Source organism: Marmota monax, unplaced genomic scaffold (assembly GCF_021218885.2).
Source record: "Marmota monax isolate L192 unplaced genomic scaffold, Marmota_monax_Labrador192_F-V1.1 WCK01_AAM20220418_F8-fsc00258, whole genome shotgun sequence".
Classification (NCBI taxonomy): Eukaryota; Metazoa; Chordata; class Mammalia; order Rodentia; family Sciuridae; genus Marmota; species Marmota monax.
Window position 1 is genome coordinate 1,123,273 of NW_026692172.1, and position 72,089 is coordinate 1,195,361.

Here is a 72,089-nt window from a genome sequence, read left to right on the forward strand (position 1 = left end):
CTGGCAGGCCGCTGGGCCTGATCCACAGGTCTGTCGCAGGTCTGCTTACCTTGCCAGCGCGGGCGGTGGCTCTGCCCTGCCCCTCTTACCACGCCTGCAGACCGCTGGGCCTGATCTGCAGGTTGGTCGCAGGTCTTCCTACCTTGCGGGAGTGGGCGGCGGCCCCTCTCCTCGCCTCTGGCTCAACGACAAAGCGAGAGAGACTCGGGTATCTGTGACTCACCCTCCCTACCAGGGGACCAACTGTTTCCGTCGCCGCTGGCACCGATGAAGTTTTCTCCTCGGCCGCTCTCCGATGACATCAGATCTCTGCCATGCTGGCATCCCCTGCTCTATGGCTGAATCCCATTTTCTTCTCTTCCAATAGGCGGAGCTGTGCCCTCTGAGCTGAGCTTCTGCCCTCTATGTGCTGACAGAAATCCCTGTACGGTGGCTCCTGGGAGTCTCTCAATCCTGTTAGTCCAGAGCCCTTTCACTTATCCGGCCCCTCCCCCTGTTCCTCCTCCCAGCCAGCCAGCCAGGTCCTGTTCACCAGAGGCGGTTCCCCAAGGATCTGATTACACTTGCAGCCCCACCGCGTGTCCTATATCCCGAACGATGAACACCCTCTCTGTCATTCAATTAAGCCCCAGTGCTGTGGTGGGGTGATCTGGGAACCAACAGTTAAATTTTTCAGGACCCCTTTGGTGGGCACGCCCCCAGAAACTGGCGGCTAAGATCTTGGGTGTCGCCGCTGGTGTTAAGGGGAGGTGGGGATCTGGAGTCCCCTCTGCTTCCCTACAGACACGCCCCCGGTGGTTTCCTGGCTGCTTGTATCTGGAGGGGGTGGGAGTCACACACCTGCTAATGTGGATTCCGCTGGGAAGGAATTCTGTCGGCGGAACTCTGGTGATGTCACCACTCTGCTATGGCAGGCCCCAGGCTCCTTGCCAGAGTGTCCGAAGGGAGGGGTGGGACTGGTCTGTCTCTGGTTGGTTTCAGCTCCCGGTTTGCTATTTCATGAAGGCTTGGCGAGAGACCTCTTCCTAGAGTCCCTGCACCACTCCTGCTGCGCTGCGCCTCGGAGGCTATCCGCCCTGACGCAGGGGCGGCGTGCAGGCAGCCGACAGTCGCCGAGTCGCGCGGGCAGCGGCTGGCGGGTCTGGACCTCTGCGCTGCGTGGCGGGGAGGCTATCCGCCCTGACGCAGGGGCGGCGTGCAGGCAGCCGACAGTCGCCGAGTCGCGCGGGCAGCGGCTGGCGGGTCTGGACCTCTGCGCTGCGTGGCGGGGAGGCTATCCGCCCTGACGCAGGGGCGGCGTGCAGGCAGCCGACAGTCGCCGAGTCGCGCGGGCAGCGGCTGGCGGGTCTGGACCTCTGCGCTGCGTGGCGGAGATTCACTCGTCTAGCGCAGACTGTCACCTCCAAAAATCCTTCCAATTCCCGGCCGGTCTCTCTTTAGTGGAATTTTGCTAGGAGTTTCTCAGCAGGTCATATCTAAGCGTATCCATGCGTCTCTCTGACCCCTTTGTTGAGGAGGTACTGAAAGCGCTGCCTCCCCTCTCGCCGCCATGTTGGATCCCCTCAGGTTTAAATTTTTATTAAAAATATTTTTAGTTGTTGATGGACTTTTATTTTATTTATTTATTTATTTATTTATTTATATGTGGTGGTGAGAATAGAACCCAGTGCCTCATACATGATAGACAAACACTCTACCACTGAGCCAAAAACTCAGCCCAAGTTTAAAATTTTTAGAGAAAACTTTCTTCCCTATTTGAAGAAACATCAACTACTTGTTATCTGTAGATAGCAAATAAGAATTACTTTGTCATGGAATTTCTGGTTCTCCAAAGTCAGGGGTGAGTGGGATTTCCATTGTAAAAACAAATCTAAGGGGCCGGGGTTGTGGTCAGTGGTAGAGTGCTTGCCTAGCATGTGTGAAGCATAGGGTTCAATTCTCAGCATGGCATATTAATAAATAAAGTAAAGGTCCATTGACAACTAAAACAAGACAAACAACAACAACAACAACAAAAAAAAAAAAAATCTAAGTCCAGACTCTGAAGTTCATAATATATCAGATATCTAAGTAAAAAGGAAAAATGGCTCCCAAGTCCAAGAGAGAATAATAAATTTGTCAGTGTTTCTGCAGTGAATGGTTTGTATCTTAATGGATCTTAGAAATCATAATATGGCATTTACACTTTTTCTCACAAATAAAAAGCAAAGACATTACCATAAATTTTAATCTATTTCTATTTGAGTCTACATAGCACTTGTTTCTTAGTAAGCACATGAATCTGATCTTGCACTAAAATTAATGTATATTTTATCCCCTATAAGTCACTACTGAGAGTAGTGACTGTGACTTATTTAAATTATATGTGATTCCCTACTCTTTCCCATGCCAAAGTATAGTACATAGAACTTGCTATATACTTTATATACTTAATAAATTTGTTTTGTGGAATTGATCACAAAGAGAAAAGTTAAAGGAGAGAGTAGATATCAGGGCTAATACTTGCAGAGATATAAAATGGCATAATGGTTAAAGAAAGGCTGTTGAATTTTGGATGATTCCTAAGTTATAATTATTGTGGTTCTATTATGTGAGAAACTGTGATCTACGTGATGAGTTTCCACAGTGTTTCAGAATATATTCTTAGGTGAAATCAGTAGTGTAATGTGGTGAAAATGTCACAGAATTTGGAGGAAGACCTGAGTCTGAATATTCCTTCTTTCTCATTGTAGTACTTATTAAGTATAAGTTACTTTATCCCAATCCTTATGTATTAAAAATAATAAATGACAATTTAAGGGTTTCTTTGAACTAAATAAGATGAAGTGCCAGGCATGGTGGCTCATGCCTGTAATCCTAGTGGCTTGGAGGCAGAAGCACAAGGATCACAAGTTCAAAGCCAGCCTTAGCAACTTAGTGAGACCCTATCTCAAAATAATAAATAAATAAATAGGTCTGGGATGTGGCTAAGTGCCCCTGGGTTAAATCCCTGATACAAAAAAAAAAATGAAGTGCATAGTATTAGTTGAAGTTTAGAAACATTAACATGAATATACTCATGATACTCATGAAATATTGTAGAATGAGACAGTTCAGTATGCTCTTACACGCTGGGAAGTAATACAGATGATTTCTAAGTTATTTTGTAACTAATTCAATGAATTGATCAACTTCTAAATCACAAAGAAAGTTGATTATATCTTAATCATTGATCAAATTGAGTCAATTTATTAATCAAGAAGATAGGAATTTCTATTGAGCAAATGATCTACAAGTAGCATGATGATTACATTTATTAAGTAGTTGGTCATACTTTATAGTAGGCCTTTCTTTTTAATGCTCAGGATATACTATTAATGTCTAGAACACATACTTTGGAAATTTATATTGATAACAAATTCAGAAAAGTAATCCCATTCATAATTGGTGGAAATATATTACAATTTTATGAAGAATGCTTAATTTTGATTTCTAAGTATAAATGGGGCCAAGTCAGAGCACTCTTGCACTAGATATTTAAGCGTCACCACATATAGACCAATTGGACATTTTCTGCAGTATATTTATATACCTAAATTTAATTTGAAACTAATAACAGGAACAAAACTTTGTATCCTCACAAAACTCTGAAGTTGGTTTTGCTGGAAAATTCTTTAATATTTGGGGAAACACAAATATTTTACTAGTTCTTTTGATATTTGCATTCATTGTATATGGGTTGTATCTGAAATAGCACTCAAATATCCTTAAGAGAGTATCACTGAACTTATTTTTAAGTAATATGAAAAAATATAAAAATTTAAAAAAAAATTTTGTAGTCATAGTTGCACACAATACCTTTACTTTATTCATTTATTGTTTTATGTGGTGCTGAGGATGGAACCCAGTGCCTTGCATGTGCTAGGTGAGCGGTCTACCACTGAGCCACAACTCCAGCCCCTATACTTAGGATTTTAAAGTATTTACTGAACACTTGGTGCAGGTACATGCTAGGTAAAGACTCAGAAATGGTTTAGAGAGGAAATAATTATAATTATTGCAGAAATAGTCACAATGCAGTATAATCCTTACATAAATTATTACAAGTTCCCAGAAATGGAGTAATTTCCTGTGAAAATGAAAATAAATAATATATAAATATAATACATAAGAAACATATGCAAATAATGCATACTACATAAATAAGATAATACATAAATAAAAATAATAATAAATACCTAACTCATTGGCTTGGTTATAAGCATAGATTTGATAATATATGTAAATCACCAGGCATATTAAATATTTAATAAATATAAAAAATAAAAATAGTGTAGATAAAAATGTTCCTGGATAAGAAATAGTCCAAGGCCCCCAATGGATGCCTGAAATTGTAGATAGTAACAAATTCTAAATATACTGTGTTTTTTTTTAACTATACATGTATAACAATGATAAAATTGATTTATTCATTAGGCACAGAAGGAGATTAACAATAATAGTTAATATAGTAGAATAATTATATCAATATCCCAATCCTTATGTATTAAAAATAATAAATGACAGTTTAATAATAATACAAATAATAGTTGTATTAATACAGCCTTTTGTTTCTCTCAAAATATCTTATAGTACTATATTTTATATTGCATCTTATATACATCATATATACACATCCTTTTTGTGATGATGTGAGATGATATAATGCTTACTTGATGAAATGAAGCAAAGTGAATGACAGGCATGGTGATGGACCATTAACTTACTATATAAGGGCTACTTGAAGACAAGACTTGCAATAATATGTAGTTAGTCTAATAACTCAAACATCCACTAATGACTAAAGGGTGAGTAGGGTATTCAGTATTCCCTCACATAGTTATCATTTGTGTGGTGAAAGCAATAATACTAAATAGGCATTTCTCAAAAGATGACATAAAAAGACCAATATGTGAAAATGTGTTCATCACCAAACGTCAGGATAATATAAAATAAATCCACAGTGAGATATCACCTCACCCCAAATAGAATGGCTATATCAAACAGACAAAAGATAACAAGTATTGCCCAGGTTGTGAGGAAAAGGGAGCCATATAACTTTGCTTCTGCAATGCTTAGCCATTCTTTTGGAGTGTGTTTTTTAGTAATGTATTTTCTGTGTTTTCCTCTATTTGAAAATACCTTTGTTTTCCCTTAATTTCAGAGAATTTGACAGTTTCTCCAGATACAGAATTCACATCAATAATTAGTTCCTTTATTACTTGAAACGTGACACATACTTCTAACCCATCATGATTTCTGATTTGGGGTAGTTTTTCCAGTTGCAGAATTAATGATAACAGTTCCTTAGTTTTATTATGTGAAAAGCATTCTGCCACTTCCTTCTGGCTGCCATGATTTCTGATGAAAAATGTGCTGTTGTTTGAATACCACAATCGAGCTCATTAACATATTCACTATGCCCTATCATTACCTTTTATTTCTTTTTCTTTTTTGGTGGTAGGAATACTTAAGACTTACTTAGAAAATTTCAAGTATAAAATATATTATTAGTAACAATAGTCATCAAACTGTACGTTAATTCTCCAGAACTTCTTCATCTTATACCTGCACTTGTGTACCCATTGACAAATATCTCCCTACTACTTCTGCCCCTCTACCTCTTGTAACCACTCTTCTACTCTGTTTCTATGAATTTAACTTTTATAAAATCCACATATAAATTTATTTTTTGCAGTACTGGGGATGGAACCCAGGGCCTTTTGCCTACTAGGCAAGTGCTCTACTATTGTATATCCCCAGCCCATTTTATATTATATATTGAGACAGGGTATCACTAAGTTGCCCAGGCTGGCCTTGAGCTTGTGATCCTATAGCCTCATCCTCCTGAGTACCTGCAATTATGGGCACATGCCACTATGCCTGCCTAGAATCCACATAAAATGATATCATATAGTATTTGTCTTTTTTTGTGTCTTAATACATGTACTATAATGTCTCCAGCTTAAAAGCAAGTCTTAATTTTATAGACTTTCCTATTCTCTATTTTATTTATTTCCATCCTTATCTTTTTTATTTGTTTCCTTTTGCTAACTTTGGGTTTAGTTTGTTTATCTTTTTTGAGACACAATGTTAAGTAATTTTGTGGGGGGGGTGTCTTTCTTCTGTTTAAATATGGGCAATTATTACTATAGACTTCTTTCCTAGGATAGATTTTATTGTATCCCTTAGGTTTTAGTATATATTGTGTTTCTAAAGTTGGTTGAGGATATTTTCAGATTTCCTTTTTGATTTTTCTCTTTAACCCATTGATTATTTAGGAACATGTGATTTAATTTCCACATTTTTTGTAAATGTTACAAAATTCCTCTTATTATTGATATCTAGTTTCATATCATTGTAGCTGGAAATAGTGCTAGATAGGATTTCAGTCTTAGATTTTTTTAAGATTGTTTTATGATCTGTCCTGAAAAATGTCCCATATACATTAGAGAAGAATGTGAATTCTGCTGCTATTGAATGAAATATTCTGCTCTGTCTGTTGTGTCCATTTGATCTAAGTACAGTTCAAGTTTACAACTTTCTCATTTATTTTCTGTTTCATCTGTATATTATTGAAATTGGGACACTGAAGTCACCTACCATTATTGTATTCCTGTTTGTTTCTCCCTTCATGTTCATCAATCTTTGCTTTATATATTTAGAAGCTCTGACAATTGGTGCATATATCTAAAATTTTATGACCTCTTTATAAGTAGACTTTTAAAAATTAAGTAATGACTATATCTGTCTCTTGTAAAAAAATTTACTTGAAGTCTGGTTTATTGTATAAAATTATAGCCATCTATTATGGTTTAGGTATGTGGTGACCCCAAAAAGCTCATTTGTGAGACAATATAAGAATTTTCAGAGGTGAAATGATCCTTAAAAATTATTTTTTAGTTGTTAATCCACCCAATCAGTGGATTAATCCACTGCTATGGATTAACTGGATGATAACTATAGACGTAGAAGGTGTGACTGGAGGAGGTAGGTTACTGGGGGCATGCCTTTGGGGTTTATATTTTGTCCCTGGTAAGCAGAGCTCTCTCTCTCTCTGCTTCCTGGTGGCGATGTCCTAAGCTGCTTTACATCACATCCTTCTGCCATGATGTTCTACCTCATCTTGGGCCCAGAGCTATGGTTTGGCTGTCTGTGGACTGAGACCTGTAAAACTGTGAGTCAAAATAAACTTTTCCTCTTCCAATTGTTATTGTCTGGTCTTTTGGTAACAGTGACAAAAAACTAACTAAAACACCATTCATACTCTTGTTTGATAATTTTTTGCATGGGTCATCTTCTTCCATTCCTTCACTTTCAGAGCATATTTGTCCTTAAGTGGGCTGATTGTAAACAGTACATAATTGATTTTTTATTTTTTAATCCATTCAATGACTTTATGTCTTTTCATTGGAGAATTAAACCATACACATTCAACATCATTATTCATACATAAAGACTTGTTACTGTCATTTTTTACTTGTTTCTTGGTTGCATTGTAGATCCTTTGGCTTATTGTCTACTTTTGTAATTTGGTAAGTTCCTGTAGCAATATGATTCAATTCCTTTCTTTATTGTTTTTGAATTTATTATAAGGGTTCTCTGTTGTTGTTTTGTGGATACCACAAGGAATATGTAAAATATCTTATAATTGTAATATACTATTATTTTTACCTGATAGCAATATTGATTCTACCACCTACAAGAACTCTACTCTTTTACCCTCCCCCAACAATTTACATACTTTTGTAGTCATAATTTATATGTTTTCGTATTGGGTATTTGACAGGAGTAAACATCAAGGATGAATAAACAACATGAATCAGCAAAAGGACTTGTTTTGGACTTGTTTTGGACTTTGCAGTGACTAAGTGACTTTTTAGTTGTAAACATGTTTTGGTTATAGGATGACTAGATAGTATGCCCATGTTAGATAAGTTGATGATGTAACTAGGTAGTGTGCTTATGTTAGATAAGTTAGACATAAACAAGTTTGTTGTAAACATATAGAGTATATAAGCGCGAGGGAAACTCCATGTATTTGCTCACAATCAACTCTCATCGCCTGAGAGTAAGATCGTGCAGTGTGAGCCAGTCACCTCGTGTATTGCTTTGTGTGGTGTGCGAATAAACCAGCATTTCAAAAGGCAATCGAGTTCGTGCTTGGTGTTCGTGTACGTCGCGGTCCGGGGTCCAGTGCAGATATCCGGAAGGGAACTCCTGGTAACCAGACAAGGCTGAGAAGCTGCTCGTGACAGTATTCCTCAACAATTTTTTGTAGCTTTAGCTATTCTTGATTGGTTTTATTTTTAATTTTCATAATAGAGATATGATTCATATACCACCATTATAATAGTAGAGTGTTCTGAATTTGAGTATATACATTGCATACCTTTGCCAGTGAGTTCCATGGCAAAGAACTCAAATTTTTATTTTTATTTTTATTTTTGGTAAGGCAGATCTATTGGCAGATCTATCAACTTTTTTTTCTGATAAAGTTATTATACTTACTCACTTCTGAAAGATGGCTATACTGAATATAAAATTGGATGGCAGTGCCAGGCACTGTGGTGCATGCCTATAATTCCAGCAGCTTGGGAGGCTGAGGCAGGAGAATGGCAAATTCAAAGCCAGCCTCAGCAAAAGCAAGGTTCTAAGCAAATTGGTGAACCTCTGTCTCTAAATAAAATACAAAATAGGACTGGGGATGTGGCTTAGTGGTTGAGTAGCCCTTAGTTCAGTTCCTGGTACACCCCACCAAAAAATTTGGATAGCAGGGTTTTTTTCTTTCAGCTGTTTGAATATTATCATGTCATTCTCTGTTGTCTTAAAGGATTTCTTCTGAGAAATAATAGATGTGGATATCCATCTTTCCCCAAATTTGGGAGGCTTTTAGAAATTATTTCATTAAATAAGCTTTCTGTCCCTCTCTCTGTCTTTTCTCCTTCCAAAGTTCCCATAATAAAAATACTTGTTCATTAAATGTTATCGCATAAATCCTGTATGCTTCATTCTTTTTTTCTTTTTTTCCTTTGATTGGATAATTGCAAAAGACCTATCCTCAAGTTCACAGATTCTTCTGCTTGATGTGGTCTTCTGTTGAAGCTTTCTGTTGTGTTTTTTTCATTCATTGAATTTTTTGGAGGGGGTACTGAGAATTGAACCTAGGAGTGCTTAATCACTGAGCCACGTCCCCAGCCCTTTTTGTATTTTTTCCTTAGAGACAGGGTCTTGCTGAGGTGCTTAGGGCCTTCCTTGCTAAGTTGCTGAGGCTGGCTTAGATCTCACAATCCTCTTGCCTCAGCCTTTGAGCCACTGTGATTAAAGGCTTGTACCACTGCATCCAGCTTCATTCATTGAATTTTTTATCTCTGAAATTTTTTACTTCCAAAATTACTGTTTAGTTCATTTTAAATGATATTTCTCTCTTTGCTGTATTTATATTTCAGATCATATTTTTTTCTAATTTTTTAACTGTATTTTTTGTGTTTAGCTGGGTTTCTTCAAGATCACTATTTTAAATTTCTTTTAAAACAATTAATAAATTTCCATTTTGGGGTATGTTACTTGAAAATTATTGTGGGTTTTCTTGGTGGTGTTATGTTTCTTTGCTTTTTCATGTTTCTTGCGTCTGTGAGTCTGGTTGACCAGTCATCTCTTTCAAATATTTCAAAGTGTCTGTCTTTGGGAAATAATTCAAAATGAAGATGAGAATCAGGATTCCCATTTGGAAGGGTACAGTTACTCTTATTCTGAGTAGGCATAGTGATATGGACTTCTTGTAGCTTATTCAACTGTGATCAATGTCAGCAATTTTATTGGGTGACTAACAGGCCTCGACTACAGGGGTTTGTGGCAGTAATGGTGGCAGAACGGGCTACTAAGAGTTCTTAGCGTAAATAATTTTAGAATACTCCTTTCCTGACTTCCTCACAATGGGGAGTTTTAGTTAAGGGAATCCTCTTTTATGAAAAACTTTTTAAAAATTGTTATTTTTAGTTGTTGATGACCTTTATCTTATTTATTTATTTATTTATTTATTTATATGTGGTGCTGAGAATTAAACCAAATACCTCACACATACTAGGCAAGAGCTCTACCACCGAGCTACAACACCAGCCCCAAGGGAATCTTTTTTGACCTCAAGTCTGACATAACCCACAGGAAGCCACACCAGTACTGTGTTCTAGGTTGTAGGTGCTCTGAGTGTTGAGCCAGGTCCTGGGCTCAAGGTCTTGTGAAACTGTGGTGGCACTGGCACCTGGGACTCAGCTAGATGAATATAGCCTAAAAAAACAGGGTCTATGATTCTGATAAATACTCTAGCAATTCAGGCCCAGAGGGCAGAGATGTAGCTGACTCTGACCCTGGGAGATAGAATACAGCACTGACCCAGTCTGGGGAATAAGAGGGTGATCCTTAAGTCCCAGGAAGTAGGGCATATCTGTAATTCAGGCCCCCTAGTCAAGTGTACACAGTGGCAATTCAGGCCTTTGAGGATGAGGTACCACATAGTGGCTACTCAGGTCACTGGGATGATGTTATCTGGTAGTAGCCCAAGTTCTTTGAGGACAGGTGAAGTGGCAGTAGGACCCCAAAATGGTAGAATGTAACTGTGGCTTGTGTCCTGAGAGGCAGGCAGCAGACCAATGATGACTCTATCTTCTGAGAAAGCAGAGCACCTCTATAACTTGGACTCTGGGGGGCCAGCACAATTCTAGGGAAGCGGGATGACATAACACAGATAATGCTTTGTTTCCCTGGGATATGAGGCAACATCAACCTAGCTCTGGGAGACACATATATCCTCAGTTTGGCCAAAGCACTTGTTTCTGGGAAAGGAGTGTGCACTATATCATCCAAGGTACCAGGGGAGTGATTACTCTGCTTAGCTAAGGCTCTGGTTCCCTAGGAGTTGGGCCACTGTGTTAGCTCTGGTGAATGCGTTGTGATCCTGTTTTATTTATTTAATGATTTTATAGATTTATATTTATTAGTTATACATATCAATGTGATATTTCTACACATGCATACAGTATGCACTAATCAAATCCTGCCCCCCTTATCTATCTTTTCCACTTTATAGTATTTGTGTTATACATTGAAATCATTTTTTTTTAGGATCCATACATGAGACAGAATGTGTAATAGTTGTCTTTTTGCATCTGGCTTATTTCACTTATCATAACATTCTCTAGTTCCATTCATTTTCATTATTTATGGCTGAATAATATTCCATTGTTCATATATAACAAATTTTATTTGTTCTTCCATTGACAGGTCCCTAGGCTAATTCCACATCTTAGCTATTTTGAGTAGTGCTGCAATAAACATGGGCATGCAAGTGTCTCTTTGGGATGCTGGTTTTATTTCCTTTGGATATAAATATCCAGAAACAGAATAAATGTATCATATATTAGACCAATTTTAAGTTTTTTGAGAAACTTCCATCCTGTTAGTAGCTGTATTGATTTGCATTCCAATCAACAGAGTTCCTTCCTTTTTTGTCAAATCCTCACCAGCATATGTAACGTTCTGGTTTTTGTTTTGATCATAGCCTTTCTAACTAGGCTGAGATGTTAATTGTTACATCCGACTGTGAGCCTACAGTTTTCTGAAAAATTATTTTAAAAATTCATAAGTATTATTGCATTATTGAGGCAGAAAACCTTCAACAGCTGAGACTGATTAATCTGGTATTCAGATCCTTCTGACCAGCTCCAGCCTATGTTTCCATTTTATGTTGATTACACTTTGTTCTCATGTACCTTATACTCCAGTCAAACTTTTGTACTGCTTTTTGTAGACTCATGAAATTATCTAATGGTATTTATCAAACATTTGTTTAAAGCATCATCAACAACAAATATTCATCTTTTAAAAATACAGAATTCTGGGCTGGGGATATAGCTCAGTTGGTAGAGTGCTTGTCTCACATGTACAAGGATCTGGGTTCAATCCCCAGCACCACAAGACAATAAAAAAAATGCATAGTGCTAAAGTAAAACTGCTTCTTTTAAAGTGCTAAAGTCTTGTTGTGCCTCATTGTGGCCCTTCGTCTCATACCAAATGCCTGCCATGGAACAGAATCTGGATGAAAAATTCTGATTTAGTTGAATTTTTCCATGTTAAAGATAATGTAATGGAATATATGAATATGAATGATGTGCCTTGTCTAGTTCAACATTAAATTAGTGATAAACCTGGAATTCATCTTTTGACTAATAAAGTTAATTTTTACTTTTATCATATGCAGCCTATCCTTTCCTATTTCTATGCCTTTGTTCATGCCATTATCTTTTCATGCACATAGAATGACCACACTCATAGTACATGTGCATGAATCCATGCATGTTCATATAGTTCTCTACTTGTTAAAATCCCATTGAGTATTCAAAGCTCTTTTTATTTCCTCCAGAAAACTTTCCCTAAATTTTCCCCACCAGAAATGTTCTCTCGAATGTGAAATATCTTAACATTTTGCTCATGTCTCTTTTTAAAACATATATAGCATGTTAACTTATGTATATTAATTAATCTCCAGGAATTTTCTTCCCCCAAATAATAGAGCTCTTAGAGTAGTAGATGAATGTATTATTGAGTACTTATAATGAATCAGGCATTGGGATAAGTGATTTAAATACATGATCTTGCATAATTCTTATCCTAAACTCAATTCATTAGCTATTAATTACCATTTTAAAAATGAAAAAAAATAAGGACCCTAGGTTACTTCTTCAATTATAAAATAATTGAGCTGACAGCATCTGAAATCAAAGGTTATATCTTGTTCACCTTTAAATCTCTTTAGAAGTCCTGGAACACTATATGTGTCTCTGTGGTGAAGGACCAGCTTTTTATCCCCACAACCTATTACAGACAATGAAAAAGCTATAAAATAAAATGATTCTTACAATTTCCTCTTATTTTAGTACACTTCTGGATTACAATTTACAAACTAAACGTAAAGCATCTTAGTTGGGTCATGTGATCCTATTATACCTGATTAGTTCATAGCTCATACCACCTGTTATATATCACATGAGTTTGATAATACTTGAACCAAACTATATGAATGATAACAATGTCCAGTTCAAAAATAGTGGTGATGGCCACTCAACATAGTGAATATTTTTAAACTACTGAATTATATGCTTTAAAATTGTAGCATTAGCAATCACTCCCAATTTTCCCCCATCTCACCATATCTCTAGTCAACCCCTGGTCAACTATGCAGTTCCATATATGTACCTATTTAGGACACTTCATGTGGATAGAATCATATAATATATTGCCATTTTGTGTCTGGCTTCTTTCACTTAGTATAATATTTTCAGGTTTTACCCATGTGGTAGCATGTCTCAATAGTTCATTTTTCCCATATTTTTATCGGTGCATTATAGTTGTTCATAACGGTGGAATTTTTTGTTACACATTCAAGCACACACACAATATAACAATATAATTTGGCCAATATCATCCTCCAGTATCAGAGTGAATCCCACCATCATGTATATCCTCAAGAATGGGGTCCTAACTAGAATAAGATATAGTCCATGCTTGTGTAATTATATCACAATGGATTATACTATCATACATAACTAAAAGGAACCAATAATAAATAAGCAGTTCATTTTTATGAGCAAGTGACATTCTATTGCATGGTTTTATAGCATATTTATCCACTTATTGACATTCATTGTTCATTTGGGCTGTTTGCACTTCTTGGCTATCATCAACAATTGTTCTATAAATATGTCAGCATACATTTTCTTCTAAGAGTGGAGTTGCTAGATCATATGGTAGTTATGTTTAACAATATGCTTATAATTATTATATATTTCTGATGATTTGACCCTTTTGTCATTAGAAAAATTCCTCTTTATCTCTAATAACTTTTTTGTGTTAAAATATATTTTAATTATTAATATAGCCATTCTGGTTGTTTTTCACTTGTTTGCATGATATGTCGTTTCCTGTCCCGTACTCACATTTATCTTTGAATTTATAATGTGTCTGTTGTAGACAGCACAGAGATAAATTTACTTTCATTATTAAGTCTGACCACCTCTGTTTTCATTATATTGTTTAATTCTTTCATATTTAATAATATTATTCATATGGTTATATTCACACCTAGACATTTTGCTATTTTCTACATATCTCATTGTGTCTCATTTCCAGTCATGTTTCCTCTTTCTTTTGCATTGAGTGAACATTTTTAGTTTAACTTTTGAGTTAATTTATATACATATACACCTTGCATAATTATCACCCCAAACTCAGTCCAATAGCTATTATATATACATATATATTTACATCATAAGCATACATTACACATATATGTAACATATGTATATATATTTTAGTATATATATGGTGTGTATATGGGGGCTGATGATCAAACCCAGGGCTTTACACATGCTGAGGAAGTTCTCTACCACTAAAGTTACATCTCTAACCCTTTATCAGATGTATTTTAGTTTTTTCACCTGGCTGCTTTATGGCTTAAAATATATATATTCGTAACTTATTCAGATTACACTTAGATTTATGCAAACTTAATTCTAAAAAGATACACAAAAATGTTATTATATAGCTGCATTTTTTCCTATTTATGTTATTTTGTAAATTAAGTCTACATATATTACAAAATGAGCATTCCATTGTTATCATTATTCTTTTATATATTTTTATGTTTTAAAAATGATGATAAAATAGAAAATATATATGAATTTTGTTATATTATCCTTCCAATGTATAATTTTTGGTAATATTTATTTCTTCCTATGTATTAACGTTATCACTGGGTATCATTTTCTCACTCCAATATATCTTAGCTACCACCCACCTCCTTTGTACTCCCATGGTATGATTACTTTCGTTTTATTTCATGCATTATTTTTTAAAATAAGAGAAGAAAGGGGAAGCTATATGTAATTATGTTATCTCATTTTTTTGTTGTCCTCAGTTTTATTGACATTCTTTTTTTCATGTACATTTGTATTCTCTTAGTACTTATTGTATAATGGGTTTCTAGAGACACATTTTTTGAGTTTTTGTTTGTCTGGAAATATGTTGTTTTATCTTCACTCCTGAAATAAATCTTTACTTCATATGGAATTCTTAGCTGATTTTTTATGAATATATTTGAATATGCTGCTTCACTAACTTCTAGTTCCTATAGTTTATGATGAGAAGTTGCTGCTTTCAATATTTTCTTTGTTTTTATTTTTTGAGTTTGAATATGTTGTGTATAGGTATGGATCTCTTTGAATTTGTAATATTTGGAGTTTATTTATATTTTTTTAAAATGTGGACTAAAACATTATTTTCATGTTTCCAGCCATTATTCCTTCAAATATTATGTTGAATATTTTTCAGCCTCTTTCTCCCCTCTTCTTTTGGAACTTCCATGATATAATCATTAGTATGTTTGATGGTATCCCATAAGACTCAGTATTTTATTCATTTTTCTTCATTCTTTTTCCTGTTTCTCTGATTAAAAATACCAATTGTTTTATCTTCATGTTTATCAATTCTTCTACATGCTTTAATCTGCTCCTTTGTATTTGTAGTAAATTGTGTTTCAGTTTCTTTTATTTTGTTTTACTTTAAAATTTCAATTTCATCTTGAACAATTTCCCTCTATTAGTATTCTGTCATTGGTGAAACATTATCTTCATACCTTACATTAATTCTTCAGACATGGTTTCCTTAGTTCTTTGAATATATTTTAAATAGTTAATTTAAGCCCCTTATTTAGTAAATCTATTGTCTGGGCTGCCTCAGGGACAGTTTCTATTAATTGCCTTGTAGTTTTCCCTTTTGTATGTTATACTTTCTTGGTTCTTTATATTTCTTATAGTTTTCTTTATTGTAGGTCTTATAGTTTTCTGTTTTAATTATATAATTGGCTATTGTAGAAATTAAATTTTTGCCATTCCCCAGGGTTTGTTATTTTTGCTATTTGTGGTCATTTCTATTTTGTTATTGTTGTTTGTTTATATAGTATAGTGACTTTGATAAAACTTATTCTATATTTTAAATGTAACTTCTACAAATGCTTTGTTGTGTATGGCCACTAAAGTCTATGCTCAATTAATTTAATAGTCATGCAATGATTGGACCGAAATTTCCTGGAACTAGTAGATCTTCCAGTCTTTTTAATAGAATCTGTATACATGTTTTAACAGACCTTTAATACTCAGCCTGGTAGTTTGAAATTTGGTGTAGACTTCACTTTTTCCCTGTGTAGTTTTAAAGTCTGCAAGAACTGAAAACTTAATATCTTCTTAGGTCTTTCTTTATAGTGTGCACAGCCCTGTGCAGGCACTGGCCCTACACATGTGGGTTGTATTCTAGGTTTTTAAAAACATACTGCAGTTTTTAAAAGCACCGTAAGGACTTCTTATTCTCTCGTTTTTCCTTTTAAACATTTTGTGTAAGTAGTTTGCTCTACTTGTTATATCCCAATTCTTGACACCCATAGTCTTAATTTCTGATAAATAAAAACATTTTTTAACAAAATCCCCAGGGGAAATGCTGTTTATACTGGGAAATATTTTAGGTCCAACAAGCTCTATTAGCATTGTTTCCAAGGAATTTCCGGCCAGTCCTATTATGACATTTCTCTAGGAATGCTGATTTTGAAACCTTCCAACACCATTCTACGCATTCCAATGGATGGTAAACTGATGGTTTTGAGCATGCTTGCAAACCATTGGTTTTTAAGGTTACTCCAGGTCTCAGGAGAGGGTGATAGTAGAGCAAGGCACTGGGATTGTGGCTCAGTGCCCCAGCACATGTGAGGCACTGGGTTTGATCCTTAGCAACACATAATAAATAAATAAATAAATAAATAAATAAAATTAAGTTATGATGTCCAAAAAAAAAAAAGGAAAGACAACTTGATAGCCAAGTTTGTTAAAAAATGCAATACTTTAGCTAATTTCCAGAAATTCTGAAAAGTTTGATTTTGAGCAATTCGCCATTGTTCTTGTTGCTTTTATAGGAGAAAACTTCTAAAGTGCTTATTCCACCATTTAATTGAATCTTGAACCTGAGGACACATCTTTTTAATATTCTAATGTGAAACAAATGGCAAGTATGCATTAAGTACTTTAGTTGCACATGATGGTTATTTCAAAGGAAAACACTTGAAAACGTATTTAAGCTTTGTGTTTAAACTAGATAATTTTTCAGGAACACTTTTACTCAATAGAAGTACTGAAAGAAAGTTATGACTATTTAAATTTGTGTATCAAAAGATCTAGTCTTTTAATGATCAATGTGAGCCTGACTTCAAGGAAAAACAACTGACAGATATTTGTTGCCAATGATAAACCTTCAATTTTCAAATAAATATTAAAACTTTGAAAAATACATATCCATCATCATCTCATAAACCTAACACCTTCTTGTAAACTTCTATTGCTTAAAGAGATTTCTGATTAAATCAGCAGTGATAATAACAAATGCATTTTTGAGACAGTATAGTATAAAATTTGCATAGTTCTGTGTCTTAATCTATTTTCTGTTGGTATAACAAAATACCCATGACACTGGTAATTTATAAAGAAAAAAAATTTACTCTGTATCATATTTCTGAAGGCTGGGAAGTGCAAGAGTACAGCACTAGCATCAGTTTAGCCTCTGGTGAGGGCCATGTGTTGTTGTAAATCATGGAGGAAAATAGAAAACCAAATAGGTGCATTTGGAATGGAGGAAAGGAGTCTCAGCTCCTGTGAAAATTAACCCTTTCCTGTGAGAAAGGAATTAACCCACTAATGACAGTTTGGCCTCATGACCCAAATACTTTCCACTAAGTCCCCTCACCCAATATCACTGCATTGAAGAATTAAGGTTACAATACCATCAAACCACAAGCCCCCATTGAGCCAGTATTTACAAAAGGTCAATGAATGTTATAATGTTTAAAATATGAATGAAAGAGTCATTTGAAATGTAAGATAGATCACTGGATTTTAATGAAAAAGGAGGGATCACAAATATAATTTTCATCTATTTAAACAGGTGAAATTAGAATTGTTGAAAAAAATTTTCCCAAAGATCAGTCCTGGTGATTGATAAATTTAGTAAGGCTAAATTTATATATAAATTTATATATATAAACTTACATATATATAAACATATATATATATAAACATATATAAATTTATATAAACATATAAATTCATATAAATATATATAAATTTATATATATATATAAATTTATATATATAATTTAAATATATATATAAATTTATATATATATATATATATATAAATTTAGTAAGGCTCATAGAAAGATGTATGGAATAACAAATCTTATCCTTTTGCCTGTTGCTCAGTCAATGTTTTTGTCTTTGTAAACCAAAGAGATTATCCAGAATTTGGTGAAATTTCATTATGCTATTAATTCACAACATGTAAAACCAAATGTTTAGTTATTTGGTTGAATGAAATCTCCTCTTAGGAAAATTATATGAAATATATTTCTTTAGAAATTCATATATTATGAGACCAATCATTTCCCTTTTTAGGACTGCAGGTTCATCACAGGGGTGCCTCAAGAATGCCCATGTGCTTATACCTGTCTCCAAAACCAGCCTCTGTGGTTCAGGAAAATGCACATCTATTCTAGCTCTAAAGTATATTTTTCTTTCTGAAAGAAGATACTTGCGTATGACTCATTTTTTAAACGAAAAATATGCAAAAACTGAATTCCTACAAAGACTGATTTATCCCTATTTATGAAGATTCATTTCCTCTTTCATTGTACTGATTACAGCTTTAAGGACTCTTGAGAAAAATAATCCTCTTCAAATTCCCTCTATCTTCATTCTTTTGCCTGAATTTATGCTCTTATTACCTTAAATTTAAATTATTGGTATATGCTTCAAAAGAGCTCAGGGCCTCCTGTTTGTCCCTTTTCTGCAATCCATTATGTGTACTGTTGTAACAGTGATTTTTCAAGGAATAATAGTTTGGTCTCTAGAGCCAAACAGACATGGATCATAATCTTATCTCTCCCAATGACTTGTTTTATCATCTTATGGAAGTTAACTAATCCCTCTATATTTCAGTTCTCTCATATACAAGATGGGAGATAATATTAGTTCCTGCTCCATGGAATTGGATTGAAGAATTAATAAATGAAATTATGTGTGTAAAATGCCTAGAATGGTGACAGTTCATAGAAAGTATTCAATAAATAATAGTTTTCATTTCCCTCACCTTAGCTGTGCTTACAACCCATAAATAACTTCCTGTTATCTATATTCTGAGAACTTTGTTGCCTGTTTCCACCCTCAAAGCATCTTCTACACTGTTTCCTAACATGTACTATTTTCAGACAAAATTTTGTCCTCCTTATCACACAAATTATAAATGCTTACTTCCCATTCTCTTTCCTGTAATTCCTTGACTTCTCCCTATCTTTAAATTTGCTGAATTTTAATATTCAGATGTTCCTCCATAGTTTTATTATGTTTCCTTATGTTCTATATATTTGCTTTTCTGTGTGTATGTTTAAATAAGATTTTTAAAATCTTGACTACTTCAGACTTAAGCAATATTACCCATGAAATCACAGCTTTGAATTACTAATTCTATTATATTTTAAAGCCTTAAAATAAATACATAACTTTAAACCTTTTAAAAAGCTATTCTTTATACCACATAAAATGCAAAAACGTTTTATGCCTCTGGTAGGATATGTTCTCCTCACTGGGAAATACTGCTTAACCCAAACTTTGCATATTAAGCAAGAACTAGCAAACCTTCCCAAACAGTTTCAGTTCATGGTGGATTCATTTTCTTAATTTCTACACAATGTAATACAAATCATATACTATGCTGTGTTTCCTAATCAGTGTCTTAATGATCACTTAACTGTAGAGACTTGTAGGATAGGAAATCTATGTTATGCTTCTCAACCCTAACTCATTATTTTAAAAATTGCTCATTGCCATAGCTCACTAAGTATTTGTTGAATGATTAGTTAAAAAGCACACAGGAATACTCTGTAGATATATAATCAGATATCAGACATGGGAAACCTTGAAGACAGTTTATTTAAAGCAATTCATGTTTACTAATTCTAATACAAAAAGAAATAAAGTTACATCTCACATTGTCCTTTATTTTATTACTTTTTTTCTAGAAAGGATTGATAGTGGCTTAAAGTATGTATACTAGAATTAAAGGTAAACAAACTAAAAAAGAAAAATGAGCAAGTTCATAGAAATTGATCCATGAAAGAAGCCAATCTAGAAAAGCAATATAAGAGGATCTCTGTGGTTGCTACTAGTAATCTTTAAATTGGTTCCAAGTTTTTTAGCAGACCAGATAGAAAGAGACATACAACCAGTTGCTCAATCAGTATCCATGGGATTCAAATTAAACCAGTTGTTTAATAACAATCTAGTTTTTCCTGATACTAAAATTGAATAGTTTTTCCTAAAAAATAGAGTGTTTGGTAATGAATAATGCACTCAAGAGCAGTTATTCTTCCTCTTCTACTGCTATTGTTAGACTAAAAAGCCTTTGAGAGGCTGGGGTTGTGGCTCAGCTGTACAGCGCTTGCCTAGCACAGGTGAGGCCCTGGGTTCAATCCTCAGCACCACATAAAAATAAATAAATAAAGATATTGTGTCCAACTTCAACTAAAAAATAATAAAAAAAGCCTTTGAAACATCAAATCATAAACTCTTCCCAGACTAGCGAAGATAAGAGCCACCAAATAAAATGAACTCTGAGGGGAGACATAGGAAGAAGGGAAGCATTCACAACTGTGAGCAAAATGGGACAGCTGGACTACTATTTAAACTCTTATGACTAAAATATTTATTAATTGGTTCCAGGTGATAATAATCATTAATACTAACAACTAGAAGACTTTGTTCTGCAAATTAATTGGAGATGATGAATTATCAGGTTTTCTTGATTTGACCACAGCTTTGTTCCCTTTAAATAACATGTGAATTTACCTGAGTTGAATTGTTTTTTGCCTGATTGGGATGCTGACTTCTGATCTTTATTTGCTTCCATTTTTAGGACCAATGACTTGAGAGGGTACTTGCATTCAAGAAAGAAATGAAGTAATCTAAAAGGTTTAATATGTCATCTGTGAAATGAAGGTGGGATGTGGTAATGATAATTAATTGTCAGGAAATGATTCCTTTACTCCTGCTATTATAGGTTTTGGCTTTGAAGTTGAACAGGTCTGGACCTTTCTTTGTTCTGGGATGGATAATACCCTAGAAGAACTGGCTCACACTGTTCAAACTCACAAGGGACATATTTGTATCAGAAAGCCAATTTAATAATTTATAGTGAAGAACAGAACTGCCAAATGGCCTGAGATGTGTATTGGCCTGTCAATGTATTCTCTTCTCAGTAGGGATTCCAAGTCAGAAAACTAAATTAATAACAGATTGGAGGTGAATAAATATATGAAATCAGAATTAGGAAGAGGACTGCAAGGTCAAGCTTGTTTCATTTGACATACATCAGCCAGGATGCGTACCCTCTCTTTTTGCCAGTTCTCATAAGTTATGGTCTTATCATCAATCAGCCCAACCTCGTAGTTTCCAATGCTGAAAGCTTTTCTTTTCCATCCCTTGATGTTCTAGTGATTTTTATTGGACATCTCTGAGTGTCAGGCATAGTTCCATCTAGCTCTCTAATGGTTCTGGTTTTATATGAGCTTGTTGCAGATCCAGGTTGCTCTCCTACAAGAATGTTACCATCTACTTCCTTCTTTAATCCTTCTTATCTGTGAACTAGAACGCTACCCTTTTACCTAATCCACAATAATTTATTTTTTCTCCTTTGCTATACTTATTACTCACAAGGCTCTTTGGAGCCTGGGTTCTGAGTTTGGTTCCCTTGCACACTCATAGTAGTTTGTGTTGCTTTGCAAGCCTTGTTTCTAAGAATTGCTCTTAGATTTGGCTGAGGCTGTTGGCTCCAAGTGTGTGATATTTATTTGCATACTTGTGAAGCTCCCATAGGCAATATACATAATAATAAGAATCTCAGTACATTGGATGGAGATTCTGTAATCAATACTGTTCATTTATATACTTATGCATTCTTTGAGCATTTATTTATTCATTCATTCTCTCACTTATTCATTCAGTAAATATTCATGGAAATGCCTTGTGCTGGACTAGTTAGGAATACAGAGATAACTCAGACATGGTCTTTGTCCTCAAACAGTTTACAGTATTGTAAAGGGATAAGAAGGTACAAAAACAACTGAACTGCACATTAAATTATGAGTCTAAACATGAAGGGGTTGGGAGAAAGGTACTCATAGAGAACAGCTTAAGCAAAAATTGTCTGACTTGTATTCCCAAGGTTTCTCAGCCTTTTCCCTCAGGATTAAATAGCAACTTTCCCTTCAGTAAACCTACAGATTTTGCTTGAAAGTCTCATCTTGCCATTGAACCTTCTGGAATCTACTGAAATAAACATGGGTTGTGGTGGAAGGGCCTAGGGTGAGAAACATTAAGAAAGGCTAGTATGCATTCATTGTTTGAATGTGCATGGCCTTTGACTTCCTTTACTTTGAATTTCTGTGCACCAATGAAATAAAAGAGAAATAAAACTAGACCAGCATCATTGCTCAAGGGACTTACCTTTAGTCTGTGCAAATAAGGTTTCTGTGGTGAGGCCCAAATGTACTCAACTTCCTCTTTAAAGAAGCATTTCTTTTCAGTTATCAACAGGATATGTGTGTGCCACTCAGAATTAGACTTTTTTACTCCTAGCTCCTTGCAAAGAAACAAGAGTGCTTGTCCGGCCTGAACTCCAGGTAAGTTATAGTCTAGGACCTGGGGTATTAGTGGTTCCATGTGAAAGGACTGGTGGGAGCATAAAGATCAGAACAGGCAAATGTAGGAACAGTGTCTGAATTGAAATGACCCCTGGTTTCTCATGTCAGAATTCTTACAGCAGGAGCAAAGGTGATTGCCTTTGTGTCTGACCAGAATTCCAAGTTAGGGTTAATGCCATTAGTCCCCACCATTACACCAGGAGCATAGAGTCTGTGGTGCAGCTCAGCCTTTGCTAAGTGTTGTGGTGGAAGGGGCTCGGGTGAGAAACGTCTTTGTAAATTGGGACCAAGAATTATAGGAAAAAATGGTAAGCAAAGAGTTGTTTTGAGTTCTACTCATTGGGACAATTTGATATACTTAACCAATAAAATAGGATTTGGATTACTGCTGTGTTTAGTTTATCTAGTTGTATAATGAAGGAAGATTTTTAAACAAACTTTTTGATTTGGTAAATTTAGCTTGCAGACATACTAAGACAAATAATCATTTCCTTCAGGAGATATGAAAGAAAGTAATATTATTGATTTTGGAACTAAAATGATCTTTGAGATGAAAATCACTTGCAGTACAGATGAGGAAACTGAGAACCAGTGAGGTGAAGACAGAATCACCCTGCAAGTTAGTAACAGAATTAGAAATAAGATCCATGTGTTCTAACTCATGTTCCTTTTCCCCTACAGTAGGCTGCATCTTCCAGAGAATACTGTAAATGAATTTATGACCCTAATGATTTTTAGATTAGAAAAAGAGAAAATATATCATGCATAATCTGTTCACCTTGATCCTTTGGAAGGCACTTTTTTACCCAATTTTATCTGTACTGAATAGCAAAGCCCCAAATTGAGGCATTTATCTTTTCAGTTATTATTATTATTGAGTGCTAACATTTCTCCAGTTCTGAGACAAAATGACCAGGTCAAAAGAAAATTTCCAGTTGGGTAGTCCCTGAGAGTAGACTGTGAAAATTCAGTTTGCACCAGGATTGGTCTATACAGGGATAACAAGCTTTGTTGTAATTTTTGTGCGGGATAGTCTCAGATCCAAGGATCCAAGGATATTTTTATTTTGCTTCTTCAAGTGCAGTGGGGAGGCTTTGCCATTTTTATTAATTTTGGAGTTCCTCTGGGCAATTAAAATATGTTAAAATTATTCACAGCTAAAGTAAGTTATACACAGGAATATTGAGGTGGCTAGTGACTTCAGTTATACTCATAATCAGGTCATTCATGTAGGACAGTTATGTTTTTTTTAGTGGTTTCTATTGAACACAGATCCTTCTTTGGTCAAATGCATTTCTTTTTGAGTCCAAATGGGAAAGCTGTTGAGTTAAATCCTAGCAATAGTGGAGCATAATACTCCAAATGAATGAACACAATTATGGGTGGTTTGGGTGGTGATTGTTGATTAGCTGTATTTGAGGTGAGTTGGAGTCCTATGAGGCAGGACAGTCTATAGCCCTCTATTATATTTAACAAAAAGGACAAAGATATTTGTTATGAACCCACACTTTCTAAGAGTTCCACCAATCAGGGAAATGTCTGTCAGGGGGTCTATATTAAAAAGAAAACTTTTGGCCAAAAAGATTCTTATACTTCAGATGAGGATATTTTGTAGGGAAGTTTTCACCTATTATTTATTCACATGCTTCACTGGTAAAGTGATGAAGTAGACAGATCGATACATAAGAAGTGAAGAAGTCTGGATTATAGTTCAAGTTCTGCCAGTGATTCATTTTGTGGCTGTGAGCAAATTGCTTCTTTTGTATGTATCTCAATAATTTCACCTATAATAATGGGAAAAGGGTTAAAATAGATGGTCCTAGTTTACAATAATTGGAGTCTAGGTGTTCAGTACCTGATAAAAGTTATATATCATGGACTGGTAAATAATGGGAATATAGTAGGGAAATCTAATTAGAGAAAGTCTTCTGAACATGTATTTCAGATTTTCATGACAAGTCAGTAATCTTTACCAATGCCCACTATTTTCTTTCAAAAAAGATTATCAAAAGAAATTTAACTTTTGGATCACAGATAAGTATATTTTTTCTTACATAATTTTCTTTCTTAAAAGAATATATGATAGGATATAAACAATAAACAAAGCAAAGGGTTCTGAAATCTGATTTCCACAATAACTCTGTATACAAGTAAAGAGGAAATGAACTTATATTTATTTGCTGCTTACTGTGTACCAGAAATGAAAATTAGTACATTCACATATATTTTCCATCTACACAATGATCTATGTATCAGAAACTAAAATCTTACTTTTACATATGGGAAAACTGATGTCCAAAGATATGAATTGAATTATTTCAAACTAGATAGCCAATAAATAAGTCATGATATAATCCGAAGTCTGCCCAAAATGCATAATTCTTTCCTCTTCTAAAATGCTGCCCCGATTGAAAACATGATATCTAATTAGGCCTCCTTATAAATTATTAAAAATTGAATAGATCCATGTATGGAAGGTCAAATTCAAAATTTGAGATGTTTTTAAATGATCTAATTGCTTTAATTCATTTTAAGGATAAATATAATTTTTACTTCCTCTAATTGACAGAAAAAAAATGTATAGACTTGCAGAATATATCCAAATCTCTGTGCTTCTGACGTCAAGAAGGGTTATTTGGAGTCGATATGTATTAATTCAGGAAATTACAGTTTCCAATTTTAGATGCTCCTCTTTGGCTCTGGCTGTGACTGAGTGAAAAACACCAGGGTTATGAGGATCAAACTAGCTTAGGTAATTCATGCGGGATAAGTTTAAAAATATATATGTTAAGTTCCCAAATGGCCTGTAAAGGTTGTTCCCCATTAACAACTTCTTTCTCTATTTAATTTCTCTTCCTTAAAAATGATAAACACAGAGATTGGCCCTAATACCAATGAAAATAGAAGTAAATTTGAGAACTTGGTTACTTAGTGGTGCTACTTACTTAATGATAATAGGTGGAAAGAAGAGGGGGATTGAGGAGGGTGAAGACTTGTAGAGTTGGGAGTAAGGAAAGTTGGTTGGGAAAGGCACCTGAATTTTTTTTAGATGTTTCTAGAACCTGAATTCTATCCGCCTGACTTTGCCACTTGATAATTTAACAGCTTCAGGCAAATGAAAAAAAAAATCGCTTCTTTGAGCCTCAGTTTCCTCATCCATAAGTTAGATATGATATTCCCTGATCTGTTTATTCATAATAGATCTTTTCAACGAAGATAAATGTCAATTGTATGTAGATGTACTTATAATACATTAAGTATAAATCAGTAGACACACACTTATAATGCATTATTAAGTATAAATGTCAGCTGAGGTGTTATTGGCTATATTAGGAATGGCAGTGACAGTGCTCTTGGTAGGAATTGAGGGAAGCAATGCCTAAGTTAGAACTGCAAGGGAGTTAAAAATCACATTGCCTCATTTTAATAATAAGGAAAATGAAGTCCACAGAAGGGAAGCAATTTATCAAAGCAACACAAAGTGAATTTGAATAGTTACAAGAATCTAAGTCTTTTAGTTCCAAATTTAGTACTTTTTAACATATTCTACTGCTTTTGAGTTTTCCAGATTCCACAAGTGTTATCTAATTCAGTTCATTCTTGTTATAAAGAAATTGTACCACTACTTCATTGATCTATTATGATTTGAGTTCAAAGGTAAAACTACATAAATATATTGTTTTTGATATAATCCTACCCTGACACCTGGTGGGCAGTAATTTACCATATAAACATAGCACATATACATAAAAGTGATAGAAAGAGCCCAGAACAATAGGTTCTCCATCTTTTAGAAACAGTCTTATGAACAAAAATGTCACTTTAAAATATTTTTTCTCCTTGCAATGAGTTGTTTTGACAAGGAGAGTTTGAGCTTTCTCTAATTATGAAGAGCTTCATTACTACTTAAATGATAACTCTTTGGGAAATTCACTTAGTCCTGCTAAGACTCCATTTTCTGATCTGTAAGAGGGCATCATAATAATTAACTGAGTTGTTATAAAATTTAGAATTTGCATAAAAATTAGGACCTAGATAAATGTGCAAAATTCTTGGATTTACTATTTCACAGGGTCTTAGGATTTAAAAAAAATAAATTTATTGTAATCAGTTATACAGAAAAGCAGAATGCTCTTTGATTCATCATACACAAGTGGGGCACAATTTATCACTTTTCTGGTTGTACACAAAGTAGGGCCCCACCACTCATGCAATCATACATGTACCTAGCATTTCTTTTTAATTTTTTAATGTATTTGTTCTAATCAGTTATACATGACAGCAGAATGCTCTTCAATTCATTGTACACAAATGAAACACAGTGTCTTAGGATTTTAGTATAAATTTTGATGTCATAATAACATAAGCTCAGTTTAGCTATATCTTTTTGAAACTAGCATTGAGCTAGTTGGTTGAGAAAGGCAACTGGGTTTTTGGAGATGTTATTGGTACCTACGAAGACATTGGACTCAGGTCCAATGAATAATATTTGAAGAGCTGATGCACCCTTGTGTTCTGAGATAAAATTAGGTATTTCTACAAAATAAAGTGCTCAATGGTTAAATTCCCACTTAATCATATTGGATTCCTATTGGAAAAGGAAAGCTTGGGATTGTAGAATTTGAAGCTTTTAGGTATCAAGATTTGTTAGAATCAAACCTTATTATACTTGCATTTACCACATTTTCCTCAGTAGTAGAAGGAGAAAGGTTATGGAAGTTTTTTAGGAGAGTAACTCATGGGAGAGACATAGCTAATAAAATTACCTAAGGCTCTGCAAATATGTGCCCATTCTCCATATTCTTACCTTTATAATTTAATGCATATGAACTGAGCCACTACTGCATGCTTAGCCCTCTACTAAGTAAAGTGAATTATATAAATGTCTAAGGGTCAGAATCTCAGAGAGATTGCATTCTCCTAGTGCAAACTATAAATTTAGTGGAAATTTGAAGAAAAGGGAAATTAGAGTAGGGCTGCCTAGTACAAGGGATGGGATGGGATCTTGAGATAGGAGTAAAATACTGATCTCTGATATGGGATCGAGGCAAAAAAAAGGAGCTTAACTGAGTGTTAATCATAACTTTATACCAATTTTCATTATCAGGTATATCATTAAAGCCATACTTTAACAGTAACTCGGAGATGGTTGCTGGTTTCCTGCTTTGCTTATTAGATTACACCCCTGTGCTGGTTATTCCCCTTAGGTATTTAACATCTGCCAACACAGCACAGCATAACTCTTTCTCCCCCTCCCCACCTTTTTTTTTTTGTACCAGAAATTGAACGCAGGGGTGCTTAATCACTGAGCCACTTCCCCAGATTTTTTGTATTTTATTTAGAGACAGAGGCTCACTGAGTTGCTTAGGACCTCACTAAGATGATGAGGCTGGATTTGAACTTGTGATCCTCCTGCCTCAGCCTCCCAAGCCACTGGGATTACTGATGTGCACCATCATACCCAGCTGCAGACCCCTCTTTCAAGAGAAAAAAAAGCATCACTTCTTCATTATCCTGATTTTGGGGGGTAGGAGGCTTGTATCCTGTAGAGAGCACTATAAAGTGGAGGCACCAAGAAGCCTTACTTCTGTAAGACTGGTATTGGAGCCACTGGGAATTCGGCTCTCATTTCTGTCTGGGTAGCTCAGAATCACAGAACTCAGGACTGGACTGAGTTGTGGAGATATGTATAGCACTTGGAAATGCATTGAACAATGGACATAATGTGAGGAAAAGAAAATAATTGGTGTGAACAACTATTGTGAGGAATATTTTTAAATAGAAAAGGAAGATGAAAAAGAAGGATAAGGTGCATAGAATAAAGAATCATTATTTGGTGGGTTAGAGAAACTTCATGACAAAGAATTAGCTGAGGTGGAGGAGGGCATGGAAGTCTGGGAGTGAAAGGGAATAACTAATGAATAAGATCAAGAGAGATATGAGAGGAGTATGCTAATTCATCTTCAGACAGAAAGAACAGCTTGGGATGTACAAAGAGTGCAGCTTTAGATAAGATTTGTGTTGGGAGGGGACAGTAGATGAAACTGAGTTACTTCTCACTCAGTAACCTCAATAATTCTCTGTGAGGTAAGGGATAAAGCCATCTGCTAAGAAAGGTGGGGGATGGGAGAGCTTGAGAGAGGAGGAAGCTTTAGTAGAGTTGTTAAGGTGCTGGATAGCTGCCATGCTAATAGAAGAAGATACTAATTAGGTGCATGAGAATAAAGCTGGAACAAAAATCTTAGGCTGGAGATCATTAATTTATAGTTGTGTCATTCAAAATAGACCCTGTTTTTTTAAACAGAATCATTCATCCATTTAGATAGTACAATAGAAAATGGATTGTGGACTTCCTCTTAGATTAGGACTTTGCAAGGTTGGTGAAGCAGAAGAAAGCAGAACAGGAATATATGAATTATTGGGTGAGAATAGTTGATTTGACAAACTATTTAATCTGGACACGGAAGTAAGTAAGATGATGAAGGATGCTAGGTGACACTAAAAGAAATGGAGAGATTTAGATATTAATCTCTGGAAGTGAATAGTGCAAATTTCCAGTGGAATTTGGTGATTCTGAGTGAGTCTGTTAGAGAAAAACATTTTAAAAATCAGGAATTAATGAAACTTATCAGAGAATACAAATTTAGAAAGCACTGGACTAAAGAAGAGGTGATTTTTTTCAGGTTTTCAGGGCAAGTGAATGCTGTTAGTTGCTACATTTAAAACTGCTTTGAAGAAGTTTGAAATTGTGATATATTTCTATAACCTTTCAAAAGTTTTATAAATGAAATTATTATTGGCTCCTCAAACAATCTTGGAAACTGGCCAATTCCATATCTGAATTTTACTTTAAATTCTAATTTTTTGAATTTAGATGATATTCTTTTTTAAAAAAAATATTTATTTTTTAGTTATAGGCAAACACAATATCTTTATTTTATTTTTATGTGGTGCTGAGGATCGAACCCAGTGCCTCACACATGGTAGGCAAGCGCTCTACCTCTGAGCCACAACCCCCACCCCAGACGATATTCTTTATCATCCAGCAGCAGGATGACCAACTATGCTGTTGCCTTGAACTGTCATGCTTTAGCACTGAAAATTCTATATCCCAGGGAACCCTCAATCCCAGGCAAACTTAGACTGTTGATCAACTAAAATACTCCCAAATGATATGGACTCCTTGTGTCCCATTCTTCTAATCCATCTTCTACAATATTGCCAGTGAAGTCATTCAAAAATTCAAATATAGTTGTATCACATTTCTTAGAATTTAAACCATTAAATGCATTCAAAATTTTCCATGCTCTTGTCTTATCTACCTTTGTATAATCTTCTCTCTTCCACTCCCTTTCCCCACTCTCATGTCCTGTCCTATATGTTCCACATTTCATACTATTGGCCAGCTGAGATAGAATGCCTATTGTTCCATTTTGTTATGTTATTCATTTTATACTTTGGAGTCTTTGGATGGTATTAATTTATCCTGGAATCCCTTGCTCATTCTTTTATCTATGTCCTGCCTATTCCCATACTTGATCATTGAAAACTCAATTATCCTTCAAGTTGTACTTTAAAACTTCCTCTTCTATGTAGGCTTTATTTCTCTTTCCACAGAAACATCTTTGTTTCCTCTTTCATGACGTGTTTTTGAAACTATTATGGTTAATTACTCTTGTGTCCATCCATGTGACTGTAAACTTCTGAAGGGTAATGGCCACGTATTATTCTTCTATGTAATTTACCACCCCACCCCCAGTAACCTCAGCAATTAGCATATAAGATAAACATATAGCAGAATACCTGTTTGCTGATGAAATCACAAATTGTCAAGTCCCAGATAAGGGATGTGGATACAATCAGCATAGATTGGCATACTTATGGGAGCCTTTCTTGTAGAATTGGGGCTTGATGCCAGCTTTGAAGGAATGTTAGAATTTAAATAGGGCGGTGGATAAATCAGGAAAATTAAGATTAACTTTCTTTCTTTCCCAACTATAATTTCTGCTTTGCTCTCCAATTCTGTTCTTACAGGTACCAATAAAAGAATGAAGATGGCTTGGTACAATTGCCATCCTATCTCACTTAAGATGCTGTATCTCAAAGAATTTGATAGAAACAATCTGATATGGTGAGAAATGCATTGAGTAAGAGGCCTAAAAATCTTTCTTCTGTTTCTAACTCTACCATAGTTTAACCCTGTGACCTTGAGCAAAGTACTGACTCTTTCTAGATACATCTCTTTATCAGCTAAAACTAGGTAGGGTTATCACCATTATCTCTCCTACTTAACTTACAGGGATTATGCTGTGCTAACATAAAAGTTATTAACCACCTGTAACATTAACTTTAATTCTTAGGGAGAGAGACCATGGCAGACGATCCTGTATTTTCTATAGAACCTAGCACAGGGTTCCTAGGATGGAACCTATTGAATATATGCTGATTGAGTGATGGGCTTTGACATAGCCAAGTACTCAAAAATCCATGGAATAAAATATTTTGTGAGTTATTTCTCTTTTATATTGACTTTCCAAATGTAGAGTACTTTGGAGACTGTAGATGTAACTCTTCACTTCCATTCCAGATCCCATACACAGATAAGAAATGATTTGCTGATGAGATGAGGTAGGTATGCCCATAACAGAATGGCAACTAGCAAAAACAAAAGTTTGAGTAGCCCTTGAAAGCAGATCACAAGTACTACTCTCTTTCTGAAGTCCAAATAACAGCATTGATGATACTCTAAGATCTTGAGTTGTGCTGGTTTTTACTTATAAAAACAGGTAACCAGTATATCTGATCACCTGTAATTTTAAAATTTATTCTTTTGCTCTTATTTCAGGACTCTATAGGCATGGATTTTCTGAGTAAGAAAGGGTAAGTATAGAGAATATTGATGCTAATAGACAAAATTGGAAGACAACACTTTGGGGAAACAGCAAACAGCAAAACATATCAGTTGTAATATGACTCTCATTTTTGCTTAATGCTTCTAAGTAGGAGCTTTGAACTATTGTATATTCAGTTTAGTACTATTATACAAGTAATCTTTGAGTGCTTAGTAGGTAGCAGGTTGGGTCCTGGATGTATGATGATGAACAAAACAGATTTTTTTTTATGGTGCTAGTGAAGTTAAGAGCACAGTACTTCAAATAGCCAAATAAAGAAGTAAACAAACAGTTAAATTACAAATAGTGATGTTACAAAGGGCCAAAATAGAGAGTATGAGCATATGTAATTATATGTGGGATTACTTTCATAGGGTTGGTTATAAATGGTCTATTTGGCCTACAAACTGAGATTAGAAAGAACCAAAAATATAAAGATCTGGAGGGAGAAAATTTCAGAGAGAAGGAACAATGTATGCAGAGACCTTTGTCAGATAAAATCTTGGCTTGTTAAAGGAACTGAAAGCATCTCAGTGTGGTTGAAATACAGAAAATAAGGAAGATAATGGAATTAAGTGATATTTAAAGACATAGAATCCATAAGTTATAAAGTCTTTGGGTCACAATGAGAAGTTTGGAGTAAATGCTAACAGCATTAGAGAACCAGAAAATGATTTTAAGCAAAGGAATGGTATGGTGTTACAAGGAAGGATCACCTGGGTTATATGTGGAAAGAGTTAGAAGGGTTCAAAAGATGGCAAATCTCCTAATTAAAGAGAAATACATGTTAAAAGAATTTCAACAAGTGTGGTAAAATATAAAAGAGAGGCAAGGAGAGTACAGTGTCAACCATGGAGTCCAATGATAATACATGAACTCTTTCCACCCCATGCAATATTTGTGAGTTCATTGCAACTTATGTAAACCCTCTATGCCTCAACTTCCTCATTTGTGACATCGATATAATCATAGGACTCCTATGAGAATAAATGAGACAATGCATATAATGCATTTAGCCTATAAATAAATGGTAGTTCTCATTAAATGATAATACTAGTGTTAGACATATTATGGGAAATGGACTCCAAGGTAGACAGTCCAGTACAGCAGCTGTTGCAATTGTTCAGTGGGGTAATGACAGTGGCCTGTATCAGGACAGTGGTAAGAGATACAGCTAGATTGTGGAAATTTGGGGAGGTAAAATCATCTAGTTTCTGATTGAATATTAGGGGTACTAGAGTAACAGAAGTTGAAGTGACTCTCCAATTTTTAGCTTTAGTGTCTGGGAGGAGAGTCAGGGCATTGACTGAAAAGGAAAGAACAGATAAAGGAGTGAATCACTAATCTCACATCTCTGTAAGAGACAGGAACCCTAGATATGTTTAAATTAAAAGGGAGAGAGATTGGCAACAGAAGCAACATCAACCACGCAGATATAGACAGAGAAGGGGAGAGAGAGACAGAGACAGAGAGACAAAAGCAAGGAAACCGAAGAAACATACTTTGAATATTCCTGATAGTGACTTCTTAGGTTGTTCTCCTTTCTTAAATCTCAGTGACACAACTTTTTCACAGAAAGCTAAATGTTCCTTCTCTAACAGATTCTGTGTTTTTGCCCAACCCCTAATAAATTCCCCTGCTGTTCCCCAGCATGGGGATTTTATACTTACTTGTCACTGAGAAGATTCAGGGGGAAACTCTTTCTACTTTCTCTTCAGTCTGGAGAAGAACTTTTGAAAAGCAAGCCATGAGAATCTCTAAGCTCACAACGAATTGTGAATTTCAGAGGCGTAGAAACCACAATAAAAATGAAGGTGTGAACTTGACCTCTAGCTTGCTGTTTTGGCCTAAATGGGCTCTGTTATTTAACACAGAGGTGTAAACAGAACATCTTCCTTTTGTAAGTGAAACTTTCTACACTAGTGGAGCCAAAACAAACAACCATGTTTGTTAAGTACAAAAATGGAAGTGTGATTTGAGTGGGTGTGAGCTGTTTCTAAATTTTGAAATTGTAATGCACTTGTATCTTCTTTTGTTTTCTTATATCCTCTGCAGGGATTATATAATAAATAGTAGCATCAATGTTAATACTGAACTCTAAGTGGGTAGTGGCAAGGGATGATTTACATGTATGGGGACAAATATTTAGTTCTATCCTGATAGCCAAACTAGTGTTACAAGATCATACTATCTTACTATGGGATTAGAAATGCTCTACCATAATATGCTTTCACACGTTACAATGAGAGGTAGGTAAGCTAGCTGCATTCTACTATGTAGTCCCTCCAACTCAGAGAAAAGAAAGTAGAGTAGTGAAAATAGCAAAAGATTTGAAGAAAGCCTGCATGATATTAGATCCTATATTTACCATTTTCTATTTTTCTTACTTTGTGAAATTTATTAAATCTTTCTGAGCCTCAGTTTCCTCATGTGCATTCTGAGAGTAATAATAGTTCTACCTCTCAGCATAGTTGAAGGAATTAAATTAGATAATTCATGTGAAATCTTCCTTTTTGGATAACTTGGTGAATTCTTTGTTGTTGTTGTTGATAGCTTTATTGAGGTACGATTAACATGCAATACACTGCAAATATGTCAAGCATAAAATGTGAGCTATTAAACCTTATACATACAGCTATAAAAATCATAATCAAGTTACTGAATGCATCTAATACAACAAAAACATTCTTTTTGTCTATAAAACTACCAGTCTTTCCTAACTCTTCCACATGCACAAACCACAGCAAACATTTTTAGTATTTTATAAATGAAATCCTGTTATGTACTTTTTAAGATGGGGCTTTGGCTTTTTACACTAACCAGAGCTATATTGAGGTTAATCTATCTTGATGCATGTGTAAATAGTTTGCTTATATTGCTGAGCAGTATTCTTTATATAACACCTATATACCACCATACCTCTGGTGGTAGGGTAGATTGACTCTAATTGGGATCCCTGGAGGACCCTTTGGGCAGATTTACCTATAGCTTTTTCCTGACAAATTTACCTGGATGCATTCTTGATGGTCACAACATGATGATTATCTGACTTTCCCCATGTGAGAACTTATCCACCCTCCCACTCTAAATCATACATATATACACAAGAAGATTACATGACTCTTTCAGACATATCACAGATGATAGGCCAAATAGTGTGAGTGAAAAAGGAGAGGAGAGGGAGTGAAAGGGAAGAGGAGAGGAAGTGAAAGTACTTTTTAGAATAACAGCAGCTCATAACATTGACACTTTTCTGTGAATTCATGTCTTAGACTTTTGTTCTCCTATCATATGTCTATGTACTGGATTTGTTAATACATAAGAAGTCATTCTACCACTAATGTGGAGAAGCTAAAACCTATCACCCCTCTGATTTGGTAAAAACAAATTTGAAACAATAACATCAAAACACCACACCTGAAGAACAAACTCACTAATTTATTTCTTCTAATTCTAGAACTGAATAGTAGCAGTTATCTGAATCTAGTAGTCACTGCTGCAAAATGACAAAATGTATGCTTATAAAATTTGTCTTTGGGACAGTGGAATGAATCTGACATAACTTCCCTATGTACATTTATAAATACACCACATGGATCTCACCATCATGTATATCCACAAGACTGGGATGCTAATTAGAATAAGATATACTCCATGTGTGTATAAATGTCAAAATAAACTTTATTGTCATGTATAACTGAAAAGAACAAATAAAAATAAATCTAGTATCAAAACTTTGAAAATAAAAATTTAATTCATATTTGATAAGGTATATTTTCTATCAATATCTGGAATTATTTAGAATCTATATCCACATCCAGACAAAACAATAGAAAATTGTCTTTGGGAGGAAAACAAAGATGGAAAGAAGGAGGTATATGGAGAGTAGGTAACTTGTTCTCCCACTTGAAGTCACAGATTTTTCATTTAGTGGTTGTGTGGACATAAAACCATCTTTTCTGGATATTGCTTCTTTTACCTGTATTATCTGGAGGTTGAATATGATGATTTCCAAAGGTTTTTCCCATTCTGAAATTTTACATGATAATTGAAGTAAGATAATTAGTCTGTTGCTCTCCTGCCAGTCATCTGCAAAATACAGACTGGACCTTGAGAAGATTACCCTAATCTTTCTCCATGTCCTAACATAATACATAATAAAAATCATACTACCTCAGAGAGTCAAGAAGTTGAGGCAGGAAGATTTCAAGCTTGAGACCAGCCTCAGTAATTTAGCAAGACTTTCAGTGATTTAGTGAAATTGTCTCAAAATACAAATTAAAAAGGTGTGGGATGTAGCTTAGTGGTAAATCATCCTTGGGTTCAATCTCCACTACCAAGAAAAAAAAATACTAAAGTATAAAGTACGATTGAAGAATTCAAAAAGTTTTCTCCTTACAATGATTAATGAAAACAATGTTAAATTTTTTTCAAAAAAATGATTTTGGTGGCCTATTTTGCTGGTACCCTGAGCAATCTTAACGGTGATTGCTGGATATCATGAAATCCTGATGATACCTCACCAGTACAGGATTCCCCTTAGAGGGAATTTTTTTCCTAAGATGATTTGAATGGAAATGCCTTAAAATTCAGTTTCTAAATTCAAATATTGAAATATATTATGTATATATAGGGATTAAACTCAGAGGCACTCGACCACCGAGCCACATCCCCGCACTATTTTGTATTTTATTTAGAGACAGGGCCTCACTGAGTTGCTTAACATTGCTGAGGCTGGCTTTGAACTTGCGATCCTCCTATATCAGCCTCTGGAGCTGCTGGGATTACAGGCATGCACCACTGTGCCCAGTAATCATATGAATTTTAAATAGGACCTAAGCCAAAAGAGACAGACAAACTCTAAGAGAGCCTCTGTCATAAGTTATTATGATAAAATGATAACAAATCCATAGTCCTCAATTTTGAAAATCAGCCATGATACTGCTTGAGGAATTAGGGTCATTTTTTAAAGTGCTGAGTGCCAAGGTAGAAATCTAGCACCCAATGAACAAAATGTTACAGGAGAGGCAAGGGTATCCAAAAGATGAGGCTAAATTTCTACCATCTTGACTTGGAGTGACTGAGCAGTATTCACTCTAACCAGGGACTTGGGCAAAACAAATTTGGCAGCAAAAGAAATATACTTGCATGCTATACTCTTTGTTGTAGGGTGAATAATAGATTGAGTATTTAAATACACCCTTGCTTGCAAGACATAACTTAGAGAACCTGATTGAGCAGTTGTAGGAAAGTTCCATTATTCCTTAAGTGATTGACTGTATGATCTTGGATCAGTAGTACATCTTCCTTGAGCTTCTACTTTGTAATTCTAATATTCTGTACCTTTCTAAATATAAGAAAGATCTGGGTGTTGATTAAACAATTAATCACTGTTCTTTTTTCTTTGCTTTTGGCAGGGATCATAAATCCATGGCGTACCTTGATGAATATACTGAAATATTCAAGATGGGTAGCAACCATACCAACTATGTTGAGACTAATTGCAATGTCACTAATTTGACATTTCAGTACTCCCTCTATGCAACCACCTATATCCTGATATTCATCCCTGGTCTTCTGGCCAATAGTGCAGCCTTGTGGGTCCTGTGCCGCTTCATCGGCAAGAAAAATAAAGCCATCATTTTTATGATCAACCTCTCTGTGGCTGACCTGGCTCATGTGCTGTCCTTACCCCTCCGAATTTACTATTACATCAACCGCCACTGGCCTTTCCAGAGGGCCCTTTGTCTGTTGTGCTTCTACCTGAAGTATCTCAACATGTATGCCAGCATTTTCTTCCTGACGTGCATCAGCCTGCAGAGGTGCTTCTTTCTCCTCAAGCCATTCAGGGCCAGAAACTGGAAGCGTAGGTATGATGTGGGCATCAGTGCTGTCATCTGGGTCATCGTGGGGACTGCCTGTTTGCCATTTCCTATCCTGAGAAGCACAGACTTAGGCAACAACACAGAATCCTGCTTTGCTGATCTTGGTTACAGGCAAATGAATGCTGTGGCTTTGGTTGCAATGATTATAATTGCTGAACTTGCTGGATTTGTGATTCCAGTGATCATCATTGCCTATTGTACCTGGAAAACTACTATATCTTTGAGACAGCCACCCATGGCTTTCCAAGGGATCACCGAGAGGCAAAAAGCATTGAGGATGGTTTTCATGTGTGCTGCAGTCTTCTTCATCTGCTTCACTCCCTATCACATTAACTTTATTTTTTATACTATGGTAAAGGAAACTATCATTAGCAGTTGTCCCATTGCCAAAAGCACACTGTATTTCCATCCTTTTTGCCTGTGCCTTGCAAGTCTCTGCTGCCTTTTGGACCCAATTCTCTATTATTTCATGGCTTCAGAGTTTCGTGACCAACTGTCTCGCCATAGCAGCTCTGTGACCCGTTCCCGTCTCATGAGCAAGGAGAGTGGTTCATCAATGATTAGCTAAAAATAAAATAAGTAATTATAACTGTTTAGTTATGTTCTTGGGATTTTTTTCTAAAGGTCAGAATTACCATCCAGATAATTTTTTTAACTAAATGGAAACAAGAAAAAAAAGTGTTTTCTTGTATGATAGTTGAGGTCACAGGGATGTGATAGCAGAGGGAGTGTTGAAAATGTAGAAGAAGGGAAAACAGTATTTGTCTTCCTGAACTTAAAAATTCAAGGTACTTTATCAGTTAAGAGACCTAGATCACGTTTTTACAAATGTTTGTAACAAAAGAGAAACTGGATACTTTAGCTTAAAAATTTTCTGTAGATATTGCTAATAAGATACAACAAATACAAGAATTTTTTTCTCAAATTTAAAAATCAATCTCTTTTGTAAGAAGAATTCTATTTCTAAATGAGAGTCTGAGTGTTAAATCATAAAGAGGTGTGAGGAGTTAAAGCAGTGCATATGCTTCAGGACCACAAAATTTTTACTGAAGGAAGGGTGTAGAAAATCATTCATTCACTGAAAATTTATTGGATGTCTATTTTGTTCTGGACTGCCTATTTCTTAGACACTTTGATATATAGTATCTCATCTGACCCCTCTAACAAAAATGGTATAATGTGAAAGTTTCTAATACAAATGAATAAATGGCATCTCAGAGAGGTTAAGCAACTTGCCTTTGATTAAAAGTAGTGAGCCAAAATTTGTTGAGTATAAATCATGTATTCTCAAGTTATTCTCTCTATGTTATTATACTCATTAGGGTAATACTAAACTTAAGTGCAATAGTTAAGCTAAGACACATGAGATTAAGGTCATTTCAATATGATTTTCCTTGATTACCCCCAAAAATCTATGGGTTATGGGGTTAACCTGTCATAGTTCAGGCTGCAAGGTCTCTGGTGATAGCTATGTTGTCATTGTAACAATCTATTGAATCATGACAAGGGGTCCAGAAGACCCAAATAGTTCAGTAGTTTTCAAAACATATATTTTAAGGCTTAATACAGGTCATATAATCTTTATAAATAAGTGAAAGGAAGTTTTGAAACTGAGCATTGGACTTTTTTCTGTAAAATTTAGTTTTTAAAAATATGCCTAACTGCTTTTTTTAACAACTATATATTACTCTGAGCAAATGTGTGTTTGACTTTTAAGAAGCTTTTCTGTAAGCAGGACTCACAGAATTGCATAGAAAACAAAATATTATCATATTGTGAATGAATATGAGAAAATATGTATCCTCTCTCTGGCAATCTTATCTTAATTTTCCCAAAGTTTATAGATACTGTTTTAGCATCATTATGGAGGATTTGAATACAAGCAATCCCTTAGCTTCTCAAGTTGGCATTTATGAAACTCAATCTGACATTCTTATCTTTTACATCTGAAATATAAATAGCATAGACATTGGGTGGAGGGAGGAAAATGCAAGTCATAGTCCTCAAAATATCCATTTGAACAGATTTGCTTTAGCAGAAGAAGGGACAACTAAAAGGAGGAAGTTTTTTAAAGAACAAGTTTTCTGGGGAGAGAGAATTCTGTAATTATAAATTAATAAAACTGTTTTTTCATGTGTATATATCTGTATGTACTTTATTAACCTGCATCTGAAGTCACTGTCTAAAGAGTTTCCATATGTCCTTGGACTTAATGGCAGCATTATAAGAATCATGGTCCCACTCTGAAGAGATGACATTGAAAAAAACCCACTTGGAACTACACAACCTGCTATGTTTGTGGAGAAAAGAAACCTCAGAATTTAAGCATCACAGGCTTCATATTCCCTCCTCTCAAGTGGTTGATGAGGCATAGTGCTTCATGCACAAGATTTGTGGATTAGTGGGCAAGTTAAATGATGTGCCTTTCAATTTGGCCACTGTTGGAAGGAAAATCTTTGGGCTTTTTCTGATATATGAATTCATAATGGGATTAGAGGAAAAACCACAAAACCATATCCAAGCAAACAATAGTTGGTTCTTGTATTTTAAAGGCTAGGAAATCTTGCAAAATGCCAGCGGGAAAGGTGACAGTGCTTGAGCTGATCAGATAGCACACCAAGAAATCACAGAGACTGCCTTAAACTATTACAATTGCCAATTATTTTAATAGCTGTCCCTATGATTGTCACAGGGACATGATGTGAGACAATGAGGATAGCCAAACATACATCCTTAGTTTTTCAAAATTTAATGCTAAACCCTACATTGCCCACAAATTGCTGTAAGATACCTATCATAATTCACTTAGAAAGCATTCAGAATCTCTTAACACTGATGAAAGACTAATCTGCTGATAGTTTTAGTTAAAATGGAAGAAATTTAATAACGCTTACAATAATGTACATGACTTTAATTGCAATTTATGCATGGTTATGCTGTTTACATTTAGAAAGCATGAAATACTAGCAAAGAATATATAATGTTTGCCATTGAATAAGTAGATTACCATTATGTGTGGTTATTTCTATAAAAATATTAAGCATGAAAATTTTGGGGGTGGTACTGGCTATTGAACCCATAGCTTTGAACATGCTAGACATGTATTGCTACCACTAAGCTATATCCTAGCCCCACCATCAGACTTCTGTTTAAACATTTAACTCCTCTATTATAGAATTGCTTCTGTGAGAAAATCAATTTCTCCTTACATCATTTTGCAATTTCCATGAATACAATTTACAAAAAAAAGAGATTACTGCTTATAATAGAATTTAAATCACATCCCCCATTTAAGGCTGTAAGTAGTATGGTTATCATATTTATATTTTTGAGCTAACACTGTGACTTAAAGTAAGTGTAAAATGTACTATACCATTACAATTTAAAGTATGCTGCTATTCTCTAAAGCTCTGAGGTGGTAAGTAACTTCAATTTTGTTTTATGAAGAAAAATTAGTTTATGTTATTTATCTGGGTGTTCCTTTGTCCAAGATATACAGAATGCATAAAGTATGAAACCATTGGTTTCACAGGAGCCAAATTTCAAATTTGGTACTAAGGAGAAAGAAGGAGAGTAGCAAAATTCCAGGAACCTTTGGCATAGACTAGCAAATTTTCTGATTTTCTGGAGTTAGGGTGATGGATTTCTGTGACCTGAGAAATTGCTTTAAATGGCCTAGCATTCTTTTTGGACACCCTCTCATACCAGGACAGGAAGAACAAAAGCTGAGGTGACTAGTTCTGAATATTATAGATTAGCTGGAAGTATATAGGGGACATAATTAACAAGGTTATAAAGATTAGAGACCTAGAATATACAGGTTCTTAAATTACAGGCATAGAAGATGGAGTTTGAGTGGTGGGGTAAGGTAAGGTGGATCATAAAAATTTTGAATATATATTTAAATAGTTTATAATAGCAGGTCCTAAATAGTTATTGAACATAAGAATATAGGCAAAAGCCTGGTGACATGTATACATCACTTTTTACTGATTCATTATGTAGGTAAGGTTATATAGATAATTTCACAAACATACCTATGTGTAATTAAAATATATAATAGAAAGTTATCACCCATGGAATCTACATATGTGAGAGAATTTTCATGGATTGTTAAATTTAATTCTCACAACAACCCATGAGGTAAGTACTATAATTTCTCCAATTCTCTAGATGGAAAAAAGACAAGAAAGAGGCTAAATAACTTGATTATACTCAATTTCCTCACATTCCTCTTTCTAATTTCTTATTCTAAATTCATGAGGCAGCAAATCCTGGGGCCTACTATGAATACATATATGATGGTACAGATAGCCTCAGCTTTATATACACATTGGTGTAAAACAAAAACTTGAAATTACTACACTGAAATGTTAGAGTAAGTTATTTTTAGGGGATCTAATTATGAATAATTATTATTTTCTACCTTATAATCTAATTTTTCAGAATTTCTTTCATAAGAATACTATTTTTCCCTAAAGATAGGAAATATTATAAAGTATGAGTTTTCAGTTATGTAATTAAAAGGAAAACAATTGCTTCAGAATGAAAAGTATGAGGGGTGGATTAAAAAAAATAAAGCGTAATAGTTAGTAGACATTATATAAAAAGGGATTGTAGTTTCTGAAATATCTTTGGAATGTTTAAAAGTTTATTATATACCAAATTATGAATATACCTGATATACAAAGGTAGTAATTGTGCATATGACATTGTATGACCAAAATTAAAATTACCAATTTATGTAAATAGTAGAAAATGGGACACATAATAACTAATATAAGATAATTTTTTAAAATAATATGATAAATATAATGCAGACAAATTTGAAAATGTCATTGACATGGGTGGTTTTCTGTTTGAAAGAATTACCAAAATGAACAAGAATGGAAAACAATTGATTACCTAAGAAATTAAGAAAATTACTAAATACATTTCCACTAAAGACAATCATATCTGGTATATTCTTTAAAACTTTCAATGAGCTCATAATTTCCATTTTTTCATATTGCTCCTAAAATCCAGAAACAGGCAAACCATTTAATTTTGCAATGTAATTTTGTCCTTATTAAAACACATAAAAATAAGGTCATTTATCAAAATATAGTCAAAAAGCTAAGTAAAATACTTACAAATATAATTAATCAGTGCATTAAAATCTTAATATTGTTATATTTAAACAGTAACTGTATACAATAATTTAAGTGTAATTTTAGTGTAATCTCAGGAATATAAGCCAAGCTCAACATAAATTTTATTCAATTATAAATAAACCTAACAAAATCAATTCTTCCTTCCTTCTCTGCAAACTAAAATAGAAACTAAGTTCAAGAAACAAATCCAAACACTTGTCAATCTGTGAGGGATATGCTAATAGAGCAATTAGAATTGTCTGGCTGTCTTAACTGGCTGTTACCAAATAATTAATGAGGTCAAGAAGCACATATAACATGTCTTTTAGCCAGGTGTGGTGGCACATGTCCATAATCTCAGAGACTTGGTAGGCTGAGGCAGGAGCATTGCAAGTTCCAGGCAAGCCTTAGCAACTTAGTGAGATCGTAAACAATTTAGCAAGATAAGAAACTGTCTCAAAATAAAAAAATAAAAGGCAGCTGGGGATGTAGTTCAGCAGTGGTTATGCGCCCCTGGGTTATATCCCCAGTACAAAAAAGCATATGTGTGTCACTTGAGAGATGGGACTATAGCTCAGTGTTAGGGCACTTGTCTAGCATGTGTAAGGCCCTGGCTTCCATCAACAGCACCTTGAAAATATGATCAAAAAGCAGATATAGGGGCTGGGGCTGTAGTTCAGTGGCAGAGCTCTTGTCTAGCAGGTATGAGGTATTGGGTTTAATCCTTAGCACCACATAAAAATAATAAAAACAAAAACAAATCATGCTATCCATCCACAACAACAAAAGAATTTAAAAAGTAGATACGTGTCATTTGATTATCACCAATTAATTAAGAATGAAATCCAATCATCGATTTGACTATTAAGAACTTGAAGGCTAGGAGTATTCCTCAGTGGTAGGTGCTTGTCTACCATGCACGAGGCCCTGGGTTCAATCCCTAGTACCACATGCACACATGACCTTTAGTGTATCTACAGCTACTTGCAACCTATAAATGCTTGACACATGGAAAGTGTTAGATTCTGTTTTGCAAAATACATGGTCATTCTTACCTAGGCTTGCCAAAGAAATATTTCCCAACAGCTTCTACAGACAGTCTCTTTCCAGGTTCAGGTGTAAGATAGTTTTATTTATAGACATGCAAAATTCCAACAAGACATTTAATCATGGGCCAACACTGCATTTTTGGTACATCTGACAAATTATTAAAACTAAGAGCTCTGTTTCCTGGAAATGTAACTATAAAGACTTCCATAATATAATTAGTGGGCCACCAAGAAATACAGGACTTCATTTTACTCCATTAAAAAAATCTTTTTCTAGATACTCAAGACACATGAAGTGTTTGAGGGAGAGGAATTTAGCCTATGTTTTTCTTTGGAAAATCAAACTTACTTTAAACAAGTATTATTGAGCTTCTTTCTATGTCATCTGCAAGCCACAGCAATGAATCACTAGTTCCTGATACGCAGTGTGGCTATACTTGGAGTTTTGACATATATCTAAAGATGCCATGGACACAGATTCCTTCCAACCACAGACCAAAGGATGGTGTCCAAGTCCTCACTGGGATGGAAAACACACATACAAACCATAGGAAAAGCACATCAGAATAATAATAAGTTTTAAACCAATTTAAAAAGAGGGAGAGGGAAAAGTAGAGTCTGGGAAGAAAACAGCTTTTGTTTTATCTTTTTTTTTTTTCTTACTGGCTTCTCTCTACTTTAGAGTTTGTTTCAAATCCCCAGTCTGGTTTCCCAGAGGCTGCCTCACTTGACTCTGCTGTTTTGATAGTCTGTCCTCCAGACATTATGTTGTTCACTCTCTCAGAGCATCAGCACAACAAAGTAGAAGCATGACTTTGGGGTCAAACAGATTGGCTTCAAGTCTAGGTTCTTTCTCTTACTGGGTTACTTGACCTTGAACAAGTCATTTTAGCTCATTTAACTGGGATTTTCTAAGACTCAGTTGTCTTATACCTAAAAAGAAACTACCAATAAAAAATGTCTCCTAAGTCTTACATGAAGGTAATCTGAAAAATAGTGAATAAGATAATCACTGCCTTTGAAGGATTTCATTAAGATCTGGGTATTTATACCTTACACTTTCTCATATACATGTACTTATCAGAAGTTATCTGGTCTATGTTTCATTTCATCAGTGCTCGGATTTAAACTCTTCAGATTAGCAAAATAATCTATGATAATATGTTCATGCCTCCTGTGAGCCTCGTGGACTTACCCCTTAAGTTATGTGAACATTTAAAACAGAGTTCTTGGAGACTGTGTGGCAAACAAAGAATGACTAATAGTAGGAATTTCAAGTGCCCCACCTATCCTATATTCAGCTTCCTGCAAATTACATGTGGAAGTGGTTTTGTGTATAGACAATATGTGAGAGTCTAGTCTTGCTAATATTTTAGTTCAATGAAAAATATGACTCCTGTTTGGGAAGGCAATTTGACAAAATGTTATTAAGAAGTTTAAAAATGTTCACATACTTTGATTTAGTAATAACAGTCATAGGAGTCTCTTGGTGAATTAAACTAGAAAAACAATGTTTGCAACAAAGTTTGCAAGCAGTGTAGATGACCAATAACAGAGGGGTGATTATGTAACTGTACCACATTCATCTGACATAATGTCACACAGGCATCAAAATTATTTTATGAATATTTTAATAAGGAAACATTATAATGTTGATTAAATGGAAATGCAAATTTGGATTTGCTTTGAATATATATACAAACACACATTATGAGATAAACATAAAATAGATTCATATTATAAAAATATGTTCAAAAGTAAGACCTTAAGATTCATTTAACAAACAACCTTAACTTACTCATTTTACAAATCTCTATTGAACTGTTTGGTAGGTGCATTTTATTTTATTTTTTTTTTTTTTTTTTTTAATTTTTTATTGTTGGCTGTTCAAAACATTACATAGTTCTTGATATATCATATTTCACAATTTGATTCAAGTGGGTTATGAGCTCCCATTTTTACCCCATATACAGATTGCAGAATCACATCAGTTACACATCCATTGATTTACATATTGCCATACTAGTGTCTGTTGTATTCTGCTGCCTTTCCTATCCTCTACTATCCCCCCTCCCCTCCCCTCCCCTCCCCTCCCCTCCCCTCCCCTCCCCTCTTCTCTCTCTGCTCCCTCTACTGACATTCGTTTGTCCCCCTTATATTATTTTTCCCCTTCCCCTCACTTCCTCTTGTATGTACTTTTGTATAACTCTGAGGGTCTCCTTCCATTTCCATGCATTTTCCCTTCTCTCTCCCTTTCCCTCCCACCTCTCATCCCTGTTTAATGTTAATCTTCTTCTCCTGCTCTTCGACCCTACTCTGTTCTTAGTTACTCTCCTTATATCAAAGAAGACATTTGGCATTTGTTTTTTAGGGATTGGCTAGCTTCACTTAGCATAATCTGCTCTAATGCCATCCATTTCCCTGTAAATTCTATGATTTTGTCATTTTTTAATGCAGAGTAATACTCCATTGTGTATAAATGCCACATTTTTTTTATCCATTCATCCATTGAAGGGCATCTAGGTTGGTTCCACAGTCTTGCTATTGTGAATTGTGCTGCTATGAACATAGATGTAGCAGTGTCCCTGTAGCATGCTCTTTTTAGGTCTTTAGGGAATAGACCGAGAAGGGGAATAGCTGGGTCAAATGGTGGCTCCATTCCCAGCTTTCCAAGAAATCTCCATACTGCTTTCCAAATTGGCTGCACCAATTTACAGTCCCACCAGCAATGTACAAGTGTACCCTTTTCCCCACATCCTCGCCAGCACTTGTTGTTGTTTGACTTCATAATGGCTGCCAATCTAACTGGAGTGAGATGGTATCTTAGGGTGGTTTTGATTTGCATTTCTCTGACAGCTAGAGATGGTGAGCATTTTTTCATGTACTTGTTGATTGATTGTATGTCCTCCTCTGAGAAGTGTCTGTTCAGGTCCTTGGCCCATTTGTTGATTGGGTTGTTTGTTCTCTTATTGTCTAATTTTTTGAGTTCTTTGTATACTCTGGATATTAGGGCTCTATCTGAAGTGTGAGGAGTAAAGATTTGTTCCCAGGATGTAGGCTCTCTATTTACCTCTCTTATTGTTTCTTTTGCTGAGAAAAAACTTTTTAGTTTGAGTAAGTCCCATTTGTTGATTCTAGTTATTAACTTTTGTGCTATGGGTGTCCTATTGAGGAATTTGGAGCCCGACCCCACAGTATGTAGATCGTAGCCAACTTTTTCTTCTATCAGACGGCGTGTCTCTGATTTGATATCAAGCTCCTTGATCCATTTTGAATTTACTTTTGTGCATGGCGAGAGAAAGGGATTCAGTTTCATTTTGTTGCATATGGATTTCCAGTTTTCCCAGCACCATTTGTTGAAGATGCTATCCTTCCTCCATTGCATGCTTTTAGCCCCTTTATCAAATATAAGGTAGTTGTAGTTTTGTGGATTGGTTTCTGTGTCCTCTATTCTGTACCATTGGTCCACCCGCCTGTTTTGGTACCAGTACCATGCTGTTTTTGTTACTATTGCTCTGTAGTATAGTTTGAAGTCTGGTATCGCTATACCGCCTGATTCACCCTTCCTGCTTAGCATTGTTTTTGCTATTCTGGGTCTTTTGTTTTTCCATATGAATTTCATGATTGCTTTCTCTATTTCTACAAGAAATGCCGTTGGGATTTTGATTGGCATTGCATTAAACCTGTAGAGAACTTTTGGTAATATCGCCATTTTGATGATGTTAGTTCTGCCTATCCATGAACAGGGTATATTTTTCCATCTTCTAAGATCTTCTTCTATTTCTCTCTTTAGGGTTCTGTAGTTTTCATTGTATAAGTCTTTCACCTCTTTTGTTAGGTTGATTCCCAAGTATTTTATTTTTTTTGAAGATATTGTGAATGGAGTGGTTGTCCTCATTTCCATTTCAGAGGATTTGTCGCTGATATACAGGAATGCCTTTGATTTATGCGTGTTGATTTTATATCCTGCCACTTTGCTGAATTCATTTATTAGCTCTAATAGTTTCTTTGTAGACCCTTTTGGGTCTGCTAGGTATAGAATCATGTCATCTGCAAATAGTGATAATTTAAGTTCTTCTTTTCCTATTTTGATGCCTTTAATTTCTTTCGTCTGTCTAATTGCTCTGGCCAGTGTTTCGAGAACTATGTTGAACAGAAGTGGAGAGAGAGGGCATCCCTGTCTTGTTCCAGATTTTAGAGGGAATGCCTTCAATTTTTCTCCATTCAGAATGATGCTAGCCTGAGGCTTAGCATAGATTGCTTTTACAATATTGAGGTATGTTCCTGTTATCCCTAGTTTTTCTAGAGTTTTGAACATAAAGGGATGCTGTACTTTGTCAAATGCTTTTTCCGCATCTATCGAGATGATCATATGATTCTTATTTTTAAGTCTATTGATGTGATGAATAACATTTATTGATTTCCGTATATTGAACCAGCCTTGCATCCCAGGGATGAATCCTACTTGATCATGGTGCACAATTTTTTTGATAAGTTTTTGTATCCGAGTGGCCAGAATTTTATTGAGGATTTTTGCATCTAGGTTCATTAGAGATATTGGTCTGTAGTTTTCTTTCTTTGAAGTGTCTTTGTCTGGTTTAGGTATCAGGGTGATGTTGGCCTCGTAGAATGAATTTGGAAGTTCTCCCTCTTTTTCTATTTCCCGAAGTAGCTTGAAAAGTATTGGTATTAGTTCCTCTTTAAAGGTTTTGTAAAACTCTGCTGTATACCCATCTGGTCCTGGGCTTTTCTTAGTTGGTAGTCTTTTGATGGTTTCTTGTATTTCCTCAATTGATATTGGTCTGTTTAGGTTGTCTATATCCTCCTGACTCAATCTGGGCAGATCATATGACTTAAGAAATTTATCTATGCCTTCACTATCTTCTAATTTATTGGAGTATAAGGATTCAAAATAATTTTTGATTATCTTCTGTATTTCTGAAGTGTCTGTTGTGATATTGCCTCTATCATCCCGTATGTTAGTAATTTGAGTTCTCTCTCTTCTTCTCTTCGCTAGCATGGCTAAGGGTCTGTCGATTTTGTTTATTTTTTCAAAGAACCAACTTTTAGTTTTGTCAATTTTTTCAATTGTTTCTTTTGTTTCGATTTCATTAATTTCAGCTCTGATTTTAATTATTTCTTGCCTTCTACTTCTTTTGCTGTTGTTTTGCTCTTCTTTTTCTAGGATTTTGAGATGAAGTATGAGATCATTTATTTGTTGGTTTTTTCTTTTTTTAAGGAATGAACTCCAAGCAATGAATTTTCCTCTTAGAACTGCTTTCAATGTGTCCCATAGATTCCGATATGTTGTGTCTGTGTTTTCATTAATCTCTAAGAATTTTTTAATTTCTTCCTTGATGTCTTCTATAACCCATTGATCATTCAGTAACCTATTGTTCATTCTCCAAGTGATGTATTCTTTTCCCTTCCTTCTTTTATCGTTGATTTTCAGTTCCATTCCATTATGATCAGATAGGATGCATGGTATTATCTCTACTCCTTTATATTGTCTAAGAGTTTCCCTGTGACATAATATATGATCTATTTTTGAGAAGGATCCATGTGCTGCTGAGAAAAAAGTGTAACTGCTTGATGTTGGGTGGTATACTCTATATATGTCAATTAAGTCTAGGTTATTAATTGTGTTATTGAGTTCTATAGTTTCCTTATTCAACTTTTGTTTGGAAGATCTGTCCAGTGGTGATAGAGGTGTGTTGAAGTCTCCCATGATTATTGTATGGTGGTCTATTAGACTCTTGAACTTGAGAAGAGTTTGTTTGATGAACATAGCTGCACCATTGTTTGGGGCATATATATTTATGATTGTTATGTCTTGTTGGTGTATGGTTCCCTTGAGCAGTATGTAGTATCCCTCTTTATCCCTTTTGATTAACTTTGGCTTGAAATCTATTTTATTTGATATGAGTATGGATACTCCTGCTTGTTTCCGAAGTCCATATGAGTGATATGATTTTTCCCAACCTTTCACCTTCAGCCTATGTATGTCTTTTCCTATCAAATGCGTCTCCTGTAGGCAGCATATTGTTGGGTCTTGTTTTGTGACCCATTCTACTAGCCTGTGTCTCTTGATTGGTGAGTTTAAGCCATTAACATTTAGGGTTATTATTGAGATATGGGTTGTTCTTCCAGCCATATTTGTTTATTTATGTTACTAAACATGGTTTGTTTTCCTCTTTGATTATTTTCCCCCCTTTAGTGTCCTACCTCCCACTGTTGGTTTTCATTGTTATTTTCCATTTCCTCTTCCTGTAATGTTTTGCCAAGGATGTTTTGAAGAGATGGTTTTCTAGCTGCAAATTCTTTTAACTTTTGTTTATCGTGGAAGGTTTTAATTTCATCTTCCATCCTGAAGCTTAATTTCGCTGGAAACACAATTCTTGGTTGGAACCCATTTTCTTTCAGTGTTTGAAATATGTTATTCCAGGATCTTCTAGCGTTCAGAGTCTGTGTTGAAAGATCAGCTGTTATCCTGATTGGCTTACCCCTAAATGTGATCTGCTTCCTTTCTCTTGTAGCTTTTAAAATTCTCTCCTTATTCTGTATGTTGGGCATCTTCATTATAATGTGTCTAGGTGTGGGTCTCTTATGATTTTGCACATTCGGCGTCCTGTAGGCTTCTAGGATTTGGGGTTCTGTCTCATTCTTCAAGTCTGGGAAGTTTTCTCGTATTATTTCATTGAATAGATTGCTCAATCCTTTGGTTTGAAACTCTGTCCCTTCCTGTATCCCAATGACTCTTAAATTTGGTCTCTTGATGTTATCCCATATTTCTTGGATGTTCTGCTCATGGTTTCTTAACAGTCTTGCTGAGCTGTCTATGTTCTTTTCAAGTTGAAATACTTTATCTTCATTGTCTGATGTTCTGTCTTCTAAGTGTTCTACTCTGCTGGTAGTATTCTCAATTGAGTTTTTAAGTTGGCTTATTGCTTCCTGCATTTCTAGGATTTCTGTTTGTTTGTTTTTTATAACCTCTATTTCCCTGTGTAGTTGATCTTTTGCTTCTTGGATTTGTTTATGTAATTCATTGTTGAAGTGATCTTTCATTGTCTGATTTTGCTGTCTGATGTCTTCCTTGAGACTCCAGATCATCTGAAGCATGTATATCCTGAATTCTTTATCTGACATTCCATCTGCTGCAGCTATTACCTCTTCTAATGTTGAGTTGACCTGCATTACTTGTGTTCCTTTCTTTCCTTGTCTCTTCATACTGTTTGCGTTCCTTTCTACTTAGTGAAACTGTTGTGTTATTGAATTTTCCCCCTATATATTTATATTGGTCTTGTATAGTTGCAAAGTCTCCCTCGCAGGCGCGGGCGGCGGCTCTGTCCCTCTGTGGGCCGCTAGGCTTGTTCTGTGGGTGGTCACAGTTCTGTCTACTTTGCAGGTGCAGGCAGCGGCACTGCCCCTCTGCAGGCCTCTGGGGCTGTACTGCCAGTGGGTCGCAGGTCCGCCTACCTTGCAGGTGCGGGGGGGGGGGGCGGCTCTACCCTTCCTCAGGCCACTGGGCCTGTTCTGTCTCTCGGTTGCAGGTCTGGCCTGTTCTGATGGTGGTCACAGTTCCACCTACCTGGCAGGCGCGGGGGGTGGGGGGCGGCTCTGCCCCCCAGCAGGCCCCTGGGCCTGCTCTGTGCGTGGTCACAGTTCCCTCTACCTTGCCGGTGCAGGGGGAGGGGGCGGCTCTGCCTCCCAGCAGGCCGCTGCTCCTCTTCTGCCAGTGGGTCACAGGCCCGCCTACCTTGCAGGAGTGATTGGAAGCTCTGTCCTGCCGCGGGCCACTCGGCCTTTTCTGTCGGTGGTCACAGTTCCACCTACCTGGCCGGCGCGTGGGGTGGGGGGTGGCTCTGCCCCTCAGCAGGCCGCTGGGCCTGCTCTGTGCGTGGTCACAGTTCCCTCTACCTTGCCGGTGCAGGGGGAGGGGGCGGCTCTGCCTCTCAGCAGGCCGCTGCTCCTCTTCTGCCAGTGGGTCGCAGGCCCGCCTACCTTGCAGGAGTGATTGGAAGCTCTGTCCCGCCGCGGGCCACTGGGCCTTTTCTGTCGGTGGTCACCTGGCAGGGGCGGGGGGTGGTGGGTGGCTCTGCCCCTCAGCAGGCCGCTGGGCCTGCTCTGTGCGTGGTCACAGTTCCTTCTACCTTGCAGGTGCAGGGGGAGGGGGCGGCTCTGCCTCTCAGCAGGTCGCTGCTCCTCTTCTGCCGGTGGGTCGCAGGCCCGCCTACCTTGCAGGAGTGATTGGAAGCTCTGTCCCACCGCGGGCCACTGGGCCTTTTCTGTCGGTGGTCACCTGGCAGGCGCGGGGGGTGGGGGGTGGCTCTGCCCCTCAGCAGGCCGCTGGGCCTGCTCTGTCCATGGTCACAGTTCCCCTACCTGGCAGGCGCGAGGGGTGGGGGGCGGCTCTGCCCCTCAGCAGGCCACTGGGCCTGCTCTGTGCGTGGTCACAGTTCCCTCTACTTTGCCGGCGCAGGGGGAGGGGGCGACTCTGCCACTCAGCAGGTCGCTGCTCCTCCTCTGCCGGTGGGTCGCAGGCCCGCCTACCTTGCAGGAGTGATTGGAAGCTCTGTCCCGCCGCGGGCCACTGGGCCTTTTCTGTCCGTGGTCACAGTTCCCCTATCTGGCAGGCGCGGGGGGTGGGGGGCGGCTGGTAGGTGCATTTTAGACACTGAATACATACAAACAAATGAAATACAGACAACCTCTACCCTCAGAGAATGGAAAGAGCAGGGGAGAAAACCTATTTATTAATTGCATGAACCACAGTAAAGAGACAAAATGAATTGTATGAAATAAAATAAATGAAGAAAATTAACTAGATATTTATTTTAGATAATGTGTCTTAAAATAGAAGGTTATTAATTGATTGCTTGATGGAAGTGTGATCAGATATGATAGAACCTAATTTATATTTGCTTTAGGACCAGTGGTTTAATATTCACCAATTAAGTGTTTCTGGTGAGTTTTTTATAAGCATAATTACCACAAATAAAGAATTTTTTGATTAAAAAATATATGAGTAGGTGGTCAATGAAAAAGTTGATAAAATGACATTTGCATTGATACTTGAATAATGTGAAGAAGACAGCTATCCAAGATGTGGGTGAAGGCAGTCCAGGCAGAAGAGTTAACATATGCAAAGAACCTGAGAAACAAATTGGCCTGCTATATTCATATAACATGAAAGGACAACTATAGCAGATAATGGTGAGCTATGGAAAGTGTTATGCAATAAATTTTGAGAATTATTAACCACATTATGTATGGTCCGGTAGTTAAGATAAAAATTTTAGTTACATTTTAAGAGCAATGCTAAGCATTGAATGGCTAAAATTCTTAGTATATAAATTTTTAAAAATCTACAAAACACACCCTGAATAAAATAAAATAGAGTTTTTCTTTTTGTACTGAGAATTGAACCGAGGAATGCTTTACCACTAAGTTATATCCCCAGCGTTTTCTTAAAAAAAATTGAGACATGTTCTTGTTGACTTGCTCAGGCTCACCTCAAAATTGTGATCTTCCAGCCTCAGCCTCCTGAGTTGCTGGGATGACAGGTGTGTGCCACCATGCCCAGCTTAAATAAAACATTTTTAAAAATAGAGTTTAAATACACCAAAGTCACATGGCCAGGACCAAACTAGAAGAAGTTAATTGCAACATACACAGAGAAAAGTTACCCTTAAAAACAGACAAAGTAAGACAATGAATCTCTCAATGAAAAAATGAACAAAGGACATAAATTGGTAATCTACTAAAGAAAAAATTCAAGATGTCCATGAATGCAAACAATACAACTTTTATATCAAACATATATTAATATAAATATGAGATATATTTCTCCTATACAAGTAAAAAGAATCATATACTTTTGGTGAGTGTTCAGGAAAATGAACACTCTTAATTGAACTGTAAATTGCTGCACTTCAGGGAAGCACATTTTTTCAGCAGTAGTATTTCTATATATTCATCTTTATCAATTATTATGTAAAAATTCTGCAAAGTTTACTCCCAAAGGAACAAACTTGACATTATTTACAGCTACTTGACTTTATGATGCAGTCCCTGAGATAATGAATGAGACTGCAAATTTTTATTATACAAGAGGATGAGGGAAAAGTCAATATTTCATCAAAAGTCTAATTGGGAGAAGAAAGATGGAGAATCGGAAGAAGGTTACACTCCCCAGTTCTTCTCAAGATTTGAAAGTAATGAAGACTGCTCCTCAGTGAGGTGAATGAGTAAGGGAATTCACTGAAATTCAACATCTGACAGAAAAATAATCAGAGAGATATGGAAAGTTGGAAACTTTGAACATGTATAAGAAATAATATGTTAGAAATGAAGCAGCTTGGCTGGTGGTAGCACCAGCATCGCCATTCCACTGATGCAGGGAGGGATAACACATATATATATATATAGAGAGAGAGAGAGAGAAAAGCAGGATAATAAAATTGGTTTGGGGGAACTTGTGGAATAGAGAAGGAGGTGATTTAAACTGACCCAGAGACAGTGGGTGAAATTTTTGTTTGAAAAATGATTATTATTGATCAGCCAAGGAACAGAGAGTCTGACTGGAATCGTAGTTGTGATGGCAGGAAACATTTTTTTGGGGAGGAATACTGGTGATTGAACTCAGGGGCACTCAACCACTGAGCCACGTCCACAGCCCTAGTTTGTATTATTTAGAGACAGGGCTCACTGAGTTGCTTAGCACCTTGCTTTTGTTGAGGCTGGCTTTGAACTCAAGATCCTCCTGACTCAGCCTCCCGAGCCACTGGGATTACAGGCCAGCACCACTGCACCTGGTGGCAGGAACCAATTTTGAGTGGGCACACAGCAGTGAGCAACAGCTGGGAAATTGCCAGACTGACCCAGAAGTCACCTATTGTGGGCCAGAGTGTGCCTGGACAAATATGATTATAACAGGCACAGAGAGGACTGTGCCTGGAGCAATACAGGCTGGTGATTCCAAGGAGAAAGAGAGCTGCCATCAGTGCTGTAATTCTATACAAGCTGCTGGGAAGACACAAGTAACTTACATTCAGTGCATCTGCACTCCAGGTCTGATTCTGAGTGATTCACATCCATGGTGGTAGAATATGTGAAGCCTGTCAAGGTTTAGACTCCTCACTCTGAAAGTAGAACTTTAGGGAAGCCCAGATACCAAGATATCCAGCAGAGATTGAAATCTCCCCAGCAATAGAGAGTGTAGATAAAATCTCAAATACCTATAGGCAGAATTCCAAAGATCAGTCAAGACCAAAGCCCAGATACTGGAATTTCCAACTTAGAACTCTGCAACACCCACTACAGTAGTACACGCATTTTCAGCACTCTCTAGTCTATCTCATTTTACTCTGGAAGACAGGATGTTGAGAGTTACTACAAGGAGCTTTGGCTCCTGCCCACAACAGCTGGCAACATGGTGAGAAACACAAAGACATGGTAATTAACAACCCCTAGGGCTTTACCCAAGTATTACAGAATCTAAAATAAATAGAAAGAATGGCTTAACAGCATAAGCAATGAACATCCATTCTTGCCAACAGTTTTGACCAGTTCAGTGGAAACAAACCCTTTATTTCTCATCAAGACTTTTTTCTTATCATCTTTTCCCTTTTTCAACTTAATTTTTTTTGTTTTTATTTAAATTTTAATTTTTCCCATTATGCATGATGTGTGTGTGTGTGTTTTCAGGCTGTGCATTTAGGTCCAATATATATATTGAAGTTTCAACACATATTATATTTTTTCTTTCATTTTAATTACTCTCCTCTACATCCATTTATTATTTAGCCTTGGATTGACTTTGGTGAAGTAATATTTTCTGTGTGTTTGAGTTGTTTTGATCCCATATCTGTTGTTGTACCTTTGTTTTTGTTCTAATTACCCCTTCTTCACACTCTTGCCCCACTAATAACAAAATTTTCCTGTTCCCTCTTCCTCTCATTCTTTATTTTGTTACTATTGTTATTTTTATGCCTCCATCTTTATAGCCATCATGTGCAATCTCCTTCTTCTCTATTCACTCTTTAAATGTTTCAAACTTTATTTTGCCTTTCTACCACACTTTCTCTTCACTCAAGGAACTATAATTACACTATATGATGAAATTAAATAATTTACATAATTCATATTGTTAATTCAGAATTAAATATTTTATGTAATTCATATTGTTGTGATTATCAATACAGTGGGCAACATAGTATATATCTACTGTTTAAGGTCTGATCTAGTTCATGGTGTTTATTGTTATTGTTTGTTCCTCTCCTATCCTCTTCTCTCCTCTCCTCACCTCTCCCTATCCCTTCTCTCTCTCTCTCTCTCTCTCTCTCTCTCCTTCCTGAGCATCATGCCCTGAACCACTTTCCTCCACCACACTCTTCCACCATGATGTTTTGCCTCACCTTAAGCTCTGAAGAATGGAGGTAGTTGTCTTTGGATTGAGACCTCTGAAACTGTGAAACCCAAATAAACCCAAATAAAAATTTCCTTCTCTAAAATTGTTCTTGTCAAGTTTTTTGGTCACAGCAGTGAAAACTCTAAGACAGTGTTGATGTTAAATGCTGATGTCTCCATTCCTCTACAAGTGTAGTGTTATAGATGTCAAAGTAAGACACAGGGCATTTATCTTAAGGCTCTACATTTGTTGTTAACATTATTGTGATTCCTTGCCTCTACTTTCTCTAAAACGGGCTGGGAAATAATTGGGACACTTCAAGTTCTCAGAGTAGGGATCCTGATGCTGAGCAACCCTTACAACTCAGCCAAATAACAGTGAACCTCATTCCACATATGAACTAGTCCTACTCAAGTTTTGACAATATTTCCACACCTAGAATAGAGAAGACAAAACCCCCAAGCCAACAACCAGGCCCTGAGTAGGAACAAATAAAGTGGGACCTCATGTCCCACTCCTACACATCCATGCATATAGCAAAAACAGAGAAGTACCTAGAACAAAAAAAGACAAATACCCACAAAAGGACACATGGATAAAAGAGGAAGGGGAATGCATCTCAATTGATGTGCACGTCCAAGATCTTTGAAAATATGAGGAAACAGGCAAACAAATCTCCTGCCAAAATTGAAAATCCTCCAACAAAGGAACCCACAGATATGGAAGTGGATGAAGATCCAGCAAAAGTAAAACAGGATTATTAAAATGTTCAACAAACTATAAGAAGGTCTAAGAACAAATTAAGAAAGCAAGTAACAGAAGTAAAAGACCATTTCAATAAAGAAATGGAGATATTTAAAATAGGAACCCAAATAGATAAAATAAAAAAAGAACCTCTTGAAGATGCATAATAATCAAAATGCCTAACATAAAAAAATAAAGAAAGAATATTAAAAGCTGCAAAAAAAATGTCAGGTCACATTTACAGGCAGACAGGACTCCCAGCTGCTCACCCACACAGGACCTATGGCAGCCAGGCACAAGCAGGACCGCTGGCATCAGTACCCACACAGGACTTCTGGCCGTCACTCCTGTGTGGACCCCCATCTACCAACATGTGGCTCCCCTGATGGCCTTTATCTTGGGACACTGAAATCAATGCCATTGTTCCCTATATACTGTAGCCTGCACCTGGGGACACTGGACAGGGTCTGGAGAACATGGATAGGGTCTGGAGCACCTGAGGACACTGAACAGGGTCTGGAGACCCAAGCACAATACTGCATGCCACAGAACTGTATCTCGAAACATGCCACCCAATGCCACCAACTAGCCCAACCCATCCAGAAACCCCATCTCTGAAAGCAGCTGCCTCCATCTAGAGACAACTTTGTAGCCATCTTTAGTTAGGGCAACTCCCAGCTTGGGACACTGGCTGGGTCATAGAAGCAATATCAAGGTAACTACAATCCCCTACTCCCCCATCTCCCCCACAGCCACTAACTATAGCACAGTGCTTGCAGCTACACAGCCAGTCTGGAGCTCACAAAGCCTGGCCCTGAACTGCCCAATACAAAACAACTCTCGTGACAGGTGCACAGCCCCCAGAGTGCAGGCTACAAGACCCGAGAGAGAGAGAGAGAGAGAGAGAGAGAGAGAGAGAGAGAGAGAGAGAGTTCTGATTGGGAAGTAGAAAGGGAGGGGATGAGTGAGATACAGTTTAGAGACAAGAATTGTGAGGTCTATAAGTAATATAAGGAGATAAAACCAAGCACCCACATCACACAAGCAGGACCCAAAGGAGATCCTTGTGGTGCAGTCTCCCATTGGGAACCTGCAAGTGCAATACCCCATCCAGGAGCTCTGCCCCCAAGACCAACCTTCCCACCCAAATAACCTTCACTATACTTGAGGGTGGAGAAACCAGCAAACAACAGACAACTCCATCTATTGGATGAGAAGAGAAGCAAGAAAGATACTGAACTCCAACAAAAACAATCCTTATATTTTTCTTTGAGATTTTTTCTTTTCTCTTTTTTCTTCTCTCTCTCTCTCTCTCTCTCTCTCTCTCTCTCTCTCTCTCTCTCTCTCTCTCTCTCTCTCCCCCTCCTCTTTTCCCACCTTCACATCCCCAACATTTAGTTTTCCTGAACTAGGCTACTGAGGACAGACACATCTAAATATTACAGTTGTGTTGTATTTTCTTTTATCTACTATTTTACATTTTAAATTTTTCTTTATTTGTATTTTGTACTATCTCTATTGTCTTCCCACTTGCTTGTCTCCCCAAAATCACTTTCTTTCCTTTCTCCTGCTACTAGCCAAATTCTTTAGATTCCTCTTTCACACTTCCTAAGATCTAATAACTCTATACCCTCACCTCCTACCCCCTCAAATCTCATCCTTCACTCCACCCCCAGTTTTATCTTTGTCCACCATCAGAAACTGTAGACCCTTTTGTAAACCTACTGTTTATATTGTAGAAATAATTGAACTCACCATTTTTGTATATTGTGACAAAACCATAAACATCTTAATAATAGGAGCTATTTGGTTTAAGACTGTTTGTATTGGGATCTGTAAATATTGTTCTCCCCCTTAAAGCAGAGGTATTGAAACCCTGCAAGGACACTATAAGCCTATAGGGTAAAAACTGTAATGCCTCAGATCTTCAGTGCTAGAAGGGAAGACACATGAACAACATGAAAAAACAAGGGAAGAAAGTGCCCCCAACAAACCAAGATACTACATTATTAGAATCCATGACCAGCACAGCAGAAGAAATTACAGAGAAGGAGTTTAGGATGTACATAATTAAAATGTTCTGTGAATTAAAGGACCATATAAGAGAGCAAATACAGGCAGCAAAAATAATTTTGATAAAGAGCTACATAAGCAAATATAGGAAGCAAAATATTACTTCAATAAGGAGATAAAAATTCTGAAAAAAAAACAAACAGAAATCCTTAAAACAAAGGAAACAATAAATCAAATTAAAAAGTCAATAGAAAGCAATACTTGGAAGACAGAACTAGATCACTTGGAAGATAGAACCTCAGACAATGAAGACAAAATATATAATCTTGAAAATAAACTTGACCACACAGTGAACATGGTAAGAAACATGAGAAGAACATCCAAGAAGTATGGGATAACATAAAAAAGATCAAATTAAAGAATTATTGGGATAGAGGAAGGCATAAAGTTACAAACCAAAGGAATGAACAATCTATTCAATGGAATAATATCAGAAGATTTTCCAAACATGAAGAATGAATTGGAAAACCAAATGCAAGAGGCCTACAGGACACCAAATGTACAAAATCACAACAGATCTATAGCAAGGCACATTATAATGAAAATGCCTAGCATACAGGATAAGGAGAGAATTTTAAAAGCCACAAAAGAAAGGAATAAGATTACATATAGGGGGTAACCACTTAGGATCTCTGCGGATTTCTCAACCCAGACCCTGAGAGCTAGAAGATCCTGGAATAACATATATATTAATCTCTGAAAGAAAGTGGATGCCAACCAAGAATCTTATATCCAGCAAAATTAAGCTTTAGATTTGATGAAGAAATAAAAACCTTCCTTGATAAACAAAAGTTAAAATAATTTAAAACTAGAAAGTCTGCACTACAGAATATCCTTGGCAAAATATTCCATGAGGAGGAAATGAAAAACAACAATAAAAATCAGAAAAGGGGGGTATTACAATAAGGAAGAAAAACAAAGGAGAAACCAAATCAAGTTAAATGCCAAAAATAAACAAAAATGACTGGAATACAAATCATGTCTCAATAATAACCCCCTGAGTGTTAATGGCCTAAACTCACCAATCAAAAGATATAGACTGGCAGATTGGATTTTTAAAAAACAGACCCAACATTTAGAAGCAAACCAATAAGGCTCACTTCTGACTTCTTAACTCAGACCCTAAAATAAAGGAGGGCCTGGAATGAGATATTCCAATATCTAAAAGAAAACAACTGTCAGTCAAGATTGCCATATACAGCACAGCTCTCTTTCAGAGTCAATGAAGAAATAAAAACTTTCCATAATAATGATAAACTAAAATAATTCATGACCACTAACTCATCACTACAAAGAATACTTAAAGACTTACTGTTTACACCAACAATCCCAGGAGCTCAAGAGGCTTACCCAAGAGGATTGCAAGTTCAATGCTAGTCTCATCAATTTAGCAAGGTCCTAAGCAACTTAGTGAGACCCTGTCTCAAAATAAAAAATAAAAAAGGGCTAGGGATATGGCTCAATGGTAGAGTGTCCTGGTTTAATACCAGGCATGCACGTGTGCACATGCACACACACACAAACACACAGAAAAAAAATCTTGACTTTAAATCCCAGATAGACTTCAATACTGTAGTATTGGGTGACTTCAGCACATCATTATTACAAATAGACAGGCTATCCAAACATAAAATCAATAAAGATATACTCACCCTAAATAATACTTTAACTCAAATGACCTTAACAGATATCTACAGAATATTTCAACCCCACACAGCTAAATACACTTTCTTCTCAACAGCTCATAGAACCATCACCAAAATAGATCATGTTCTAGGCAACAATGTAAGTTTTAGCAAACACAATATTTGATCTAATCTTGTGCCTCTTATAAGATCATAATGGAATAAAACTAGAAGTCAACACAAAGGGATCCAAGATGGTGGGCCAGAGAGAGGCAGCATTCTGTGTTGTTCTGTGACCTGAAACTCACGTATTGATAATACTGCTTCTCTGAGAGTGATATCCCTGCTCCTGTGCAGGAATCACAGCCATAGTGCCTGTGCAGGGCTCCAGGCCTCAGTGTTAGAGTAGGCCTCCCAACTACTCACCCACGCAGGACTACCAGGTGCCTTAGTGGGACAATCAGCAGCAACACCTACACAGAACTTTTGGCCACCCACCCGAGCAGAGATCCTGGATGCAGCTCCCATACAGGAGGCCCAGCAGCTACCCATGTGCAGGATCTTTGGCTGCCACTCCCGGGTGAACCTCCATCTACCAACCTGGGGCTCCTCTGGTCACCACCATCAGCAGCTGACATAGTCCCCTACACACAGTAGTCTGCCTGCTCCTGGGAACTTCATACAGGCTCTAAAGACAGCCGACAGCCACATGCTGCATGCCACAGAGCTAGTATCTGAACTCATTGTACAAAGCCGTCACCCAGCTCCCCCCACCCAACATGACACCCCATTGCTAAAAGTAAACACCTCCATCTTGGGTCACCTTCATCACCATCTTCAGTGGGAGCAACTCCCAGTTTGGGACACTGGCTGGCCAGGTACCCAGTTTCTAACTCCCCCCTCTCCCCAGCAGCTGCTACCCCAGCACAGTGAGTGCCCAACCCAAAACAGCTCTCAGCAGGGCAGGTGCACAGTGCACCCAAAGTGCTGGAGAGAAACATCTCTTATTAGGAAGCAGTAATGGAGAGGGTGAGTGTGAAACAGTTTAGAGACTAATATAGAGAACAGCTACTGGGAAGTCTTCAGGCGAGATAAAGAGATAACACCAGGTGCTCACATCACACGAATGGGCCCCAAAAGAGATCCTTGAGGTGCAGTTGCCCTTTGGGGACCTGCAGGTGCCACACCCCACTTCCAGGTGCGCTCCACTCAGGACCAACCCTCCCTCCCTGGTTAGCTTCACCATCCTGAGGACGAAGATACCAGCTAACAACAGACAAACCCACCTATTGGATGAGAAGGGAAGCAGAAAAGATACTGATTTCCAATCAAAACAATTCTTATTTCTTCCTTCGAGATTTTTTCTTCTTCTCCCTCTCTATTCTACCACCCTCACATCCACAACATATGTGAAATCAAGTACTTTGCATGGATTAGGATATTGAGGACTTGGATGACTGAATAGTATATGACAGTTGTGTTGTATATTCTTTTTTTCTCCAATTTTTACTATTTTAGCATTTTTTATTTTTCTTAATATATATGTATGTTTGTTTTATGTACTCGACTGTCTGCTCACTTACTTGTCTACCCAATCACTTCCTCTCTAGGTTCCTGCTACTAACCTTCTTCTTTAAATTTCTCTTTCATATTTCCTAAGATATAATATTTCTATATCCTCACCTCCTATCTCCTCAGAGTATCATTCTACACTTCACCCCTGAAGTGAAGTGATCAGAAATTGTAAACCCTTTAACAAACCTACTGTTTATATTGTAGATAATATTTGAATTCAACATTTGCGTACATTGTGACCAAAATGTAAATGTCTCATTAGCAACTATTCGTTTTTTGGTTGTATATTGTTTATATTGGGATCTGTTAACATTGTCCTTCCCCTCTAACTAGAGGTATTAGAACCCTACAGGGGTACTATAAACCTACAGGTTAAAAATGGTAATGCCTCAGATCCATAGAGCAAGAAGGGAAGACAACATGAGCAACATGAAAAGACAAGGGAACAAAGTGCCCCAAACAAATAAAGATACCACATTATTAGAATCCATGGCTAGCACATTGATGAAATTACAGAGAAGGAGTTAAGATGTACATAATTAAAGTGTTCTGTGAATTAAAGGATGATATAAGAGAACAAATACAGGCAGCAAAAGACCATTTCAACAAAGAGATGCATAAACAAATACAGAAAACAAAAGATTACTTCAATAGGGAGATAGAGGTTCTAAAGAAAAAACAAACAGAAATTCTTGAAATGAAAGAAAAATAAACCAGATTAAAAGTTCAATTGAAAGCATCACCAACAGATTAGACCACTTGGAAGACAGGACCTCAGACAATAAAGACAGGATATATAATCTTGAAAAGAATGTAGACCACACAGTGAAAATGGTAAAAAAACATGAGCAGAACATTCAAGAAATATGGGATAGCATAAAAGGACTAAATTTAAGAGTTATTAGGATAGAGGAAGGCATAGAGTTCCAAACCAAAGGAATGAACTATCTATTCAATGGAATAATATCAGATAATTTTCCAAACATGAAGAACGAATTGGAAAACCAAATTCAAGAGGCTTACCAGATGCCAAATGTACAAAATCATAACAGATCCACACTAAGGCACATTATAATGAAAATGCTTAACATCCAGAATAAGGAGAGGAATATTAAAAACCCTGAGAGAAAGGAATCAGATTACATATAGGGGGAAACCAATTTGGTTATGTGCAGATTTTTCAATCCAGACCCTGAAAGCTAGAAGATCCTGGAACAACATATATTAAGCTCTGAAAGAAAATGGATGCCAACCAAGAATCATGTATCCAGCAAAATTAAGCTTTAGATTTGAAGATGAAATAAAAACCTTCCATGATAAACAAAAGTTAAAAGAATTTACAGCTAGAAAACCAGCACTACAGAACATCCTTGGAAAAGTATTCCATGAAGAAGAAATGAAAAACAACAATGAAAATCATCAGAGGGAGGTATTACACTAAAGGAAAAACTAATCAAAGGAGAAACCAAGTCAAGTTAAAAACAAAAATAAACAAAAATGACTTGACTTGGAATACAAATCATATCTCAATGATAACCCTGAATGTTAATAGCCTAAACTCACCAATCAAAAGACATAGGCTAGCTGATTGGATAAAAAAAAAAGACCCAACAAAACCTAAAAATAGACCCAACAACCATTTCTGTACATTGTTACCAAACAGTAAGCATCTCAATGACAAATCCTATGAAAGGGAAACAGGAAATCTACCCCATTTGCCTCTAAAAAATAAAAATAAAATACTTGGGAATCAACTTAACGAAAGAGGATAAAACCTCTACAATGAAAACTATTGAAGGCTAAAGAAAGAAATTAAATAAGACCTTAGAAAATGAAAAGATCCCCCTTGTTCATCTAAGAACCGAATTAATATTGTCAAAATGACCATACTACCAAAAGCATTATACATAGTTAATGCAATTCCAATCAAAATCCCAATGGCATTCCTCATAGAAATAGAAAAAGCAGTCATGAAATTCATCTGGAAAAATAAGAGACCCAGAATAGCTAAAGCAATCCTTACTAGGAACAGTAAAGCAGGTGGCATCAATATACCAGAACTTAAACTATATTACAGAGCAATAGTAACAGAAACAGCATAGTATTGGCACCAAAATAGACCTGTAGACCAATGGTACATAATAGAGGACACAGAGACAAACCCACATAATTACAGTTATCTTATATTAGACAAAGGTGCCAAAAACATACTTTGGAGAAATGATATCCTCTTCAACAAATGGTGCTGGAAAAACTGGAAAGCTGTATGCAACAAAATAAAATTAAACTCCTATCTGTCACCATGCACAAACTCAACTCAAAGTGGATCAAAGACCTAGTAATTAAATCAGAGACCCTGGATTTAATAGAAGAAAAAGTAGGCTCAAATCTCCATCATGTCAGATTAGGCCCCAAATTCCTTAATAAGACTCCTATAGCACAATAATTAAAATCAAGAATAAATAATTGGGATGGACTCAAACTAAAAATCTTCTTCTCAGTAAAAGAAACAATCAGTGAGGTGAGTAGAGAGCCTACATCTTGGGCGCAAATTTTTACCACTCGCACATCATATAGAGCACTAATCCCTAGGGTATATAAAGAAGTCAACAAGCTAAACACCAAAAAACCAAATAGCCCAATCAATCAATGGGCCAAGGAACTGAACAGACACCTCTCAGAAAATATACAATCAATGAACAAATATATGAAAAAATGTTCAATATCTCTAGCAATTAGAGAAATGCAAATCAAAACTACTCTAAGATTTCATCTCACTCCAGTTGAATGGCAGCTATTATGAAGACAAACACCAATAAGTGTTGGCGAGGATGTGGGGAAAAAGGCTCACTCGTACATTGCTGGTGGGAATTGGTGCAGCTAATATTGAAAGCAGTATGGAGATTCTTTGGAAAACTGGGAATAATGGAACCACCATTTGACCTAGGTATCCCACTCCTCGTACTATACCCAAAGGACTTAAAAGTGGCATACTTCTGGGACACAGCCACATCAATGTTTATAGCAGCACAATTCACAATAGCTCAACTGTGAAACCAACCCAGATGCCTCTCAGTAGATAAATGGATAATGAAAATGTGGTATATATATACACAATGGAATACTATTCAGCATTAAAAGAGAATAAAATCATGGCATTTGCAGGTAAATGGATAGAGTTGGAGAATATAATGCTAAGTGAAGTTAGCCAATTCCCAAAAACCAAATGCCTAGGGTTTTCTTTGATATAAGGAGGCTGATTCATGGTGGGATAGGGAGAGGGAGCATGGGAGGAACAGATGGAATCTAGATAGGGCAGAGAGGTTAGAAGGGAAGGGAGGGGGCATGGGGTTAGAAATGATGGTGGAACTTGATAAACATTATCCAAAGTACATGTATGAAGACACGAATGGTATGACTCTACTTTGTGTACAACCAGAGATATGAAAAATTATTCTGTATATGTATAATATGAATTGCAATGGAGTTTGTTTTCATACATAGTAAATTAGAATAAAAAACTTTAAAAAATAAAAAGAATAAAATCATGGCATTTGCATGTAAATGGATGGAGTTGGAGAATATAATGCTAAGTGAAGTTAGCCAATCCCCAAAAACCAAATGCCAAATGTTTTCTGAAATAAGAAGGCTGATTTGTAGTGGGGTTGGGAGGTGGAGCATGGGAGGATTAGAGGAAATCTAGATAGGGCAAAGGAGTGGAAGGGAATGGAAGGGGGCATGGGGGTAGAAAAGACGGTGGAATGAGATGGACATCATTACCCTAAGTACATGTATGAAAACACAAATGGTGTGAATATATTTTGCATACAACCAGAGATATGAAAAATTGTGCTCTATATGTTTAATATGAATTGTAATGCATTCTGCTGTCATATATAACAAATTACAATAAAAATAAATAAAAATAGAAATCAACAGTAAGAACAATAAAAGATTGGCTAAATTCACTTAGCATTATTTTCTCCAGTGTCATCCATTTACATGCAAATGCCATGATTTTATTCTCTTTTATTGCTGAGTAATATTCCATTCTGTACATATGCCACATTTTTTAATCCATTCATCTACTGAGGGGCATCTAGGTTCGTTCCACAGTTTAGCTATTGTGAATTGTGCTGCTATAAACATTGATTTATATAGTCTTTTTCTCTTATGCATGAATTTCTTTGTATAATAAATGGATTTCCCAGCTTAAAAAAAAATAAAAAAGAACAATAAAAGAACCCACATAAACATATGGAGATTGAACAGTACTCTTTTAACTGAGGAATAGATCATAGAAAATTATAGGAAAAAAATCAAGAAATTTTTAGCAACAAGTGAAAACAGAGATAAAACATAAAAATCTCTGGGGCAGTATAAAAGCAACACTAAAGAGAAAGTTTATAGCAATGAATGCCTACATTAAAATAATTTTTAAAATATTTCAAATAATTTCATACAATCTCAAGGCCTTAAAAAAGGAAGAAAAACTATGTAAAAATCAGTAGAAAATAGCTGAGTGCTCTGGCACACGCTTGTAAGCCCAGCATCTTGGGAGGCTAAGACATGAGGATCACGAGTTCAAAGCCAGTCTCAGCAAAAGCAAGGCAGTAAGCAACTCAGTGAGATTCTGTCTCTAAATAAAACACAAAATAGGGCTGGGGATGTGGCTCAGTGGGCAAGTGTCCCTGAGTTCAATCCCCAGCATCCCCCCCAAATCAGAAGATGAGAAATTATTGAGATCAAAGCTGAAATTAATAAAATTGAGTAAAAATACACCAGATCATTGCAATATAAAGTTGTTTTTTTTTGTAAAGAAAATGAGATTAATAAACCACTAGCCAAACTGACAAAAAGAAAGACCCAAATTAACACAATTAGAGATGGAAAAAAGAGATCACCACAGATCTATCTGAAATTCAGAGGATAATGAGAAGTATTTTGAAAATCTATACTCCAGGAATATGAAAAATCTAGAAGTCATGGTCAAATATCTAGACACATATGACCTGCCAAATTGAACCAGGAAGATATAGAAAACCTTAACAGAACAATATAAAAACATGAAATTGAAAGAGCAACTAAAAGTCTTTCGGCGCTGGGATTCTGGCTGAACGGTAGAGCGCTCGCCTAGCACGGGCAGGACCTGGGTTGGATCCTCAGCACCACATGAAAATAAACGCATTGTGTTGTGTTCATCTACACCTAAAAATAAATATTTTTTTTTTAAAAAAAGTCTTTCAACAAAGAAAAGCCCAAGACCAGATGGATTCTTAGCTGGGTTCTACCAGATTTTTAAATAAGAACCACCACTTTTTTCTCAAATTATTCCTTGAAATTGAAAGGAAGGGAACACTCCCAATACATTCTATAAAGCCAATATTATTCTCATACTAAAACTATACAGAAGGAAAGAAAATTACAGGCCAATATTCCTGATGAACAGAGATACAAAAGTCCTTAGTAAAATATTAGTAAGCTGCACTCAAAAGCACATCATGACAATAGTACACCACGATCAAGTAGGTTTCATCCCAGGCATGCAAGGTTGTTACAACATATGTAAATCAAAATTATAATTCACCATATACACAGAATTAAGGACAAGCATCATATGATCATCTCAAAAGATGTATAAAAGGCCTTTGATAAAAATCCAGCACCCATATATGTTAAAATACTAGAGAAACTAAGGATAGAAGGAGCTTAACTCAATGTGATACAGGCTACATATGACAAACACAAAGTCAATATACTACTTAGTAGAGAAAAACTAAAAGCATTTTCTTCTAAAATTAGGAAAAAAACAGGAATATCCACTCACCACTCTTATTCATTATAGTTCTAGCCAGAGAAATCAGGCAAGAGAAGGGAATTCAATGTATGCAAATAGAAAAAGAAGAAGTCAAATTTTGTTTTCTGATGACATGATCCTACCGAAAAAGAAGACCAATGCATAAATAAATAAATAAATCTACCAGAAGACTTCTAGAACTGATAAATAAAATCAACAAAGTAGCAGGACATAAGATCCACATGCACAAATCTATAGCTTCAAAAGAAATAAAATACTTTGAATTAATCTAACCAAGGAGGTGAATGACCTCTATAATGAAACTAGAGAACAACAAAGAAAAAACTTGAAAACCTTAGAAGGTGGGAAAGACTTCCACACTCTTGAATAGGAAGAATTAATATTGCTAAAAGTGGCCATATTGACAAGGTATTCTACAGATTCAATTCAATCTTTATCGAAATGTCAATCACATTCTTCTCAGAACTAGAACGAACAGTCCTAAAATTCATTTGGAAGAAAAAGAGACTCAGAATAGCCAAATAAATCATCAACAAGAAGGGTGATGCTGGAAGCATCAAAATACTGCACTTCAAATTATACTATGCAGCTCTACTAACAAAAAACAGCATGATATTGTCATCAAAATAGAAATAAAGACTAATGGAACAGAATAGAAGACACAGAGAAAAACCCACATAATTACAGTCATTTGATATGTGACAAAGGTCTTAAAATATATGTTAGAGAAGATAGGCTTTTTAACAAATGGTGCTGGGTACAAAATGAAAATAGATCCTTATTTTTCATGCTACACAAAAGTCAAATCAAATACTTAGGAAATAGACCAGAAGCTTCACAACTGCTAAAAGAAAACAAAAGGTTAACACTCCAACATATTGGCACAGGCACTGACTTCCTTAACAAGACCCAGAAAGCTCGAGAAATAAACCAACAATCAATAATTGTGACAAAAATCAAAATAAAAAAAAAAAAAACTCACAGGGGCTGGGATTGTGGCTCAGCAGTAGAGCACTCGCCTAGCATGTATGAGGCCCTGGGTTCGATCCTCAGCACCACATAAAAATAAATAAAATAAAGATATTAAAAAAAACCTTCTACATAGCAAATGAAATGATTTAAAAAAAACATGAAGAGAGAGCCTACAGAGTAGGAGAAAATCTTTTCCAGATACTCCTCTGACAGTGGATTAATATCCAGGATATATAAAGAACTCAAAAACCTTAATCCCAATAAAATAAATAATCCAATAAATTAATGGGCAAAAGAACTAAACAGGCATTTCTCAAAAGAAGAAACACAAATGGCCAACAGATACATGAAAAACTGTTCATCATTCCTAGCAGTCAGGTAAATGCAAATTAAAACTACTTTGAGAATCCATCTCAGTCCAGTTAGAATGCCAGTTATGAAGAATACAAATAATATTATATACTGGTGAGGATGTGGAGGAAAGGGTACATTGTTGATGGAACTGCAAATTAGTTCAACCATTCCAGAAAGCAGTATGGAGGTTTCTCAAAAATCTGGAAATGCAGCCACTATATGGTCTAGCTTTCCCACTCCTTGATATTAATCCAAAAGAACTATAATCAATATACTATACTGGTACTGCCACATCACTGTTTACAACAGCACAACTCACAATAGCCAAGTTATGGAACCAGCTGGCATGCCCCTCATTAGCTGTGGTTTTACTCTGCATATAGATGGGGTTTTACTCTGCCATATAGAAGAATGAAATTATAACATTTACTGGTAAATGAATAGAACTAAAGAACATCATGTTACATGAAATAAATTAAACTCAGAAAATTAAGTGTTGAATATTTTGTTCTATATGTGGAAGCTAGAGCAAAAAGTAAGAGGGCAAAAGGTGGTGTTCTTATATCATAAAAATAGAAGGAAGATCAGTAGAGTAGAAGTAGACTGAAGGGGAAGGAGGAATGACAGAAAGTGTGTGGAATGCAGAATGAATTTGACAAAATTTCACTAGGTGCATGTATAAATATACCACAGTGAATTCCACCTTTATGTATATCAATAAAGGACCAATTATAAATAAATAAATAAATAAATAAATAAATGTTATACCAGTAGGGTGGAGAAAGGTGAATGGGGGAAAATGGAGGCATTGGGGACCAAAAATGGAGTAAATAAAATATCATACATGTATGATTATGTTGAAATGAATCAAATTATTATGTACAACTCTAATTCACTAACAAATGCTAAAAAGTTCAATGTATACTTTTAATATTTCAGCAACATCTCTTTCTTCAAGTCATCACCAGGAAATAGTAGCTGAGTGAAGCCATATGATAGATAGCTCCTAGAGATGCATAAAGGAAGATGGAAAACAAACTTTGAGCAAACTTCATGTAATTAGGGACAAGCATTAGATGATAAAAGAGAAAAAGTATCCAATATTTACATATTATTTTGAGTGTCTACAAGAGATGCCAGAATGGTACTATCTTACCAGAAGATACCTCTGTGCTTGAAAACACAAGATCCAAGTGTTACCTGGACTCATCAAATGTGTTGAAAAATGTAAAATGTTAACTTGACGCAATTCTTGGTGGCAAAAGCAAAATAGCAAATATATGTTGAGCACTGATTATGTGTCAGACACTGGTCAGAGATGCATATTTAACTTTGGAAGAGGCTATGTGATATATAATATTACCGTCTCCATCTTATACATGATAAGACCAAAGTTTAGAGTGATTATACAATTGGACCTATATCATATACCTGGAAGGCTTTGATTCCTAAAAATTTGATCACTTATACTGATAACAGTGAATATAAAATTTGTAATTTATAGCATTTTACCTCTTATAAAGTGTTGTCTCATAAATTTATTTAATTCTTATCAACATCTTTGAGATGAGTATTATTACTCTCCCCACTTTGCTGATTAGGGAATGGGCTCAGAGAAGTGAAATGAAGTAAACCCAAGAACAGAGAGCAAAAAGGACTCAGACCAAGTTTATCTAACACCAAATTTTACATTCTTTCCATGACCCTACAGTCTGTGGTTATTAGGTTCCACATTTTGGGTCATCTCAAAATATAGTACATGATACCTAATCATTTTAAATCTTACTGATACAATCCAGCTGATGCTTTGTTGCTCCCAACTTGACATTAAACTCTTGTCATTGAAGCCTTAAAATAACATCTCTACTGTGGTGATAGAGATGTATGAAAATGTGTTTGCATGTGCATAAGAAAGAGAGAAAAAGAAACAGACATAGTGAGATTCAGAAAGCAAGTCATAGAAAGAGAATAAAGCAGAGATAGACACAAAAGTTACTTGGAACAAAGAATAAAGGGAAGAGACTATGGAAGCAATCTTTAGGCATGCACATTAAAATAATGACATTCTCACTTGTGGATCTCAACAATTGGACAAGATATATATATATATATACATATATATTGTTTGTTTGTTTGTTTTATTTATTTATATAAATAAATCTTTTGTTTTATTTATTTATATGTGGTACTGAGGACCGAACACAGGGCTTCATACATTCAAGGCAAGCGCTCTACCACTGAGTCATAACTCCATCCCTGGACAAGATTTTAAAAGAAAAATATTAAACAATGTCGAAAGTGTTGACAGATTCCAAATTCGTATATTCTCACAATCTTTATCACCACAGTAGAGATGTTCATTTTAAGGTTTTAATAACAAATAGTTTAATGTTAAGTTGGGAGCAAGAAAGCATCTGATGAATTACATCATTAAGATTTGGAGATGATTAAGGCATAATGTACTGCATTTTGAGAAGACCTAAAATGTAGAAACCAAAAACCACAGACTATGACATCATGAAAAGAACACATAATTTGGAACAGATAATCTGAGTCTTATTGACTTTCTAACATTGGGTTTACTTCACTTCACTTCACTTCTCTGAGTTTTTTTCCCTAATCAGCAAAAGGAAGACAGCAACAACCTGTATCAGGGTTTTAGTAAGTGTTCAATGAATTTATAACATAACCCTTTGTA

The 72,089-nt window shown here is 36.0% G+C and overlaps 1 protein-coding gene across 7 annotated transcripts; it reads left to right on the forward strand.

The window, feature by feature from the left end:
* Window positions 1-22,713: 22,713 nt before the first annotated feature.
* Window positions 22,714-39,779, forward strand: LOC124077335 (putative P2Y purinoceptor 10). Of its 7 annotated transcripts, XM_046421644.2 has the most exons (6): window positions 22,721-22,843; window positions 30,899-30,995; window positions 31,225-31,368; window positions 31,452-31,492; window positions 31,710-31,744; window positions 37,173-39,779. In XM_046421644.2, exons 5-6 carry the CDS (start codon window positions 31,722-31,724, stop codon window positions 38,206-38,208), a joined length of 1,059 nt encoding a protein of 352 aa, XP_046277600.1. In that variant the 5' UTR covers window positions 22,721-22,843; window positions 30,899-30,995; window positions 31,225-31,368; window positions 31,452-31,492; window positions 31,710-31,721; the 3' UTR covers window positions 38,209-39,779. The 7 variants fall into 7 exon arrangements, with proteins under 7 accessions (XP_046277640.1, XP_046277600.1, XP_046277592.1 ...); XM_046421636.2 differs by having other exon boundaries at window positions 31,225-31,492; XM_046421652.2 differs by lacking the exon at window positions 31,225-31,368.
* The last annotated feature ends 32,310 nt before the right edge of the window (window positions 39,780-72,089 follow it).

What these genes read in the sequence shown, in the direction of transcription:
- LOC124077335 (XM_046421617.2), top strand. An exon ending in GATTTTCTGAGTAAGAAAGG is followed by an intron (nt 31,745 to 37,172) that starts GTAAGTATAGAG and finishes TGCTTTTGGCAG; the next exon opens with GGATCATAAATCCATGGCGT.